This window comes from Oncorhynchus masou, unplaced genomic scaffold (genome assembly GCF_036934945.1).
Source record: "Oncorhynchus masou masou isolate Uvic2021 unplaced genomic scaffold, UVic_Omas_1.1 unplaced_scaffold_1698, whole genome shotgun sequence".
Classification (NCBI taxonomy): domain Eukaryota; kingdom Metazoa; phylum Chordata; class Actinopteri; order Salmoniformes; family Salmonidae; genus Oncorhynchus; species Oncorhynchus masou.
In genome coordinates, this window is record NW_027007134.1 from 1,691 (window position 1) to 73,779 (window position 72,089).

At 43.5% G+C, this 72,089-nt stretch overlaps 1 protein-coding gene across 2 annotated transcripts; it reads right to left on the reverse strand.

The window, feature by feature from the left end:
• Positions 1-5,458: 5,458 nt before the first annotated feature.
• Positions 5,459-40,982, reverse strand: LOC135531990 (beta-glucuronidase-like). 2 transcript variants are annotated; one of them, XM_064959674.1, is made up of 13 exons: positions 40,901-40,982; positions 40,643-40,806; positions 40,038-40,223; positions 38,739-38,920; positions 38,077-38,219; positions 37,634-37,821; positions 36,778-36,930; positions 36,308-36,486; positions 33,895-34,041; positions 23,088-23,172; positions 22,214-22,390; positions 21,804-21,939; positions 5,459-7,578 (listed from the first exon to the last, which is right to left on the reverse strand). In XM_064959674.1, exons 2-13 carry the CDS (start codon positions 40,772-40,774, stop codon positions 7,415-7,417), a joined length of 1,872 nt encoding a protein of 623 aa, XP_064815746.1. In that variant the 5' UTR covers positions 40,775-40,806; positions 40,901-40,982; the 3' UTR covers positions 5,459-7,414. The 2 variants fall into 2 exon arrangements, with proteins under 2 accessions (XP_064815746.1, XP_064815745.1); XM_064959673.1 differs by having other exon boundaries at positions 40,643-40,933.
• Between the last annotated feature and the right edge of the window lie 31,107 nt (positions 40,983-72,089).

Consider the following 72,089-nt stretch of genomic DNA (forward strand, 5'->3'; position numbering starts at 1 on the left):
TTGAAGTTAGCGTGTTAGCTGTGTTGTTGGCTAGCTTCTCTGAACAATGGTGTCCTGATGAGAGAGAGCACATGTTCTATGCCGGGTGAAATTGCGCCTCATTAAGCTCATTGTTATGGACGTATCCAAATCAATGTCACTAGAAAACCGCTTTACGTAAATGCAGCTAGTTTGCTGTTATTCTGGCTGCCCTTTATGACATCACTGTAAGTTAGCCATAGTGGATGTGTCACTGAGTTCCAAACGGCACCATGTTCCCTATATACTGCCCTTTATGACATCACTGTAAGTTAGCCATAGTGGATGTGTCACTGAGTTCCAAACGGCACCATGTTTCCTATATACTGCCCTTTATGACATCACTGTAAGTTAGCCATAGTTGATGGGTCACTGAGTTCCAAACGGCACCATGTTCCCTATATAGTTCCCTATATACTGCCCTTTATGACATCACTGTAAGTTAGCCATAGTTGATGTGTCACTGAGTTCCAAACGGCACCATGTTCCCTATATAGTTCCCTATATACTGCCCTTTATGACATCACTGTAAGTTAGCCATAGTTGATGTGTCACTGAGTTCCAAACGGCACCATGTTCCGTATATACTGCCCTTTATGACATCACTGTAAGTTAGCCATAGTGGATGTGTCACTGAGTTCCAAACGGCACCATGTTCCCTATATACTGCCCTTTATGACATCACTGTAAGTTAGCCATAGTGGATGTGTCACAGAGTTCCAAACGGCACCATGTTCCCTATATACTGCCCTTTATGACATCACTGTAAGTTAGCCATAGTTGATGGGTCACTGAGTTCCAACCCCCCCCCCCCGTTACATTCAACAGCTGAGTAGTCAGATTTAAAGGTCAGAAAGACGGCCAGGTGTCCAATCTCTTTATTTTTATATTTATAATCGTCAAGCATGAGTAAGCGAATGGATAAATATGTCAGTTAAGTGCTAAGTCTTAACGCTGACTGGTTATCATACAAGGTCACCAGAGGAAGGCACGGACTTATTCCTCCCTGATTCAAGTACAAGGTCCAGGCATTTTGTGACCCATTTATCCAATACGCGTGTATATATCTTTTCCACATAGTAGTGTTTGTCATCATGTTTCTTCACTGCTAGCCTCACACAGCACGTCTTACTTGTTTGTACACATTAGTAGCCTAAACCCTGCTCTCTCTTTCTCTCTCTGTGTGTGTGTGTGTGTCTCTCTCTCTCTCGCGCTCTGTCTCTCTGGTGGGTTACAGGAATCACCGTGAGTGCGATGGCTGCCCTGATCCTCATGGCGACGTCCATCCTGTCGGTGATGGGCTCTCTCTACCTCGGCTACATCCTCTACTTTGTCCTCGAGGACTTCTGCATTATCTGCATCACCACATATGCACTTAGCTTCATTCTCTTTATGCTCAACTACAAGCGCCTGGTTTACTTGAACGAGGCCTGGAAGCAGCAGCTGCCGGTCAAACAGGACTAAGATGGGGGTGGGTGTGGGAGAAAAAAGTTAAACAAATTACGTGAACTCTTGAACAGAACATTTTGACTTGCCACCCGGAGACCTTGCTTCCAAAACATTGTTTATTATGCTGTGTGTTATATATAAGAAACAGGATGACTAGTCTGGGCCAGACATCTCTCAAGTTCATTGTTGCATAAATGGAAGGATTTTCAAACGGGGTTGGGGGGGGAATTCTCTTCGTTTTTCTTTTTATTTTATTTTTTTATACTCCCCTCACACATAATAAACAAGCAGGAAAGCAAAGGTAGAATCCCAGTTCACTTCACTGTGAAAGATGAGAGGACAGGACATCCCTTCTTGAACAAAAAGGACCAGAACGTAGAAGGAAAATTGGGACTTCTTATCGTGTTCAAGTATACACCTTTTTAGCAGGTCCTGTTCCTGACTGGCTCCGGAGCCAAGCTGCAACGTCACTACAACCTCAGCGGAACTGAGTAATGGGTCAGAATACCAAATGCATGATCGTGGAGATTATAATCGTACAGTTGGCAGCAAAGCCAGGATAACATGAGAGCCAAACAGGTTAACATCCTACAGCATACAGAATAGTTGTTGTTTTTTTCCTCAATGTTTACACTTTACAGCAGGTTTTTTTTGTGTCTTTGATAGTACCACTAATATTAAACATGTGAGACTGTGAGCAACTGTGTGGAAATCAGTCAGAATTGTTTTGTTTTTTTTGTTTGTTTTTTTTGATTCTGTAAATAGCTGCTGAGAAATTGTCCAGGTTAGATTGTGATTTAGTGTTGACATAGACTAAGTTAAAAATAATAATAATTAAAAAAAATGTTTCGAAAGAAATCACAAAATAAGGAAAAAAAAAAAAAAAGTAAAGTCAAGTTGTCCTCTGGGTGAATTAACTCCGTCTGAAGACGTTCTTGCAGTCGGTGTGTGACGTCTTAACTTCCTGCAACCCCACGCGAGGCATGCTGCATAGACTTGCGTGGATTCATGTGTTCACTAATCAGTTTCTTTCTCAGAAGTCTTTAACTCACCGAGGTCACAAAGCATATGATATGTGCACTCTCAAGAGTCTTCAGAGCAGGGTTGTGTTCATTAGGCAACGCAACGTTTTGCACTGGAAAATGAAAATGTGCGTTTCTTGTAGACCGGTTAGCTGACATCACGAAAAAATGCACGTGCTTCAATGGGGCAGAAGGCAGTGTGGTGGTGTGATTCTGGATGGCCAGATGACTAGCAACATGGACATGAAGCTACCATGAAGGGGATCGTAGGTGGCTTGTTTCAGTTGGTTTAACCAACGATTGTAACAATGTACTTATGTTTTCAATAAACAATGACGACAATATAGTTTGCGTTAACAAATAACCCCGTCAGTTTTGTTGCTAAACAACCGACCTGTCTGTTGTCCAGGTAGTACCCCGTTTCAGGTTTTTTATTTTTTTCTTCTTTGGTGCCTAATGTACATGACCCTAGTTAATTTATTCTCTGCCAAGATGAAGTCTTGCTCTCCGTGAACTTCCCTGTCTTGTCGTTATGTGCGAAAAGCATTCCTGGACACACACTACTGTACCACTGGGGGATCCATGTTGACTTATGTGCCTGAAAGAGACGAAGTGAATTCCTTTTATTGGGTTGGGTGGAAGGGTATATGTAAATGAGACGTGAATTCCCTTTATTTGGTTGGTTGGAGGGGTATATGTAAATGAGACGTGAATTCCCTTTATTTGGTTGGGTGGAGGGGTATATGTAAATGAGACGTGAATTTCCTTTATTTGGTTGGGTGGAGGGGTATATGTAAATGAGACGTGAATTTCCTTTATTGGGTGGAGGGGTATATGTAAATTCCCTTTATTGGTTGGAGGGGTATATGTAAATGAGACGTGCATTCCCTTTATTGGGTGGAGGGGTGTGTAAATGTTTCACTTTTATTTTTTTCTCATTGTCTCACCATTGTTACAAACCCATTGCTTTTTTTGTTTTGTATTTACTAAATTGTGTACTTAAGGCCATTGGTGTCTCCCTCACCCCTTGTGTATAGCGCAATGATACGGTAGCACAGGCTGCCAAACAGTGATCGTCTGTCAGCTCAAGGGTGGTAGTAGTAGGCCAGCCATTCAGTTAGGCATTTTTTGTAGGTTAAGGTTGTCTTTTTTTTCTTCTTTTAAGTAGTAAGGTTCAGTGTCTCTCTGTGGAACAACAGCACTGTAGCTACAGTTTTTGGGAAGGAAACCTCTCAGTATTGGCCAAAGTGTGTGATTACAACCCAAGGCAGTTGGATCATCGCGAAGCACAATAGCCGACAGATCAAGCCCTTCAAACCTGATGTGTAAGTTACTATTCACATTCATGGACAGTGGAGCATCCTCTGGCTCACGTTGAACAATCTCATTGAAACTGTTTTAGATGGGCACTCAACATTGTCACTTTTTTTTTTTACACCAGTTGGCTCCTTTATTAGGAAATTGCCATTGTTTCCTTATGGCCGAGGTCTAAACAAAGATGGCTGACTGTTTCCTGCTAAACCATGCTAGGTCATCAGTTGTACACGCATGATGGAATATGAGGTACTTACAATGCAAACCATGTGGAACCAGTAACTCACTCACTAGCGCTGCACAAGGTCTTTGACACAAGAATACTGGTATTGCCTGTTGCATCCGAATTTTAGCAGTGGAACACCTGAGGTCTTTGGGACGAGATGCCATTTTGTGCATGATGACAAGGTCTAAACCTCCCAACTCCCAGAGTTTGACTTACAGTCTGGTTGTACACTATAGACTTTCCTAAAGGGTTACTCACAGAGCCCATGTTGGCAGCATTCATATAGGTCCTGACGTTGGAGCAACAAACTTAAACAGGTGTAATAATAGTCTCAAAGTTACTTGTTCCAGAGATGTGCGGGTGGAGTGTTTGGCTTTAAGTCACACAAGTCAAAGTCCTTAAGAGAAGCTTCCTGAATGTGTTCCTATCGCTAACTTGCTGGATAAGGAGTCAACACATTTTAAAAATGTTTGATTTTATTCAAGTCACATTAGAAGATAAAACATGTATTAATCAAAATCAACAAATACAAATAAATGTATAATGCAGCCCTCAACTCATTTTAATCCACGTCCATTTGGTTCTTAAAACGGATTCTGTAATGAATAAACCACGCGAGAGGTAAAAATGACAGGGCTTTTCGGTGAGTCTTGTATTTAAACGGTCATTGTCTACTTTATTTTCAATAAATGTTCATCTTTAATTTCTGTCATTAGAGTTAGAGGTTACTTGTTTCTGCTATAAAAAAATATACTTTTGTCTGAATTACAAGATTGTAAAGTTCTTTCTCGGTGACAAGTGAAATCATTTGTATTTCTCTACTTATTTTGTATGAATGGGCTCTCCATTGGTCACGACATCTTAGCTGTATAGACTTAACATTTCTGGGTTATTTCAGAACGAGGGATGTCCATGTGTCAGCGTCAGTTTGTTTGTGGGAGGAATACTGTAGGTTTGCTTTCTGTATTTGCCAAATAAGTTGACAAATGCTGTATTTTCATACATGGGAAAAAAGTATTACGTGAATGGTAGATTGAATGGGTACAGAGAAATGAAATCCACTATTTGCTTCCCCTTGTGTGAGAACTGTTGCGAAAGTTGACATGTGGATATGGTCTACCATTAAAAACATTCCATCTGAAGTAACCTTTATGCCTCTTCTTGTAGCATCTCACTCTTTAATATTTACACTAAATATGTAACTGAAAAATTTAACTGAAACTGTCATTTCTCTTGCGTTCAATGCACCAGTTTGGGCCGCCTAATTTGCCAGAATGTTACTGTAATTATGACATAACATTGAAGGTTGTGCAACGTAACAGGAATATTTAGACTTATGGATGCCAACCGGCAGTGTAGCCTAGTGGTTAGAGAGTTGGACTAGCAACCGGAAGGTTGAGAGTTCAAACCCCGAGCTGACAAGGTACAAATCTGTCGTTCTGCCCCTGAACAGGCAGTTAACCCACTGTTCCCAGGCCGTCATTGAAAATAAGAATTTGTTCTTAACTGACTTGCCTGGTTAAATAAAGGTAAAAAAAAAACGCTAGATAAAATACCGAACGGTTCCGTATTTCAATGAAAGAATAAACGTTGTTTCCGGATTTGACCATATTAATGACCAAAGGCTTGTATTTCTGTGTTTATTATAATTAAGTCTATGTTTTGAGAGTAGTCTGACTGAACGATGGTAGGCACCAGCAGGCTCGTCACTCGCTCAAAATGTCACTCGCTCAGACTAGGAGTAGTTGTTCCCCTTGCTCTGCATGGGTAACGCTGCTTCGAGGGTGGCTGTTGTCGATGTGTTCCTGGTTCGAGCGAGGAGTTGTCTATAAGAACATCCAATAGTCAGAGGCAAATGAAATACAAATGGTATAGAGAGAAATATTCCTATATTACTTACAACCTAAAACTTCTTACCTGGGAATATTGAAGACTCATGTTAAAAGGAACCACCAGCTTTCATATATTCTCATGTTCTGAGCAAGGAACTGAAACGTTAGCTTTCTTACATGGCGCATATTGCACTTTTACTTTCTCCAACACTTTGTTTTTGCATTGTTATCGGATTTCATTGGTCCTCAACTCGCGGCTCAGACACGTCAAAATAAATGGAGTTAACCCCGAGCTAGCCTGCCGAAACTCCCCAAATACGTCTGCCAAAGCTTGTGGGCGAGCGGATTACAGCCTCGAGTCTTACCAAAGACGACTCGAGGCTGTAATCGCTGCCTAAGGTGCTTCGACAAAAGGTTTCTAAAAATCGTTTTTGTTTTGTCATTACGGGATAGTGTGTGTAGATTGAGGGGGGGGGGGAAGACGACATTTTAGAATCAGGCTGTAACGTAACAAAATGTGGAAAAAGTCACAGGGGGTCTGAATAGTTTCTGTATGTCTACGGTAAACGCTGCATATGTCCTTGACATTTCTATCACACAATGCGATTCAGACTGAATAAAGTCCTAAAATGAATACAAATAAAACGACAAGAGTAAAATATAAAAATGCATATTCTTTCTTTCATACATCACATTCCCATTTATTTACACTGAACAGCATCATGATTCACATTCATGTATATAACTGGTTGGTCCCTGAATTACAAAAAAAGAGGCAGAAGTGGTAACCAATGGTTGTGTACAAAGTCATCAACTGTCTCAAATAAGGGCATTTGATTCATCTGGCCCGGGTAGGCGTGTTTTGCACCGGGTGATAGTTGATTGCATTTGTTTTGGAACAGGTTAAAGACATGGGAGTAATGAGTAGGAATTCTGTGTTTTCACATGCAAAAGTGAGACTTAAAAAAAAAAATCAAAAGCAATCTGCCTTCCGAATGAAAACTTAACATGACCGAACAGCGCAGATGACTGTTCGATTTGAGAAGGACACTCCTTCTTACTGCTTTTGATCGTTCACGTCACGCGCCATAGACCGTTGTCCTGCAGCTCAGCATAATCAAATCCACCCATTGACTGACATTGCTATAACATACGCGGATAGTAAGATCTGCCAGGCATCAGCAAAGTCTGAGCAGAGGGTCGCACAGGAATAGGTGCGTTTACACAGGCACACCAATTCTGATCATTCTTCCACTAAATCAGATCTGGTCATTTGACCAATTTCAGTGAAACAAATATCAGAATTGAGCTGCTTGTGTAAACGCAGCCATTTATCCCGTTGTTTCTGGTAATTGTGTGTCTTCATAGCGTTCTAGTCGTCACGCAATCTGCGACATACAGGTTGGTGTTAAGACACAAAACGGAACAAAACAGAGGACTACCTGGACTCATCAAATAAGAAATGATTGTTTTTGTTTTCGGGTTGCAAAGCGTTTAGAAATGTTTTGTTATGATGTGCAGGGTTCTGCACTGATGAATACGACCCAGGTGTGTCAGGGATATGTAGCCAGGTAGCAGGGGTACCTGGACCAGGTGGGCAGCAGGCCCGTCTCATTGGCCAGCCTCCAGTACCTCTCCCTCAGGAGGAAAGCCCCAGCTTTGGGCTGCCTCTGCCGACTGAAAATTCCCTTCTTGTTGCCCACCACACGGGCCACCGCTGCAGAGAGTGAGAGAGACAAATGTTAATTTCCCAGAGTGCTTTGTTTCAGCCGTCAAAGTATAGATAAAACTATAGATCTGTACAGAATACAAGCTATTTTTTTCATTTAACAAGATAAGTCAGTTAAGAACAAATTCTTATTTATAATGACGGTCTAGGAACAGTGGGTTATCTGCCTTGTTCAGGGGCAGAACAACAGACTTTTACCTTGTCAGCTCTGGGATTCGATCTAGCAACCTTTCGGTTAATGGTCCAACACTCTAACCACTAGGCTACCACCTGCCGCCCCAGGACGCAAACAAGGGAACCATCATCAAATTCGTCACCACCAAATTCCAGAGGCGTAGACTCACTCGAGTCACGTGACTGGGGTCGAGTCACGTGACTGGGGTCGAGTCACGTGACTGGGGTCGAGTCACGTGACTGGGGTCGAGTCACGTGACTGGGGTCGAGTCACGTGACTGGGGCACACAGTGCCTTCAGGAAGTATTCACACCCCTTTCTCCACACTGTTGTGTTACAACCTTGCACTTCAAATGGATTACATTGAGATTTGACGTCACTGGCCCACACATAATACCCCATAATGTCAAAGCGGAATTATGTTTTTCATTTTTTTCCCTCTCTCTCTCTCTCAAAACTAATAAAAAAATGAAAAGCTGACATGTTTCGAGTCAAAGTATTTAACCCCTTCGTTATTGCAAGCTGAAATAAGTTCAGGAGTAAAACTGTGCTTAGTAAGTTGCATTGACTCATCTCTGTACCCCACAGATACAATTATCTGTCACGTCACTCAGTCGAGCATTGAATTTCAGAAAACAGATTCCACCACAGAGACTGGGAAGGTTTTCCAACGCCTCGCAAAGGGGGGCACCGATTGGTAGATAAAATTAAACATTGATTATCCCTTTGCGCATGGTGAAGTTATTAATTGCACTTTGGATGGTGCATCAATACACCCAGTCACTACAAAGATACAGGCGTCCTTCCTAACTCAGTTGCCGGAGAGGAAGGAAACCGCTCAGGAATGTCACCATGAGGCCCGATGGTGACTTTAAAATAGAGTTCAAATGGCTGTGATAGGAGGAAACTGTGGATGGATCAACCACATTGTAGTTACTTCACAATACGAACCGAAATGACAGAGTGAAAAGGAGGAAGCCTGTACAGAATAAAAATATCCAGAACATGCACTCTGCAACAAGGCACTAAAGTAAAACTGCAAAACAACGTGACAAAGCAATTCACTTGTTGTCCTGAATACAGTGTTATGGTTAAGAGCTTGTAAGTAAGCATTTCACTGTGAGGTCTACTACACCTGTTGTATTCAGCATTTCACTGTGAGGTCCACTACACCTGTTGTATTCAGCATTTCACTGTGAGGTTCTACTACAACTGTTGTATTCAGCATTTCACTGTAAGGTCTACTACACCTGTTGTATTCAGCATTTCACTGTGAGGTCTACTACACCTGTTGTATTCAGTATTTCACTGTGAGGTCTACTACACCTGTTGTATTCAGCATTTCACTGTGAGGTCTACTACACCTGTTGTATTCAGCATTTCACTGTGAGGTCTACTACACCTGTTGTATTCAGCATTTCACTGTGAGGTTCTACTACACCTGTTGTATTCAGCATTTCACTGTGAGGTCTACTACACCTGTTGTATTCAGCATTTCACTGTGAGGTTCTACTACACCTGTTGTATTCAGCATTTCACTGTGAGGTCTACTACACCTGTTGTATTCAGCATTTCCCTGTGAGGTCTACTACACCTGTTGTATTCAGCATTTCACTGTAAGGTCTACTACACCTGTTGTATTCAGCATTTCACTGTGAGGTCTACTACACCTGTTGTATTCAGCATTTCACTGAGGTTCTACTACACCTGTTGTATTCAGCATTTCACTGTGAGGTCTACTACACCTGTTGTATTCAGCATTTCACTGTGAGGTCTACTACACCTGTTGTATTCAGCATTTCACGGTGAGGTTCTACTACACCTGTTGTATTCAGCATTTCACTGTGAGGTCTACTACACCTGTTGTATTCAGCATTTCACTGTAAGGTCTACTACACCTGTTGTATTCAGCATTTCACTGTAAGGTCTACTACACCTGTTGTATTCAGCATTTCACTGTAAGGTCTACTACACCTGTTGTATTCCGCATTTCACTGTGAGGTCTACTACACCTGTTGTATTCAGCATTTCACTGTGAGGTCTACTACACCTGTTGTATTCAGCATATCACTGTGAGGTCTACTACACCTGTTGTATTTGACACATGTGACTAATACAATTTGACGTGACTCATTGTCAAGATGTCGAAAATAGAATGTTTATAATAGTACTCAACATTTAAAAAGAAAATCCAGTTTGGTTTAATAAAATATCAGGATGTTCCTCATTTCAGCTCTTCATCTAGTAGAATTCAATGCACACTTTCCCACAATGCATTGGAAGAGGTAGCCAAACAACGAAACTAGGCTACTTAATTGGGAAGATGCCTTGAATCTTCTGCGGTGACATTCAAAATGTAGGCTAAGTAGTTTCATGAAGGTGGAAAAAGTACCCAATTGTCATACTTGAGTAAAAGTAAAGATACCTTAATAGAATATGACTCAAGTAAAAGTGAAAGTCACCCAGTAAAATACCACTTGAGTAAAAGTCCAAATATTTTGTTCTAAATATACTTATGTCTCAAAAGTACAGATAATTTAAAAATGCCAAACCAGATGGCAGTTTGTTTTTCTTAAATTTATGGATAGCCAGGGGCACAACACACAGACATAATCCACAAACAAAATGTGTGTTTAGTGAGTCTGCCAGACCAGAGGCAGTAGAGCAGGGATGTTCTGTTGATAAGTGTGTAAATGGGACCATTATCCCATCCTGCTAAGCATTCGAAATGTAACGAGTACTTTTGGGTGTCGGGGGAAATATGTATAGAGTAAAAAGTAGTAAAGCAAAAGTAATCAAAAATAGTAATATTGAAGTACAGATACCACCAAAACAACTACTTAAGTAGTACTTTAAAGTATTGTTTCTTAAGTACTTTAAGTAGTACTTTAAAGTATTTTTACTTAAGTACTTTACACCACTGACCATACCAAACATATCATACTAATTTGAGTGTCCCGTACTGGTTACATCGAGTCTACGAGACCAGGCTGTCCAAAGTGATAATGTGCAGACAGACCATGCTGTCCATCTAATCCTGCAACCTCCACTGCATAGATGCAGGCCGTGCGATTCTGCAGGCCGTGCGATTCTGCAGGCCGTGCGATTCTGCAGGCCGTGCGATTCTGCAGGCCGTGCGATTCTGCAGGCCGTGCGATTCTGCAGGCCGTGCGATTCTGCAGGCCGTGCGATTCTGCTTGCTCTGGACTCCAGAGAAGTGATATTGGCTGCTAACATGAATGACTTTCAACAACAACAAAAAAAAAACAGAAATAAATTGTTTTACACCTGCATCTTAAGTTTTGAAAATGCATTGCCGTTTATGGCTGTAATGACAGGTTCCATTCGGGCAGCTTTGTGTTGCAAGTTTTTGACCCAGTTTTTTTTTCTTCTTCTTCTTCTCTTTTTCCCGCAGGTCAAACAGTTTGAAAACCACTGAGCTAGTTTACAGATTGTTGATTTGCTGTACAGCTATTGGCTCGGGTCCTGAACAAACATAAAATTGTAAGGAGAGAGGATTTCCATAAATAAATATGCAGCTCCAAAGAGTTTGGGGTTTATCAAGAAGATCAACTGTTAACTTTGCAAGCTCATAAAGCAAACGGGACATCAATCAACAATTACTAACATAGGCCTACAGGTCTTTCAGTACGTCAAAATGGCTTGGTATTGATCACTTACTTATGAAGCATTAGGAATTTGTTATTACATTTTTTTGGGACATAAAATACAAAAAACTAGGGCCAGGACGATACCAGTATTGCAATGTTTTTTTTTTTTCCCCCCCGTGGCAAATATTAAAAACACAAAGCAAACCAAAGGCTGACCTTTAAAAAAATGCTGTATATAAAATGTGGTGTGCTATAGCTTGGAAAATAATTAAATGTGACTCTGAATGACATCATAATGATGGCTTGTTTTCCTTAAAGAAGAAGAAGTCAAAAAAATAAAAATAAAATTGGCTTCGTGGTTCGATTCATATTTTATTTTGTGTTTTGTTTCCTTGCCAAGATACTGGTATCATCCCGGCCCTAGTGAAAACGTCAGCAAATCAGCTCCAAGTGATTTTCATTTTAGAAATTTGTTCTGATGTATTCCACGCATGGTAGAGAGATGTAATCATATACAAAATGTAAGCAAGGCATGAAATTATTATATTTTAGTCAAAATGTTTGGGCTTCTTAACGGTCATTTTAGAGTGTACAAATGATTATATTTTAGTCAAAATGTTTGGGCTTCTTGCGGTCATTTTAGAGTGTACAAATGATTATATTTTAGTCAAAATGTTTGGGCTTCTTGCGGTCATTTTAGAGTGTACAAATGATTATATTTTAGTCAAAATGTTTGGGCTTCTTGCGGTCATTTTAGAGTGTACAAATGATTATATTTTAGTCAAAATGTTTGGGCTTCTTGCTGTCATTTTAGAGTGTACAAATGATTATATTTTAGTCAAAATGTTTGGGCTTCTTGCGGTCATTTTAGAGTGTACAAATGATTATATTTTAGTCAAAATGTTTGGGCTTCTTGCTGTCATTTTAGAGTGTACAAATGATTTGGTAATTATGTTCCGGTCCCCTGACCATCCGCTCAAGAAAGAAAATCGGCCCGCGGCAGAATCTAGTTGATGATTCCTGGTGTAAACCCTCCTTGTGTGCCACACCCATTCCTGCTGACTCCGAGCTTACCAACCACCGGGAGCTTTAAATATAATTCACATCAATATCAGCACCTTTTCAAGAACTGGCCGAGTTTCAACTCCTACCACTACCCCACCGCCACACTACTAACTCCTACACTACTAACTCCCACCCCTACACTACAAACTCCCACCCCTACACTACAAACTCCCACCCCTACACTACAAACTCCCACCCCTACACTACAAACTCCCACCCCTACACTACAAACTCCTACCCCTACACTACAAACTCCTACCCCTACACTACAAACTCCTACACTACAAACTCCTACCCCTACACTACAAACTCCTACCCCTACACTACAAACTCCCACCCCTACACTACTAACTCCCACCCCTACACTACAAACTCCTACACTACTAACTCCCACCCCTACACTACAAACTCCTACACTACTAACTCCTACCCCTACATTACTAACTCCTACCCCTACACTACTAACTCCTACATTACTAACTCCCACCCCTACACTACAAACTCCTACACTACTAACTCCCACCCCTACACTAATAACTCCTACCCCTACATTACTAACTCCCACCCCTACACTACAAACTCCTACACTACTAACTCCCACCCCTACACTACTAACTCCTACATTACTAACTCCTACCCCTACACTACTAACTCCTACACTACTAACTCCTACACTACAAACTCCTACACTACAAACTCCTACCCCTACACTACAAACCCCTACACTACAAACCCCTACACTACAAACCCCTACACTACAAACCCCTACACTACAAACCCCTACACTACTAACTCCTACACTACTAACTCCTACACTACTAACTCCTACACTACTAACTCCTACACTACTAACTCCTACACTACTAACTCCTACACTACTAACTCCTACACTACTAACTCCTACACTACTAACTCCTACACTACTAACTCCTACACTACTAACTCCTACACTACTAACTCCTACCCCTACACTACTAACTCCTACATCACTAACTCCCACCCCTACACTACAAACCCCTACACTACTAACTCCTACACTACTAACTCCTACACTACTAACTCCTACACTACTAACTCCTACACTACTAACTCCTACACTACTAACTCCTACACTACTAACTCCTACACTACTAACTCCTACCCCTACACTACTAACTCCTACATTACTAACTCCCACCCCTACACTACAAACCCCTACACTACTAACCTCCTACACTACAAACTCCTACACTACAAACTCCTACACTACAAACTCCTACACTACAAACTCCTACACTACAAACTCCTACACTACAAACTCATACCCCTACACTACTAACTCCTACATTACTAACTCCCACCCCTACACTACAAACCCCTACACTACAAACCCCTACACTACAAACCCCTACACTACAAACCCCTACACTACTAACTCCTACACTACTAACTCCTACCCCTACACTACTAACTCCTACATCACTAACTCCCACCCCTACACTACAAACCCCTACACTACTAACTCCCACCCCTACACTACTAACTCCTACACTACTAACTCCTACACTACTAACTCCTACACTACTAACTCCTACACTACTAACTCCTACACTACTAACTCCTACCCCTACACTACTAACTCCTACATTACTAACTCCTACCCCTACACTACTAACTCCTACATTACTAACTCCCACCCCTACACTACAAACCCCTACACTACTAACTCCTACACTACTAACTCCTACACTACTAACTCCTACCCCTACACTACTAACTCCTACATTACTAACTCCCACCCCTACACTACAAACCCCTACACTACTAACTCCTACACTACAAACTCCTACACTACAAACTCCTACACTACAAACTCCTACACTACAAACTCCTACACTACAAACTCATACCCCTACACTACTAACTCCTACATTACTAACTCCCACCCCTACACTACAAACCCCTACACTACAAACCCCTACACTACAAACCCCTACACTACTAACCCCTACACTACTAACTCCTACATTACTAACTCCCACCCCTACACTACAAACCCCTACACTACAAACCCCTACACTACAAACCCCTACACTACTAACCCCTACACTACTAACTCCTACACTACTAACTCCTACACTACTAACTCCTACACTACTAACTCCTACCCCTACACTACTAACTCCTACATCACTAACTCCCACCCCTACACTACAAACCCCTACACTACAAACCCCTACACTACAAACCCCTACACTACTAACTCCTACACTACTAACTCCTACACTACTAACTCCTACACTACTAACTCCTACACTACTAACTCCTACACTACTAACTCCTACCCCTACACTACTAACTCCTACACTACTAACTCCTACACTACTAACTCCTACACTACTAACTCCTACCCCTACACTACTAACTCCTACATCACTAACTCCCACCCCTACACTACAAACCCCTACACTACTAACTCCTACACTACTAACTCCTACACTACTAACTCCTACACTACTAACTCCTACACTACTAACTCCTACACTACTAACTCCTACACTACTAACTCCTACACTACTAACTCCTACCCCTACACTACTAACTCCTACATTACTAACTCCCACCCCTACACTACAAACCCCTACACTACAAACCCCTACACTACTAACTCCTACACTACTAACTCCTACACTACTAACTCCTACACTACTAACTCCTACACTACTAACTCCTACACTACAAACTCATACCCCTACACTACTAACTCCTACATTACTAACTCCCACCCCTACACTACAAACCCCTACACTACAAACTCCTACACTACTAACTCCTACACTACTAACTCCTACACTACTAACTCCTACACTACTAACTCCTACACTACTAACTCCTACACTACTAACTCCTACACTACTAACTCCTACACTACTAACTCCTAACTCCTACACTACTAACTCCTACACTACTAACTCCTACATCACTAACTCCCACCCCTACACTACAAACCCCTACACTACTAACTCCTACACTACTAACTCCTACACTACTAACTCCTACACTACTAACTCCTACACTACTAACTCCTACACTACTAACTCCTACACTACTAACTCCTACACTACTAACTCCTACCCCTACACTACTAACTCCTACATTACTAACTCCCACCCCTACACTACAAACCCCTACACTACAAACCCCTACACTACAAACTCCTACACTACAAACTCCTACACTACAAACTCATACCCCTACACTACTAACTCCTACATTACTAACTCCCACCCCTACACTACAAACCCCTACACTACAAACCCCTACACTACAAACCCCTACACTACTAACCCCTACACTACTAACTCCTACACTACTAACTCCTACACTACTAACTCCTACACTACTAACTCCTACACTACTAACTCCTACCCCTACACTACTAACTCCTACATCACTAACTCCCACCCCTACACTACAAACCCCTACACTACTAACTCCTACACTACTAACTCCTACACTACTAACTCCTACACTACTAACTCCTACACTACTAACTCCTACACTACTAACTCCTACACTACTAACTCCTACACTACTAACTCCCACCCCTACACTACAAACCCCTACACTACTAACCCCTACACTACTAACTCCTACACTACTAACTCCTACACTACTAACTCCTACACTACTAACTCCTACACTACTAACTCCTACACTACTAACTCCTACACTACTAACTCCTACACTACTAACTCCTACCCCTACACTACTAACTCCTACATCACTAACTCCCACCCCTACACTACTAACTCCTACACTACTAACTCCTACACTACTAACTCCTACACTACTAACTCCTACACTACTAACTCCTACACTACTAACTCCTACACTACTAACTCCTACACTACTAACTCCTACACTACTAACTCCTACATTACTAACTCCCACCCCTACACTACAAACCCCTACACTACAAACCCCTACACTACAAACTCATACCCCTACACTACTAACTCCTACATTACTAACTCCCACCCCTACACTACAAACCCCTACACTACAAACCCCTACACTACAAACCCCTACACTACTAACTCCTACACTACTAACTCCTACACTACTAACTCCTACACTACTAACTCCTACACTACTAACTCCTACACTACTAACTCCTACCCCTACACTACTAACTCCTACATCACTAACTCCCACCCCTACACTACAAACCCCTACACTACTAACTCCTACACTACTAACTCCTACACTACTAACTCCTACTAACTCCTACACTACTAACTCCTACACTACTAACTCCTACACTACTAACTCCTACACTACTAACTCCTACACTACTAACTCCTACACTACTAACTCCTACACTACTAACTCCTACCCCTACACTACTAACTCCTACATTACTAACTCCCACCCCTACACTACAAACCCCTACACTACTAACTCCTACACTACTAACTCCTACACTACTAACTCCTACACTACTAACTCCTACACTACTAACTCCTACACTACTAACTCCTACACTACTAACTCCTACACTACTAACTCCTACACTACTAACTCCTACCCCTACACTACTAACTCCTACATTACTAACTCCCACCCCTACACTACAAACCCCTACACTACTAACTCCTACACTACTAACTCCTACACTACTAACTCCTACACTACTAACTCCTACACTACTAACTCCTACACTACTAACTCCTACACTACTAACTCCTACACTACTAACTCCTACACTACTAACTCCTACATTACTAACTCCCACCCCTACACTACAAACCCCTACACTACTAACCCCTACACTACTAACCCCTACACTACTAACCCCTACACTACTAACCCCTACACTACTAACCCCTACACTACTAACCCCTACACTACTAACCCCTACACTACTAACTCCTACACTACTAACTCCTACACTACTAACTCCTACACTACTAACTCCTACACTACTAACTCCTACACTACTAACTCCTACACTACTAACTCCTACCCCTACACTACTAACTCCTACATTACTAACTCCCACCCCTACACTACAAACCCCTACACTACTAACCCCTACACTACTAACTCCTACACTACTAACTCCTACACTACTAACTCCTACCCCTACACTACTAACTCCTACCCCTACACTACTAACTCCTACACTACTAACTCCCACCCCTACACTACCCGGCGCCGACAGAGATGGCCGCCTCGCTTCGTGTTCCTAGGAAACTATGCAGTTTTTTGTTTTTTTTACGTGTTATTTCTTACATTAGTACCCCAGGTCATCTTAGGTTTCATTACATACAGTCGAGAAGAACTACTGAATATAAGACCAGCGTCAACTCACCATCAGTACGACCAAGAACATGACTTTTGCGAAGCGGATCCTATGTTCTGCCTTTCACCCAGGACAACGGAATGGATCCCAGCCGGCAAACCAAAAAAACAACTTCGTAAAAGAGGGAAACGAGGCGGTCTTCTGGTCAGACTCCGGAGACGGGCACACCGTGCACCACTACCTAGTATACTTCTCGCCAATGTCCAGTCTCTTGACAACAAGGTTGATGAAATCCGAGCAAGGGTAGCATTCCAGAGGTACATCAGAAACTGTAACGTTCTTTGCTTCACGGAAACATGGCTCACTGGAGAGACTCTATCGGAGTCGGTGCAGCCAGCTGGTTTCTCCACGCATCGCGCCGACAGAAACAAACATCTTTCTGGTAAGAAGAGAGGCGGGGGCGTATGCCTTATGGCTAACGAGACGTGGTGTGATCACAAAAACATACAGGAACTCAAATCCTTCTGTTCACCTGATTTAGAATTCCTCACAATCAAGTGTCGACCGCATTATCTACCAAGAGAATTCTCTTCGATTATAATCACAGCCGTATATATTCCCCCCCCAAGCAGACACATCGATGGCTCTGAACGAACTTTATTTGACTCTTTGCAAACTGGAATCCATACATCCTAAGGCTGCATTCATTGTAGCTGGGGATTTTAACAAGGCTAATCTGAAAACAAGACTCCCAAAATTGTATCAGCATATCGATTGCGCAACCAGGGCTGGCAAAACCTTGGATCATTGCTATTCTAACTTCCGCGACGCATATAAGGCCCTGCCCCGCCCTCCTTTCGGAAAAGCTGACCACGACTCCATTTTGTTGATCCCTGCCTACAGACAGAAACTAAAACAAGAAGCTACGACGCTGAGGTCTGTCCAACGCTGGTCCGACCAATCTGATTCTACACTCCAAGACTGCTTCCATCACGTGGACTGGGATATGTTTCGTATTGCGTCAGACAACAACATTGACGAATACGCTGATTCGGTGTGCGAGTTCATTAGAACGTGCGTTGAAGATGTCGTTCCCATTGCAACGATTAAAACATTTCCAAACCAGAAACCGTGGATTGATGGCAGCATTCGCGTGAAACTGAAAGCGCGAACCACTGCTTTTAATCAGGGCAAGGTGACCGAATACATACAGTGCAGCTATTCCCTCCGCAAGGCAATCAAACAAGCTAAGCATCAGTATAGAGACAAAGTAGAATCTCAATTCAACGGCTCAGACACAAGAGGTATGTGGCAGGGTCTACAGTCAATCACAGATTACAAAAAGAAAACCAGCCCCGTCACGGACCAGGATGTCTTGCTCCCAGGCAGACTAAATAACTTTTTTGCCCGCTTTGAGGACAATACAGTGCCACTGACACGGCCTGCAACGAAAACATGCGGACTCTCCTTCACTGCAGCCGAGGTGAGTAAAACATTTAAACGTGTTAACCCTCGCAAGGCTGCAGGCCCAGACGGCATCCCCAGCCGCGCCCTCAGAGCATGCGCAGACCAGCTGGCTGGTGTGTTTACGGACATATTCAATCTCTCCCTATACCAGTCTGCTGTTCCCACATGCTTCAAGAGGGCCACCATTGTTCCTGTTCCCAAGAAAGCTTAGGTAACGGAGCTAAACGACTACCGCCCCGTAGCACTCACTTCCGTCATCATGAAGTGCTTTGAGAGACTAGTCAAGGACCATATCACCTCCACCCTACCTGATACCCTAGACCCACTCCAATTTGCTTACTGCCCAAATAGGTCCACAGACGATGCAATCTCAACCACACTGCCCTAACCCATCTGGACAAGAGGAATACCTATGTGAGAATGCCGTTCATCAACTACAGCTCGGCATTTAACACCATAGTACCCTCCAAGCTCGTCATCAAGCTCGAGACCCTGGGTCTCGACCCCGCCCTGTGCAACTGGGAACAGGACTTCCTGACGGGCCGCCCCCAGGTGGTGAGGGTAGGCAACAACATCTCCACCCCGCTGATCCTCAACACTGGGGCCCCACAAGGGTGCGTTCTGAGCCCTCTACTGTACTCCCTGTTCACCCACGACTGCGTGGCCACGCACGCCTCCAACTCAATCATCAAGTTTGCGGACGACACAACAGTGGTAGGCTTGATTACCAACAACGACGAGACGGCCTACAGGGAGGAGGTGAGGGCCCTCGGAGTGTGGTGTCAGGAAAATAACTCAATGTCAACAAAACTAAGGAGATGATTGTGGACTTCAGGAAACAGCAGAAGGAACACCCCCCTATCCACATCGATGGAACAGTAGTGGAGAGGGTAGTAAGTTTTAAGTTCCTCGGCGTACACATCACAGACAAACTGAATTGGTCCACCCACACAGACAGCATCGCGAAGAAGGCGCAGCAGCGCCTCTTCAACCTCAGGAGGCTGAAGAAATTTGGCTTGTCACCAAAAGCACTCACAAACTTCTACAGATGCACAATCGAGAGCATCCTGGCGGGTTGTATCACCGCCTGGTACGGCAACTGCTCCGCCCACAACCGTAATGCTCTCCAGAGGGGAGTGAGGTCTGCACAACGCATCACCGGGGTCAAACTACCTGCCCTCCAGGACACCTACACCACCCGATAAAGATCATCAAGGACAACAACCACGCGAGCCACTGCCTGTTCACCCCGCTATCATCCAGAAGGCGAGGTCAGTACAGCTGCATCAAAGCTGGGACCGAGAGACTGAAAAACAGCTTCTATCTCAAGGCCATCAAACTGTTAAACAGCCACCACTAACATTGAGTGGCTGCTGCCAACACACTGACTCAACTCCAGCCACTTTAATAATGGGAATTGATGGGAAATTATGTAAAATATATCACTAGCCAGTTTAAACAATGCTACCTAATATAACGTTTACATACCCTACATTATTCATCTCATATGTATACGTATATACTGTACTCTATATCATCTACTGCATCTTTATGTAATACATGTATCACTAGCCACTTTGTTTACACACTCATCTCATATGTATATACTGTACTCGATACCATCTACTGTATCTTGCCTATGCCGCTCTGTACCATCACTCATTCATATATCTTTATGTACATATTCTTTATCCCCTTACACTTGTGTGTATAAGACAGTAGTTTTGGAATTGTTAGTTAGATTACTTGTTGGTTATTACTGCATTGTCGGAACTAGAAGCACAAGCATTTCGCAACACTCGCATTAACATCTGTTAACCATGTGTATGTGACAAATAAAATTAGATTTTATTTACTAACTCCCACCCCATACACTACTAACTCCCACCCCATACACTACTAACTCCCACCCCATACACTACTAACTCCCACCCCATACACTACTAACTCCCACCCCATACACTACTAACTCCCACCCCATACACTACTAACTCCCACCCCATACACTACTAACTCCCACCCCATACACTACCAACTCCCACCCCATACACTACCAACTCCCACCCCATACACTACTAACTCCCACCCCATACACTACTAACTCCCACCCCATACACATCTAACTCCCACCCCTACACCACTAACTCCCACCGCTACACCACTGACTCCTACAGCTACACCACTAACTCCTACAGCTACACCACTAACTCCTACCCCACTAACTCCTACCGCTACACCACTAACTCCTACCACTACACCACTAACTCCTACCGCTACACCACTAACTCCTACCCCACTAACTCCTCGTACTACTGCCGTCTTTCCCCTTACTCTAGGCTCCATTCAATCCGTACGGCGGAAGTTCATCGCAGTAATACGGTTGAGCCGACATACTGCATGCAGTTCACCATGAACTCAGTCTCTGCCAACGCTGGAACAATGCCTATCAATTTAAAAATCGCGCTATAGCGCTGAACTTCTGCGATACGGATTGAATCGAGCCCCTTGAGTAAAGGAGAAGAAGAAAGAAAACAAGTTGTAAGAACGGTTGTCATAACGACCCTTTCAATCTATTCCAGTCCTTCAGGTTTTCAGGAATTACTCCTTACTTTGTGCCGTCATGAAGTCAGCAAAGTTCCAGATGAGCTCTCCAATGACATACTCCTTCCTCTTCTGGTCGAACACATCATGGTAGTTTTTTAACACTATTTTCTGGTATTCCTCAGTGAACATCATGGGAGGATCCTGTAAAAACAAAAAACATTTTATTTCCATTTTGCTCATTCAAGCTCAACCACTTTACCAGTGTTCAAGCCAGTGTTCAAGCCAGTGTTCAAGCACATTTGACAAAATGGTATCCAGACTATTGTTCGCCTCAAAGAGAGACCCTTGAAATCTTAACAAGCACAGGTCTGTTTACTTTTGACAATACCTTATGTTTTTTTGTTTTGTTTTGTTTCTGACCTGTGGAGAACATGACACGGAACGTAGAACAACAAAGTAGTTCTGGAACACTCACCATGTGCATTCCCGGAACCACATCAGCACCGTATTCACTCTGGATGATGGGTTTCTGGTACTTCCCGTACCAGTTCTCAAACTGGGTGTTGAGCTGGAAGGGGATGACCTCCGGGTGACCTGGGTCACTGTACCAGGAGAAGTAACTGTTCACACATATCACATCCACATAGGGAGCCTTGTGGGGGGGGGGGGGGGGGAGCAGTGTTACGGTGTTCAACTACAATTTCATTGGTATTGAATTGCCATTGTAAATGCATGGAACGTTACGTTCATAATTTAAATGGATGGAGCCTATGTATAGACGGTTTTCAATATGAGAAGAAATATAACGACTGGTTCAGTGTTGCTGTCCTTGTTTATAGAGATAGAGATAGAGATATAGATAGATAGATATAGATAGATAGATAGATAGGTAGGTTCGTTCCTTCATTCATTCATTCATTCATTGGCATTGAATTGCCGTAGAAATGTATGGAATGTTCCAGTCATAACTGAGCTTAGTTTAGTCACTGATAAACTATGAGTGGAACAGACATTCAGTAAAACCATTCCTCTTATAGAGTTATCTGCAGCAGGGAGTCACACCTCGGCGAGCCAGGATGATTGAATCAGGGCATAGGTATGCCTTCAAAAAGAAACTGCTATATATATAGGCATCAAGTACAGTCAAAGGCTCTTTTTCAGTTAGTCATTCCTCGATTCCTCATATCCTCTACCCTGAAAACGTCTTGGAAGAGGTCCACAATTCCCCCTCTGACCTTTTTTAAAAAGTTTGGAGAAGGAGAGGAATCGAGGACAAGCAAATTGAGAAAGCCACAGTTCTGTGAATAATCCTTCATAAACATAAGAAGAGAAACACAGTGAAGTCTCACCCCCTTGTCCCTGGCAAAGTTACTGGCGGTGATAAACGTGACCGGTCGAGTGACATCCAGAGATTTAGTACGAGCTATCAGTGTCCTGAAAAAGACAAACAACACATTCAGAGAGCAACGGTTTCCTTGTTCCAAGATGGGGTCAGGGGGTCAGAATGTCAGGGTATGAGCTATCAGTGTCATGAAAAAGACAAACAAAACACATTTAGAGAGCAACGGTTTCCTTGTTCCAAGATGGGGTCAGAATGTCAGGGTATGAGCTATCAGTGTCCTGAAAAAGACAAACAAAACACATTCAGAGAGCAATGGTTTCCTTGTTCCAAGATGGGGTCAGGGGGTCAGGGTACAGAGACTTAGTGAGGAGGAAGAAAGGACCTGGAAGAAGAAAATGACTGATACTGTGAGGCCGTCTTTGTTGACTAAGATACTGAGTGTATCAGAGGTCGACCGATTAATCGGAATGGCCGATTAATGGCCGAAGTTTTCATAATCGGTAATTGGCATTTTTGGACACCGATCATGGCCGATTACATTGCACTCCAAGAGGAGACTGCGTGGCAGGCTGACTACCTGTTATGCGAGTGCAGCAAGGAGTCAAGGTAAGGTGCTAGCTAGCATTAAATGTATCTTATAAATAAATAAACAATCTTAACATAATCTCTAGTTAACTACACATGGTTGATGATATTACTAGTTTATCTAGCTTGTCCTGCGTTGCATATAATTGATGCGGTGCCTGTTAATTTATCATTGAATCACAGTCTACGTCGCCAAACGGGTGATTTAACAAGCGTATTCGCGAAAAAAAGCGCTGTTGTTGCACCAATGTGTACCTAACCATAAACATCAACGCCTTTCTTAAAATCAATACACAAGTATATATTTTTAAACCTGCATATTTAGTTAATATTGCCTGCTAACATGAATTTCTTTTAACTAGGGAAATTGTGTCACATCTCTTGCGTTCTGTGCAACAGAGTCAGGGTATATGCAGCAGTTTGGGCCGCCTGGCTCGTTGCGAACTGTGTGAAGACTATTTCTTCCGAACAAAGACAACCAACTTCGCCAAACGGGGGATGATTTAACGTTTGTGAAACAAAGCACAATCGTTGCACATATGAACCTAACAATAAACATCAATACCTTTCTTAAAATCCACAGAAGTTTTTTTTTTTTAAACTGCATATTTAGTTAAAAGAAATTCAAGTTAGCAGGCAATATTAAACTAAGGAAATTGTGTCACTTCTCTTGCGTTCATCAACAGTTTAGGCCGCCTGACTTGTTGCAAACTAATTTGCCAGAATTGTACGTAATTATGACATAACATTGAAGGTTGTACAACGTAACAGCAATATTTAGACTTAAGGATGCCGTCCTAAACGATATCTTAACCGCCATCAATAACAAACATTACTGTGCAGCCGCATTCATTGATCTGGCCAAGGCTTTCGACTCTGTCAATCACCACATCCTCACCGGCAGCCTTGGTTTCTCAAATGATTGCCTCGCCTGGTTCACCAACTACTTCTCTGATAGTGTTCAGTGTGTCAAATCGGAGGGTCTGTTGTCCGGACCTCTGGCAGTCTATGGGGGTACCATAGGGTTCAATTCTTGGACCGACTCTTCTCTGTATACATCAATGATGTCGCGTTTGCTGCTGGTGAGTCTCTGATCCACCTCTACGCAGACGACACCATTCTGTATACTTCTGGCCCTTCTTTGGACACTGTGATAACAACCCACCATTGCGACCTGTATGCTCTCGTTGGCTGGCCCTCCCTTCATACTCGTCTCCAAACCCACTGGCTCCATGTCATCTACAAGACCCTGCTAGGTAAAGTCCCCCCTTATCTCAACTCGCTGGTCACCATAGCGTCACCCACCTGTAGCACGCGCTCCAGCAGGTATATCTCTCTGGTCACCCCCTAAACCAATTATTTCTTTGGTAGCCTCTCCTTCCAGTTCTCTGCTGCCAATGACTGGAACGACCTACAAAAATCTCTGAAACTGGAAACACTTATCTCCCTCACTAGCTTTAAGCACTAGGCTGTCAGACCAGCTCACAGATTACTGCACCTGTACATAGCCCATATATAATTTAACCCAAACAACTACCTCTTTCCCTACTATATTTATTTTATTTATTTAGCTCTTTTGCACATTCTTCCACTGCAAAACTACCATTCCAGTGTTTTACTTGCTGTATTGGATTTACTTTGCCACCATGGCCTTTTTTTTGCCTTTACCTCCCTTATCTCACCTCATTTGCTCACATCGTATATAGACTTGTTTATACTGTATTATTGACTGTATGTTTGTTTTACTCCATGTGTAACTCTGTGTCGTTGTATGTGTCGAACTGATTTGCTTTATTTTGGCCAGGTCGCAATTGTAAATGAGAACTTGTTCTTAACTTGTCTACCTAGTTAAATAAAGGTGAAATAAATAAAATAAATAAAAAATAATAATTAAGTCTATGATTTGATAGAGCAGTCTGACTGAGCGGTGGTAGGCAGCAGCAGGCTCGTAAGCATTCATTCGAACAGCACTTTACTGCATTTGACAGCAGCTCTTCGCTGTTTAGGACTTCAAGCCTATCAACTCCCGAGATTAGGCTGGCAATACTAAAGTACCTATTAGAATATCCAATAGTCAAAGGAACATGAAATACAAATGCTATAGAGAGAAATAGTCCTATAATAACTACAACCTAAAACTTCTTACCTGGGAGTATTGAAGACTCATGTTAAAAGGAACCACCAGCTTTCATATATTCTCATGTTCTGAGCAAGAAACATAAACTGGAGCTTTTTTTTTTTTACATGGCACATATTGCACTTTTACTTTCTTCTCCAACACTTTGTTTTTGCAGTATTTAAACCAAATTGAAAATGTTTCATTATTTATTTGAGTTTTGATTATTGATGTATTAAATTTAAAGTTAAAATAAAAATAAAAGTGCTCATGTTTCATTCAGTATTGATGTAATTGTCATTGCAAAAAAAATTTATATGTATAAATAAATAAATAAAAATTGTCCGATTAATCGGTATCGGCATTGAAAAATCATAATCGGTCGACCTCTCCTTGAGGTATCAGACTGTCGTTGTTGACTACACCACATAGTGAAGTACTGTAACGTCAAACAACTTTATGAAGGAAATTCCTGCTGTTTGCCTGTCGGTCTGTCACTCCCTGCCCCGAGTGGATGTAAGGACACCTGTAGCTGCTCTGTGAACGGCCGGGTTCAGTAGTACTCGGACTGCATTCCACATGCCAGTAATCCATTCTACCAGGACATGCTCAGACTCGCGCTCCCATCTGATGAATAAGCAAAGTACACACCCACTCACATGCGTGAGTTTTAAAGACGAATACCAACGCTGCTTGAAATACCTTGGAAATTGTAGCCTTCAAGGCCTTGCCCGCCCGCCCTCAAGCAGCACTGAGCAATGCTAGGTAGTCCTCCCAATAAGAACGCAGCCTACAATCTTTGGGGCGGCAGGGTAGCCTAGTGGTTAGAGTGTTGGACTAGTAACCGAAAGGATGAAAGATCGAATCCCTGAGGTGACAAGGTAAAAATCTGGCGTTCTGCCCCCTGAACAAGGCAGTTAACCCACTGTTCCTAGGCTGTCATCAAAAATAAGAATTTGTTCTTAATGGACTTGCCTAGTTAAATAAAGGTCAAATAAAAAATGTAAAAATCTGTTATGCTCCGTTTCCCTTCCTCTATGACGTCAGTAATGCTAGGTAGTCCGCCAATAATAACACAGCCTACAATCTCTGTTATGCCGTTTCCCTTCCTCTATGACGTCTGTAATGCTAGGTAGTCCGCCAATAATAACACAGCCTACAATCTCTGTGATGCCGTTTCCCTTCCTCTATGACGTCAGTAATGCTAGGTAGTCCACCAATAATAACACAGCCTACAATCTCTGTGATGCCGTTTCCCTTCCTCTATGACGTCAGTAATGCTAGGTAGTCCGCCAATAATAACACAGCCTACAATCTCTGTTATGCCGTTTCCCTTCCTCTATGATGTCTGTAATGCTAGGTAGTCCGCCAATAATAACACAGCCTACAATCTCTGTGATGCCGTTTCCCTTCCTCTATGACGTCAGTAATGCTAGGTAGTCCGCCAATAATAACACAGCCTACAATCTCTGTGATGCCGTTTCCCTTCCTCTATGACGTCAGTAATGCTAGGTAGTCCGCCAATAATAACACAGCCTACAATCTCTGTTGTGCCGTTTCCCTTCCTCTATGACGTCTGTAATGCTAGGTAGTCCGCCAATAATAACACAGCCTACAATCTCTGTTGTGCCGTTTCCCTTCCTCTATGACGTCTGTAATGCTAGGTAGTCCGCCAATAATAACACAGCCTACAATCTCTGTTGTGCCGTTTCCCTTCCTCTATGGCGTCAGTAATGCTAGGTAGTCCGCCAATAATAACACAGCCTACAATCTCTATTATGCCGTTTCCTTCCTCTATGGCGTCAGTAATGCTAGGTAGTCCGCCAATAATAACACAGCCTACAATCTCTATTATGCCGTTTCCCTTCCTCTATGAAGTCTGTAATGCTAGGTAGTCCGCCAATAATAACACAGCCTACAATCTCTGTTATGCCGTTTCCCTTCCTCTATGACGTCAGTAATGCTAGGTAGTCCGCCAATAATAACACAGCCTACAATCTCTGTGGTGCCGTTTCCCTTCCTCTATGACGTCAGTAATGCTAGGTAGTCCGCCAATAATAACACAGCCTACAATCTCTGTTATGCCGTTTCCCTTCCTCTATGACGTCAGTAATGCTAGGTAGTCCGCCAATAATAACACAGCCTACAATCTCTGTTGTGCCGTTTCCCTTCCTCTATGACGTCAGTAATGCTAGGTAGTCCGCCAATAATAACACAGCCTACAATCTCTGTTATGCCGTTTCCCTTCCTCTATGACGTCAGTAATGCTAGGTAGTCCGCCAATAATAACACAGCCTACAATCTCTGTTATGCCGTTTCCCTTCCTCTATGATGTCTGTAATGCTAGGTAGTCCGCCAATAATAACACAGCCTACAATCTCTGTTATGCTCCGTTTCCCTTCCTCTATGACGTCAGTAATGCTAGGTAGTCCGCCAATAATAACACAGCCTACAATCTCTGTGATGCCGTTTCCCTTCCTCTATGACGTCAGTAATGCTAGGTAGTCCGCCAATAATAACACAGCCTACAATCTCTGTTGTGCCGTTTCCCTTCCTCTATGACGTCTGTAATGCTAGGTAGTCCGCCAATAATAACACAGCCTACAATCTCTGTTGTGCCGTTTCCCTTCCTCTATGACGTCTGTAATGCTAGGTAGTCCGCCAATAATAACACAGCCTACAATCTCTGTTGTGCCGTTTCCCTTCCTCTATGGCGTCAGTAATGCTAGGTAGTCCGCCAATAATAACACAGCCTACAATCTCTATTATGCCGTTTCCCTTCCTCTATGGCGTCAGTAATGCTAGGTAGTCCGCCAATAATAACACAGCCTACAATCTCTATTATGCCGTTTCCCTTCCTCTATGAAGTCTGTAATGCTAGGTAGTCCGCCAATAATAACACAGCCTACAATCTCTGTTATGCCGTTTCCCTTCCTCTATGACGTCAGTAATGCTAGGTAGTCCGCCAATAATAACACAGCCTACAATCTCTGTGGTGCCGTTTCCCTTCCTCTATGACGTCAGTAATGCTAGGTAGTCCGCCAATAATAACACAGCCTACAATCTCTGTTATGCCGTTTCCCTTCCTCTATGACGTCAGTAATGCTAGGTAGTCCGCCAATAATAACACAGCCTACAATCTCTGTGATGCCGTTTCCTTCCTCTATGATGTCACCCTTACAGTTTTTGCCGATTGTTTACACACTGAAAGTGAATGCTTAGATAAAAGCATGAAAACTTTTGTAATCATGCCTTAAAACAAAAAAGGCACCAAAAGTACAAACATTTTTCTGCTTTGCACTTTGGTTTGCAATTCTGCACATCGTTTCTTACATCGTTTCAATATGGTTGAGCCGACATACTGAATGCAGTTCACCATGAACTCAGTCTCTCTAAAGTGTACATTAGACACTTTGTTCAAGAATGAAATCTCTTGCAATCATTGGGAAAAACGCTTCAATTCAAAATGCAAAAACATACCTGAAAATTGGCAACACCCACACACACACACACACACACACACATGAAAACACTTCTACAGTAACTGAACACCAATTAGTCAGAGCCTTACCACTACAAATAGACCTCAGGTAAGCTCACCTCTTTTTAGAGAACTTTCCAAGCAGTGAGAGCGAGAGAGAGGGGAAGAGGAGTAGAAGGAGGACGAAGACAAGAACAAAGGGGCAATAGACGGAGACATATTTCTGACGACATTAAGGGCCACTTTGGTGGATCGTGTCATAAGTCATGGCCTGACGATGAGGGAGTTCCGAGAGTCCAGCCCAACCTGAGTCGCTACACGGTAGCATCCATTATACGGACCTTTTAGACTGGAGAACAGGTATGTCTTCAACGTTCTACACTAGACTGTACCTATGTAATTGTTGCACATCATTCTGCATCACAGTACAATACGATGTCGTCCTACGCTCCTCAGTGAACAAAACAAATGGGTATAGTGCTGTGAAGTGCATGTAATGCAGTTGTGATGTTACTGTGTCCAGTATGACAGTACATTATGTAAAAAAAAAGAACCAAGCCAATGGCATCATATTCTTGCATTTTCTACAGAACTGCCAGGCGACCTCCTGTGGGTGGAAAGCAACGTCTGTTCACCATGAACAGGAACTGGCCATTGCCAATCTAGTGTTGGCAAACACCACCATCCGCCTACATCAACTACGAGAGCAAATCATCGCAACATTCCATAATAAATCAACCCGTGTCAGTAGGTCGACACGGCTGTACAACAGGGTTCCATTTGAGTTGAACAGAGTTAAGAGTCAAAGATCCTTCGCTATGACGACGGGCAAGTAAGTGTCACTGAGCGACACTGCAATGGCAGTAGATTGTGTCCTACTGGCACTGCATAGATACATTCAGACAAAGCAGTATGTGACCTAGGCAGAGGGGAGCGGTTTATTTTTTTTTGCTGTTGCAAAATTGTTCCAATGTAACAGTATAACTTTAGGTTCGTCCCCTCGCCCCTACCCGGGCTCGAACCAGGGACCCTCTGCACACATCAACAACAGTCACCCACGAAGCATCGTTACCGATCGCTCCACAAAAGCCGCGGGGAACCACTACTTCAAGGTCTCAAAGCGAGTGACGTCACCGATTGAAATGCTATTAGCGCGCACCACCGCTAACTAGCTAGTCATTTCACATCGATTACACTCACCTCCCCCCTTTTGACCTCCTCCTTCTCCGCAGCAACCAGTGATCCGGGTCAACAGTAAAAAAAAAAAAATAATAAAAAAAAAAACCCACCCCCACCCTTGTGTGAAAATGTAGACATCTTCTGTTAAAAAGAGTCCCGGACCTTGATACAGCTGCACAGCCTCACGATGAAGCTGGACTCAATCTAGCTAAAACCAGGCGTCGGGGCCCGACATGTTATAGGACAAAGGGCCGTTGTGAATGTCCCTGGGCAGGGCGAGGAGGAATGTTATAGGACAAAGAGCCGTTGTGAATGTCCCTGGGTAGCGAGGAGGAATGTTATAGGACAAAGAGCCGTTGTGAATGTCCCTGGGCAGGGCGAGGGGGAATGTTATAGGACAAAGAGCCGTTGTGAATGTCCCTGGGCAGGGCGAGGGGGAATGTTATAGGACAAAGAGCCGTTGTGAATGTCCCTGGGCAGGGCGAGGGGGAATGTTATAGGACAAAGAGCCGTTGTGAATGTCCCTGGGCAGGGCGAGGAGGAATGTTATAGGACAAAGAGCCGTTGTGAATGTCCCTGGGTAGCGAGGGGGAATGTTATAGGACAAAGAGCCGTTGTGAATGTCCCTGGGCAGGGCGAGGGGGAATGTTATAGGACAAAGAGCCGTTGTGAATGTCCCTGGGCAGGGCGAGGGGGAATGTTATAGGACAAAGAGCCGTTGTGAATGTCCCTGGGTAGCGAGGGGGAATGTTATAGGACAAAGAGCCGTTGTGAATGTCCCTGGGCAGGGCGAGGAGGAATGTTATAGGACAAAGAGCCGTTGTGAATGTCCCTGGGCAGGGCGAGGGGGAATGTTATAGGACAAAGAGCCGTTGTGAATGTCCCTGGGCAGGGCGAGGGGGAATGTTATAGGACAAAGAGCCGTTGTGAATGTCCCTGGGCAGGGCGAGGGGATATGTTACAGGATAAAGAGCCATTGTGAATGTCCCTGGGTAGCGAGGAGGAATGTTATAGGACAAAGAGCCGTTGTGAATGTCCCTGGGTAGCGAGGAGGAATGTTATAGGACAAAGAGCCGTTGTGAATGTCCCTGGGCAGGGCGAGGGGGAATGTTATAGGACAAAGAGCCGTTGTGAATGTCCCTGGGCAGGGCAAGGAGGAATGTTATAGGACAAAGAGCCGTTGTGAATGTCCCTGGGCAGGGCAAGGAGGAATGTTATAGGACAAAGAGCCGTTGTGAATGTCCCTGGGTAGCGAGGAGGAATGTTATAGGACAAAGAGCCGTTGTGAATGTCCCTGGGTAGGGCAAGGAGGAATGTTATAGGACAAAGAGCCGTTGTGAATGTCCCTGGGCAGGGCGAGGAGGAATGTTATAGGACAAAGGGCCGTTGTGAATGTCCCTGGGTAGCGAGGAGGAATGTTATAGGACAAAGAGCCATTGTGAATGTCCCTGGGCAGGGCGAGGAGGAATGTTATAGGACAAAGAGCCGTTGTGAATGTCCCTGGGCAGGGCGAGGGGGAATGTTATAGGACAAAGAGCCGTTGTGAATGTCCCTGGGTAGCGAGGAGGAATGTTATAGGACAAAGAGCCGTTGTGAATGTCCCTGGGCAGGGCGAGGATGAATGTTATAGGACAAAGAGCCGTTGTGAATGTCCCTGGGTAGCGAGGAGGAATGTTATAGGACAAAGAGCCGTTGTGAATGTCCCTGGGCAGGGCGAGGGGGGATGTTATAGGACAAAGAGCCGTTGTGAATGTCCCTGGGCAGCGAGGAGGAATGTTATAGGACAAAGAGCCGTTGTGAATGTCCCTGGGCAGGGCGAGGAGGAATGTTATAGGACAAAGAGCCGTTGTGAATGTCCCTGGGCAGCGAGGGGGAATGTTATAGGACAAAGAGCCGTTGTGAATGTCCCTGGGCAGGGCGAGGGGGAATGTTATAGGACAAAGAGCCGTTGTGAATGTCCCTGGGCAGCGAGGGGGAATGTTATAGGACAAAAAGCCATTGTGAATGTCCCTGGGCAGCGAGGGGGAATGTTATAGGACAAAAAGCCATTGTGAATGTCCCTGGGCAGGGCGGGTGAAATAGCACCTTGTGTGACACCATTAATCTGCAAGGAGTTCCGGTCCCTACAATACTGCACACATAATCATGTTTCTGGAGGCACAACATAATACAGTTGTACAGGACGGACCAGAGCAGCCCAGGTTTGTTGCCATCTGGGATAATGTTAGTTTCCTCCGGGCTGCTCTGGTCAGGGACTGGTTCACCAACCACATTAACTTCTCAGTTGTATACTTGCCTCCTTGACTCCCCATTTCTCAATCCGATTGAGGCATTATTTTTGTCTTGGTGTTGGAAAGTGTATGGACCGCCAACCACATGCCTGCCTGCCTCTTCTGCAAGTAATGGAAAAGGCATGCGGAGACACTGAGCTGGGGTCAGTCCAGGGTTGGATACGGCACACACAAGGCCATTATTTTCCCTGTTGCCTAACCATGGATGACATGAGGTGTTGTTGCCAGACCTTAACAGAAGACGGGATCCATAAACCGTCCACCCCATCCCTTAAAATACTTTTTTATAAAAAATAAAAAAAAATCATTGCACTGTAATTCTTTTTGTTTCCATGAGTTCCCAGTAACATATGAATTACTGTAATTCTACGTGTGTTTTGTTGTAAAAACCTGCAATGGCAAAAAAAAAAAATAAGCTGTATATATTTGTTTTCTGAAGCCATTTTATTTTTGTGTTCATTGAAAATGTACTGTACGGAACAATCTTTAATAGAAGCCTGTATGCTAAGGTATACAAAGTACTGAAGACAGTGTTTTGTATAAAGTACATCAGTGTGTTGTTACTGCTATGAAAGAGTCATTCAAAACGGTGCATGTGTGTATTATTTTGTTGCAAAAAAATGACATTTTGAAAAAGGTTTTAATTGCAGAGTTTCATGTTGACATAGAAGTGTTGTCTTATTTGGCGCGTGTGTGCGTGTGTGTGTGTGTGTGTGTGTGTGTAGAGTTGACACAATGAGACAAATTCTGCAACAAGTGTGTCAGCAACCGCAAAACGCTGTAATGCTCCGTTTCCTTTCCTCTATGAGGTCACCATTACCACACCATTTCCCTTCCTTTATGACATCACCAGTAACGTGTTCATGTGAGAAGCGAAAAGAGGAAGTTAAAAACTAACTGACAATCTGTTCACTACAACATCACTCCATCATAATGTGAATGTGCATTTACATTTTTATTTTTTTAAACAACCCACATTCACGGAATGAATGCTAAACGTTCTCGGAATGAATGCTAAGCGTTCTCGGAATGAATGCTAAGCGTTCTCGGAATGAATGCTAAGCGTTCTCGGAATGAATGCTAAGCGTTCTCGGAATGAATGCTAAACGTTCTCGGAATGAATGCTAAACGTTCTCGGGATGAATGCTAAACATTCTCTTACTTGAAATAGAATCCAGCAGGGGGCATCTCAGCGGCCGGCTCATTGGCTACAGACCACATGACCACGGAGGCGTGATTCTTGTCCCTTCTCACCAGTTCGTCCATGACCACCAGGTGATGAGACAGGGAGGCGTTCCCAAAACTTCGGCTGGGGGACAAGAGAGAGGACAGGGTTAATGGCTATCCCAGAGACACAGAAGACATGATGCTAGATTCTATCCACCATGTAATGGCAGAGCATTGATAATAATGCTCTGTTTTATGTGGTATATAAACGTAACTGTCCATTAACAACTGAGAGGTTAATGGTAAAGACATGCAAGCAGGCAAAAAAAAAAAAAAAAGTATTTAAAAACGTCTTAGACACTGTTCCGTGTGAAAAACACCTGACGTTCTCGTCAAAAATGTTGCACCAGGGGTGTATTCATTACAGAAAACGTTTACGAACCAAATGGAAGCACACGGAGGCAAAACATGCGTTTTTAAAAATTGGACAAATACAGGCATGCCTCTCCCTGTTTCTTTCCATTTGCTTCCGGTTAAGAAATGTTTTTCTAAAATAAATCAGCTGAATGAATGTGCCCCTGTGGAATGTGTTCCTTTTAACTCACCTTTTAGAGGTCACAGAAATTGCCAACATGGCAATGCACAAAAAAAAACAAAAAAACAAAAGGTAACCTGCCTAACTGATTACCGCCCCCGTAGCACTCATGTCGGTAGCCATGAAGTGCTTTGAAAGGCTGGTCATGGCTCACATCATCACCATTATCCCAGAAACCCTAGACCCACTGCAATTCGCATTCCGCCCCAATAGATCCACAGATGTTGCAATATCTATTGCACACCACACTGCCCTTTCACACCTGGACAAAAGGAACACCTATGTGACAATGCTGTTCATTGACTACAGCTCAGCGTTCAACACCGTAGTACCCACAAAGCTCATCACTACGCTAAGGACCCTGGGACTAAAAACCTCCCTCTGCAACTGGATCCTGGACTTCACCCACAACTGCATGGCCAAGCACTACTCCAACACCATCCTTAAGTTTGCTGACAACACAAGTGGTAGGCCTGATCACAGACAATGAGAGCTGGTCGTGTGGTGCCAGGACAACAATCGCTCCCACAATGTGAGCAAGACAAAGGAGCTGATCGTGGACTACAGGAAAACATTAACGTCCAAGGGGCTGAAGCGGAGCGGGTCATGAGTTTCAAGGTGTCCACATCACCAATAAACTATCACGGTCCAAACACAAGAAAACAGTTGTGAAGAGGCCACGACAACACCTTTTCCCCCCTCAGGAGACTGAAAAGATTTGGCATGGGTCACAAGACCCTCAAATTTCTACAGCTGCACCATCGAGAGCATCACTGGTTGCATCACCGCCTGGTATGGCAACTGCTCGGCATCTGACCGTAAGGCGCTACAGAGGGTAGTGCTTAGGGCCCAGTACATCACTGGGGCCAAGCTTCCTGCCATACAGGACCTCTATACCAGGCGGTGTCAGAGGGAAGGCCCCAAAAAATTGTCAAAGACTCCAGTTACCCAAGTCATAGACTGTTCTCTCTACTACTACACGGTAAGCAGTACCGAAACGCCAAATCTAGTCATACACTGTTCTCTCTGCTACCGCACGGCAAGTGGTACCGGAGCACCAAGTCTAGGACCAAAAGACTCCTGAACAACCAAGCCACAAGACTGCTGAACAATTAATCAAATGGGGCGACAGGGTAGCCTAGTGGTTAGAGTGTTGGACTAGTAACCGAAAGGTTGCAAGTTCGAATCCCCGAGCTGATAAGGTACAAATCTGTCGTTCTGCCCCTGAACAGGCAGTTAACCCACTGTTCCTAGGCCATCATTGAAAATAAGAATTTGTTCTTAACTGACTAGTAAAACTGACTAGTAAAATAAAGGTAAAATAAAAAATAAAATGGCCACCAGACTATTTAGAAAACTCGCTGTTTATTATCTATGCATCGTCACTTTACACATTACCAGGACTAATCCCACACGTTGACTCGGTACCCCCTCGTTATTGTTACGTCATTTTCTTGATACTTCGATTTGTTTTTGTTTTTTTACTTTAGTTTATTTAGTCAATATTTTCTTAACTCAGGTTTCTTGAACTGCATTGTAAGTCAGCATTTCACAGTAAGTTCTACACCTGTTGGTTAAGGGCTTGTAAAGTCAGCATTTCACTGTAAGGTCTACACCTGTTGGTTAAGGGCTTGTAAGTCAGCATTTCACTGTAAGGTCTACACCTGTTGGTTAAGGGCTTGTAAAGTCAGCATTTCACTGTAAGGTCTACACCTGTTGGTTAAGGGCTTGTAAAGTCAGCATTTCACTGTACGGTTGTTGTTGTTTGTATTTATTTGGCGCATGTGACAAATACAATTTGAATTTGCCTTACATGTCTGAGATGCCCACCCCGGGACACTCGTCAATGACCACGATGCCATGGCGGTCTGCCATCTGCAGGATCTCCTCAGCGTACGGGTAGTGACTGGTCCTGAACGAGTTGGCCCCCAGCCACTTCAACAGGTTAAAATCTTTCACCATCAGGGGCCAGTCCAGGCCCTTCCCTCTGATCTGACGCAGAAAGCAGGGGGCAACAGTTAAGAGACCTATTTAATAGACTTAAGAGAGACCTATTTCCATTGAGCTTTAAAATCATTCCAAAACGCGTGACAGAACTACTGAAATGAGTTTGTTAAAAACCAGAGAAACCGATAACTTGAAAATCAACGTCAACATTCATTACTTCTATATCTTTGGCAAATATGGAATACAACTGAACAACACCTGCAGGACACCAGTTGTACACGCAAGATGAAACTGACAGTGTTTTGCTGTCCTCTAGAGGTACTACTCAGTACTCACATCAGCATCCTCATGTTTGTTGACTCCATGGAAATAGAAGGGTTTGCTGTTGATGAGAAACTGTGTGTTGGTGACCTGGACAGTGCGGATTCCCACAGGCAGAGCATAAACATCCTCACAGACAGAACCGTCGCTAGCTGTCGCCATGTGAACCTGGAAACAATTGAGATGAGGTGGAATGTTCAGAATGTAGCAGATAGAAATGGAAAGAGTGGAGCTGACAAAAACAAATCTGCACTACAGATAATCATATATATCTATCTGAACATTCTATAATGTTGCATTACATTCTGTAATGAACAGGACCTAGGCCAGGAGGACTGTTCCAGTCAGAGCCCTTCCATTAACACAGGAAGTAGGGACGGTGTGATGCTGAGTTGTCAAACTAAGGCGAAGTTCACGGTAGCGTTGACTCATCACAAGGAAAAGGTTAATACATGAGAACAAACCAGTAAATATTAAGCAAGTGCTTTTATTTCTCTAAAACATACACTAAACAAAAATGCAACAATTACAATGACTTCATAAGGAAATCTCAATTTAAATAAATTCATTAGGCCCTAATCTATGGATTTCACATGGGCAGGAGGGGGCAGCCATGTGTGTGCCTGAGAGGACATAGGCCCACCTACTAAATATTTTTGTCGGTATGGAACATTTCTGGGATCTTTTATTTCAGCTCATGAAACATGGGACCAACATTTCACATGTTGCGTTTATATTTTTTGTTCAGTATAATTAATGTCATGGTCGTTCATATACATTTGATGAAACGTGACATTAAAAACAAAAACACTAAAAAGGAACAGACAGTGGATCACCGAAGCCTTGCAACTAGGAACATAGCCCAACTTACCTCCATAGAATACAGATATCCTGGGCTCTCATGCATTAGGTACGGCCACCACAGGCTGACGTCCTTCACTTTGAGGACGCCAGACGCTCCAGTGGAGGAGGCCACAGAGTGGCCATCTTTGTCCGACAGGGTCACCTTCAGCGTGGAGTTGAGACTGCCAAGCACTGACACCTGGTAACTGATGAGCCCTACACCAAAGGGCCGAACAGGAGAAACCAACACCTTAGTACACTAGTGCCATTTTTCACACTATTCACACTATTCCATAGTTCCTGGAATCATGAAAAGGACAATGTGAAAAGGAAACAGCCAAGACAAGCACGGTAAGGTTTTGTTCAGCATGATAGTGTAAACAGGGTATGGATAAACTTGGGAATGAAAAGATCTAAACAGTCACTCGAGCAAGTGGATGAGAAAATATGTGTTGTTGTTGTTGCACTCACCAATGTTGTCAGCAAAGGATGTCAGCACTGTGATGTCATCAACATACGCCTTCGGAGTGGTATACAGTAGAACAGGACGATGCAAACCAGCATAGTTGAAGAAGTCAAAGTTTGTGTTTTGTACAACATAGTTAGCAGGATACCTGTAGACAATACATAGACACCATAGTCAGCAGGATACCTGTAGACAATACATAGACACCATAGTCTGCAGGATACCTGTAGACAATACATAGACACCATAGTCAGCAGGATACCTGTAGACAATACATATAGACACCATAGTCAGCAGGATACCTGTAGACAATACATATAGACACCATAGTCAGCAGGATACCTGTAGACAATACATAGACACCATAGTCAGCAGGATACCTGTAGACAATACATAGACACCATAGTCAGCAGGATACCTGTAGACAACACATAGACAATACATTTGGATTTCTGGTACAATATTTTGTATTTTACCACCCTCAAAACATCAGAAATTGCATTGTTGCTTACTTAGCCTCAACCTCAGACGTTCTAGGCTTGGTCTCCAGAACATCTAAAATTAGTGTCTGACAATGTGAGATTACTCCCAACTTAAAAATTATAAACCCCCCCCCCTCACCCACATTTGAATATATTTTTACATTGAAATTAAGTCATCACTTTACCTGGTGGGGTCGTCAATATGTTGAATGGTCCCCGGGGGCAGAGTCTGGAGAGTCAGGGTGTTGTTGACAGCTATGGTGATCCTGCAGGCCACACCTGGGTCCTTACGGAGGGCATCGCCGATCTCAGCCTCAAAGGGAAGATGGCCACCCTCGTGCTCTGTCATTTTGATTCCATTCACCCACTGGCAGGGAATGGAAAAAGAGTGTGAGAAATATAGGACTGTTATTCCCATGTAGCCAGAGTGACACGCACACACACACACAGTTGAAGTCGGAAGTTTACATACGCCTTAGCCAAATACATTTGAACTCAGTTTTTCACAATTCCTGACACTTAATCCAAGTAGAAGACCCATTTGCAACCAAGTTTTAACTTCCTGACTAATGTCTTGAGAAGTTGCTTCAAAATATCCACATAATTTTCCTCCCTTCATGTGCCATCTATTCCTGTCTCTCCTGCAGAAAAGCACATGCTTCCACCCCTGTGCATCACGATTGGGATGGTGTTCTTCGGCTTGCAGGCCTCCCCTTTTTCCTCCAAACATAACGATTGTCATTATGGCCAAAGAGTTCTATTTTTGTTTCATCAGACCAGAGGACATTTCTCCAAAAAGTACGATCTTTGTACCCATGTGCAGTTACAAACCGAAGTCGCTTGTTATGGTGGTTTTGGAGCAGTGGCTTCTTCCTTGCTGAGGAGCCATTCAGGTTATGTCGATATGGGACTCAGACCTGTGGATATAGATACTTTTGTACCTGTTTCCTCCAGCATCTTCACAAGGTCCTTTGCTGTTGTTCTGGGATTGATTTGCACTTTTCACACAAATGTTAATCTCTAGGAGACAGAACACTTCTCCTTCCTTCCCTCCAATTGGCTTAGGTTAATTTACATAATTTATCAGAAGCTTCTAAAGCAATGACATCATTTTCTGGAATTTTCCAAGCTGTTTAAAGGCAGTCAACTTAGTGTATTTGACCCACTGGAATTGTGATACAATGAATTATAAGTGAAATAATCTGTCTGTAAACAATTGTTGGAGAAATTTACTTGTTTCATGCACAAAGTAGATGTCCTAACCGACTAGCCAAAACTATAGTTTGAGTGGTTGAAAAACGGGTTTTAATGACTCCAACCTAAGTGTATGTAAACTTCCGACTTTTATCTATCCACACACACTGAGGGGTGTACATTGTAGATGAAGTCACGTAAGAGTAGGTTGTGGAGTTAGAGCTATCACACAATTACAGAATGTCAACTGGAGCTGAAAACAAGTGGTAGAAGACATATGAAATACTCACGACCACTGAGTAGTAGTGTGCACTCCCAACCCTTAGCACAACTCTGGTCCCCTCATCAGACACCCATCGTGAGGGTACCAACACCTCTCTCTCATACCACACCCAGCCAATGAAATCCCTCAGCTGTGGATCCTGGGTGATGTCGTTGTAGCTGGCAGGCACTGGCATGTCAATCACTGGACCGGTCTAGACAAACGGATAAAAATAGAGAGAGAGAGAGAAAAAGAGAAGAGGTGAAAAATGAATAAGAACAAATGTTTACACTCGTTTTGACTTGAATCATCATCGAGACAGTTTACACAAAGTATTAGCTCAAATACATGCAAAGACTTGGCGAAACAAACAAGTTTTAGTTGGTTTGAAGTTTCAACATAGACTACAGATGTTCTGCAGACTAGAGATTGGATAATAATTTTGTTGACAGACTAGCCTATCAATGTTCCCCAAACAGACCACGCATTAAAAAAGTAAGTTATAAAGTGGCAGATAACTATTCTGAACAAACAGGAACTCGTTGTCCGCATGCTTTTGGCGACGCTTTTATGACACCATATCCACGTTACATAGTTAATGTGGTTTATTAAACCATGGATGTTGATGTTTACCTCTGCAAGGCGACGTTTATACCATGCCTGTTCAAAGCCCAAGTTCCTGTCGTGGGAGACGTCGGCTCGGAAGTCCCACAGCCCATTCAGCTCTTTGATCTCCCGCGACGACGACTCTCGGGGGAAGAGCATTCCACCGTCCAGCAAATGAGCGACATCCCATACTGCAGATAGAAACACAAAACAGTTCACTAGCCTTCTAAACGGCTCCATTTTCACAGTTCACACATTGGCTAACAACAAACGTCTTTGGCTTACAGAAGTTAGTCACATGACCACCTTTAAAGTAAATCTTCTTCTTCTTCTGTGGGTTTTATGGCGGACTACAACCCCATTAAAGGTGTATTGCCGCCACCAACTGGATGGTTTGAAAAAAAATCTAAAATAAATCCATATGGAATAGTGAAACTAAGTTAATCCATCCCAATAAAAATAGTACATTGCCAAAACAAACAAAACTCCCACTTCCTTCCTTCTTTTAATTCTCCATATCTCCCTTCTCAGGCTTGAGGAGCTGAGAGGGTGGTACGGCTCTATGACCTGAGAGGTGGTACAGCTCTATGACCTGAGAGGGTGGTACGGCTCTAGGACCTGAGAGGGTGGTACGGCTCTATGACCTGAGAGGTGGTACAGCTCTAGGACCTGAGAGGGGTGGTACGGCTCTAGGACCTGAGAGGGTGGTACGGCTCTAGGACCTGAGAGGGTGGTACGGCTCTATGACCTGAGAGGGGTGGTACGGCTCTAGGACCTGAGAGGGTGGTACGGCTCTATGACCTGAGAGGGGTGGTACGGCTCTAGGACCTGAGAGGGTGGTACGGCTCTATGACCTGAGAGGGGTGGTACGGGTCTATGACCTGAGAGGGTGGTACGGCTCTATGACCTGAGAGGGTGGTACGGCTCTATGACCTGAGAGGGGTGGTACGGCTCTATGACCTGAGAGGTGGTACGGCTCTATGACCTGAGAGGGGTGGTACGGCTCTAGGACCTGAGAGGGTGGTACGGCTCTAGGACCTGAGAGGGTGGTACGGCTCTAGGACCTGAGAGGGGTGGTACGGATCTAGGACCAGAGAGGGTGGTACGGCTCTAGGACCTGAGAGGGGTGGTACGGCTCTAGGACCTGAGAGGGGTGGTACAGCTCTATGACCTGAGAGGGGTGGTACACACTAACCACTAGGCTACCTACCTCCCCTACACTCTAACCACTAGGCTACTTTCCGCCCCTACACTCTAACCACTAGACTACCTGCCGCCCCTACACTCTAACCACTAGGCTACCTGCCTCCCCTACACTCTAACCACTAGACTACCCTACCGCCCCTACACTCTAACCACTAGACTACCTGCCGCCCCTACACTCTAACCACTAGGCTACCTGCCTCCCCTACACTCTAAACACTAGACTACCTGCCACCTCTACACTCTAACCACTAGGCTACCTGCCTCCCCTACACTCTAACCACTAGGCTACCTGCCACCTCTACACTCTAACCACTAGGCTACCTAACCCCTCTACACTCTAACCACTAGGCTACCTACCGCCTACACTCTAACCACTAGGCTCCCCTACCGCCCCTACACTCTAACCACTAGACTACCTAACCCCTCTACACTCTAACCACTAAGCTACCTAACCCCTCTACACTCTAACCACTAGGCTACTTGCCGCCTACATGAGTAGGGAGAGACTACATTTCAAAAAACAAAGAACAGAAACTCTTCACTTTTTCTTAATTCACCAGTGTTCCGAGGAGACACACACGACACTTCAAATTTATCCAATCTGGTGAGACATAACACACTTCTTGGGGCGGCAGGATAGCCTAGTGGTTAGAACGTGAGACTAGTAACCGGAAGTTTGCAAATTCAAACCCCCGAACTGACAAGGTACAAATCTGTTGTTCTTCCCCTGAACAAGCAGTTAACCCACTGTTCCTAGGCCATCATTGAAAATAAGAATCTGTTCTTAACTTACTTGCCTAGTTAAATAAAGGTTAAATTTTATTTTTTTAAATATTCCTCGAAGCACAAAACAATCTAAACAAGCCCGCCTCTACTGATCCTCACAGCCTCCACTCTTCCCAGCACTCTCTCCACCAGTTTGGATATCTCAAATGGATTGGCAATTTATTTCCCATTGTATTTTTCTATGCATTAATGCACAAATATTTGTCAGGGAGAAGAATGTTTTTGTAAAATTCCTATGCACCCAACAAAAAATGCAATGCTTGGCTCTGGCCACTAGGCGGAGCCTAACACAGGAGATGTCATGCTTTTTCATAAAGATCAAGAAAAATATGTGTGCAAAAACCATGCAAACCTCTCCAAGCAGAAAGGTGTATATTAATCAATTGATTTCACTAAACTTGATGAGTGTAGGCTACTTTAATATAACAAACTGAACCATGGCCCAACAACTTAATTTGGATGAACCCCAGCTAATTCAGGTAACTGTCTAGACCAGGGTTAATCAAGTACTATTTGAGAAGGTCCAGACACACATTTCCTAGTTGGCAAAGGTCCGGATGGATGATTGTCATTTATCGGCGTAGTCGCGACTAATGCGACCCCTAAACTGTTCACACCAATCTTGTTGACGTAGAGAACATTTAGCCATTTGAAATCAAATTTTCTTCAATTATACACATGTTGCATGGGACAGAGATATTGTTTGCTGTTTTAAAGCAAATTTTCCATGTCTTGTGTGATACCAGGGGCGAATGTGATACCAGGGGTGAAGCCCAACCGAATTAAAAAAAAATATATATATATTTTGTAGTCTCGAATTTGTTTGTAGTATTGACCCCGTTCTGGTTGAGTATGAGGGATCCAGACCTTTCAAAGTTGGGTGAAAAAAAATACTAAATTCCCTTACATTGATGACTTATTACACATCCAATCCGTTTTCCCACGTTGATTCAACATCATCAAACACTTTTTGTTTGTTTGTTGTTGAAATGACGTGGAAACAAACATTGATTCAACCTGTTTTTTGCCCAGTTGGCTGAGGTTTTGGCCCTTGCTAAGTACATACTCGCAGCAATAGGCTACATCAACTGTCTTTTAATTGAAAGCTCCTTGACGGTACTAATCAAAAAGTCCATCAATGGTTATCATCCTGAACTTCTCATCTCATTGACACGTTTAATCAATAGTCAACCACCCAGATGGCGCTATTGATCAATAATAAGTGGTGTACAATCTAGCCCTTCAAAGCATATAATGAGAGCAAAGCATAGCATGTATAGTATAGTGAAGGACAGAGGGCAGCATTCTCCTTGTTGTACCATGTTGTCAGATCTCATGTCACGTCCAATGAGAGAGAGAACCCGTCTGTCTCGTATCCAATGAGAGAGAGGATCCGTCTGTCTCGTATCCAATGAGAGAGAGGATCCGTCTGTCTCGTATCCAATGAGAGAGAGGACCCGTCTGTCTCGTATCCAATGAGAGAGAGGACCTGTCCGTCTCGTATCCAATGAGAGAGAGGATCCGTCTGTCTCGTATCCAATGAGAGAGAGAACCCGTCTGTCTCGTATCCAATGAGAGAGAGGATCCGTCTGTCTCGTATCCAATGAGAGAGAGAACCCGTCTGTCTCGTATCCAATGAGAGAGAGGACCCGTCTGTCTCGTATCCAATGAGAGAGAGGATCCGTCTGTCTCGTATCCAATGAGAGAGAGAATCCGTCTGTCTCGTATCCAATGAGAGAGAGGATCCGTCTGTCTCGTGTCCAATGAGAGAGAGGATCAGTCTGTCTCGTATCCAATGAGAGAGAGGATCCGTCTGTCTCGTATCCAATGAGAGAGAGGATCAGTCTGTCTCGTATCCAATGAGAGAGAGGAACCGTCTGTCTCGTATCCAATGAGAGAGAGGATCCGTCTGTCTCGTATCCAATGAGAGAGAGGACCCGTCTGTCTCGTATCCAATGAGAGAGAGGACCCGTCTGTCTCGTATCCAATGAGAGAGAGGATCCGTCTGTCTCGTATCCAATGAGAGAGGATCCGTCTGTCTCGTATCCAATGAGAGAGGATCCGTCTGTCTCGTATCCAATGAGAGAGGATCCGTCTGTCTCGTATCCAATGAGAGAGAGGACCCGTCTGTCTCGTATCCAATGAGAGAGAGGATCCGTCTGTCTCGTATCCAATGAGAGAGAGGACCCGTCTGTCTCGTATCCAATGAGAGAGAGGATCAGTCTGTCTCGTATCCAATGAGAGAGAGGATCCGTCTGTCTCGTATCCAATGAGAGAGAGGATCCGTCTGTCTCGTATCCAATGAGAGAGAGGATCAGTCTGTCTCGTATCCAATGAGAGAGAGGATCCGTCTGTCTCGTATCCAATGAGAGAGGATCCGTCTGTCTCGTATCCAATGAGAGAGAGGATCAGTCTGTCTCGTATCCAATGAGAGAGAGGACCCGTCTGTCTCGTATCCAATGAGAGAGAGGATCCGTCTGTCTCGTATCCAATGAGAGAGAGGACCCGTCTGTCTCGTATCCAATGAGAGAGAGGATCCGTCTGTCTCGTATCCAATGAGAGAGAGGATCAGTCTGTCTCGTATCCAATGAGAGAGAGGATCCTCGGGCTATGAGGTCACAGCCTATGGAGTGAGATTCTCCGTGAGGTCATAGAGGTATAGACATACCATAGCCTTGTCTCTGAGACATGGTGTAAATAAAGAATCCAACTTAAATGACTGTTTATGTTATTGCTGAGTTTGAAGTTAATTTCCTGTCTGAGTCTAGTTCTGAGTCTAGTTCCTCACTCGTTTTCTGAATGAAATGAGTTTATTAGAAGAATGGGTAAGTGAAGGTCACTGGCCTGTGTCATTTGGGATGTCATTCAATGCTGAGCCAGTATCCATCCATGTTTCATTCATATACCCAGCCGTGGTCCATGCCACACAAGTATAAACATAGTATAGAAGGTTTTAGTCCTTTATATAATCCATGCGCGTCATTCATATGTTTCCTCCACTATAAACAATGAGAATCACTAAGTTTAGGCGATATATTAATTATGCTATGCATGGTTCCAGTGTGTGTGTTAGTGCGTGTGCACGTTCAGCGGTTTGATGACTCAATGGATTGTTCTAAGGTTCAGCTGGGGTGTATTCATTAGTCGGATTCTGTTGAAAAACATTTCATCTGTTGCAAAAAAAAAAAAAGAGTTTCTATTGGACAAATTCGGGTAGGTCCCTCCCGTTTCGTTCCGTTTGCTCTGTTTGCTTCCGTTTGGTTCCTCAAGTAAAAGATAAACGGTTTCTGTTGCAAACCGTTTTGCAACAGACCAAACGTTTTGCATACAGCCCTGGTCTCATTAAGATGAAAGAGAAACTGAGTTGATCCTCTGATCTCTTTTCTCATTAAGATGAAAGAGAAACTAAATTGACCCTCTGACCTCTGAACTGTTGCAATTAACAGAAACCTCAGCTGGAGCTCTTACCTATAGAGCTACTGGCTCTCGAGTGGTACGGCTGTCCAGGGCACTACAGACACCCTGGTTCGATTCCAGGCTGTATCACAGCTGTCCAAGGCACTGCAGACACCCTGGTTGGATTCCAGGCTGGATTCCAGGCTGTATCACAGCTGTCCAAGGCACTGCAGACACCCTGGTTGGATTCCAGGCTGGATTCCAGGCTGTATCACAGCGGTCTAAGGCACTGCATCTCAGTGCTAGAGGCGTCACTACAGACACCCTGGTTCGATTCCAGGTTGTATCACAACCGGCCGCGATTGGAAGTGCACAAATGGCCCAGTGTTGTCCGGGTTTGGCTGGTGTAGGCCGTCATTGTAAATAAGAATTTGTTCTTAACTGACCTGCCCAGTTAAATAAAAAATAAATAATAAAAAAACAGGCTGAGCAAATACAGACCTTTATTGTAACTTAATACATGCTATGCAGGGCATCTTTCCGCTGTGCTGGGAGGAATTTGAGTTAAGACAGGTGGCAGGACAGAAAAGTAAAATAGTTTAATTCCCAATTTACTGTTATGTATATATAAAGTCCATATGGCACAACGGCCCTGAGCATAACAATCACGTTGTTTCTTTTGTAGAAGAACAACACTCAGTAACCCATTTCTGCTGCATCGGGTTTTTACTTTGAATAAAAAAAATTTTTTTTTAGGGAATCCTCCAATTGTGCTGATGCTTTTGTTGGTAAAAAAAAAAAATGAAGCTTTTATGGTGAACGATTGTCCAACTATCCTTTTAGCCATACAGGAACCCTGAACGTCATCAAATTCCACACCAACAGAAAAGGTCTGTCTAAAGAGCGGGAAGAGAGAGAGAGAGATTCTAAAATGATTTTATAAAGTTTATTGCCGTTGATCCTTGTAATAAGAGAATCACCTTAGTAGCCTGGTCACAGATCTGTGTTTGCTGTTTTGCCAACTCCCATGGTCATTGTCACACAAAACAACCATAGGAGTTGGCAAGACAACACAAATAGATCTGGGACCAGGCTACATTAGATGTCATGGGTTAGGACATAATTTGTTAGGGGAATGTCATGAAAAGAGGAGGCGCTTTAGCTCATCATGCTATTTGGGAATAGATAGATAACTGCATGCAGGTCATCGGCGACTGACATCATGCATGTTTTATATTAGTCTTTGTTCAGTATTTAATAGTACATGAGGTGATGTTTACATGAAGGAGAACGTAGTGTTGGAGGAGTGTGTTTTAAAGGGTGCTATCCATGCATGTTATATATTAGTTTTAGTTCAGCATTTAATAGTACATGAGGTGATGATACATGAAGGAGAACGTAGTGTTTGGGGAGTGTGTTTTAAAGGGTGCTATCCATGCATGTTATATATTAGTCTTTGTTCAGCATTTAATAGTACATGAGGTGATGTTTACATGAAGGAGAACGTAGTGTTTGGGGAGTGTGTTTTAAAGGGTGCTATCCATTCATGTTATATATTAGTCTTTGTTCAGCATTTAATAGTACATGAGGTGATGATACATGAAGGAGAACGTAGTGTTGGAGGAGTGTGTTTTAAAGGGTGCTATCCATGCATAACTGATTAGTAAACAAGTGATATGATAAGAAAGCTAACTGAAAGAATGAAAGAAAGAAACAAAGGGAAAGAAGGAGAGATAGAGGACAGCCCTGTGTGTGAATTCTCTGCACCCTGCTTTTCACAGTCATACTGTTTTGAAATGAACACCCTATAACTCAGGGATCATCAACTAGATTCAGCCGTGGGCCCATTTGTTTTCTTGAGCAGATTGTCGGGGGGCCGGACCATAATTGCTAATCATTTGTAGACTGCAAATTAACCGCAAGATGCCCAAATAGATATATTGTTTGACTAAAATATAATCATTTCAAACCTTGCTTTATTATGCGTGACGATAGCTGGGTACAAATTTCTTAGATTTAAAAACACTTCCTGGTGTTTTTTAAATATTTTTTTTACAAAAAAACATTTGCTAAATTAAACCACCCGTGGGCCAAATTTGGCCGCCAGTTCCCTGCCTTATCTGGTGCATTTAAAGTATGTGTTTCTCTTTCAAACCATAACATAAACAACCACAATTCTTCAGTTCCGCTCATACCTTATCACCATAGATAAGAAAATTGACCTCTGATGTACAGAGCATTCAGAAAGTATTCAGACTCTTCCCCTTTTCCACATTTTGTTACTTTACAGCCTTATTCTAAAATGGATCAAAAATTAGAAATCCTCATCAATCTACACACAGTACCCCATAATGACATACCAATACCCCATAATGAGATACCAATACCCCATAATGACATCACAATACCCCATAATGACATACCAATACCCCATAATGACATACCAATACCCCATAATGACACCACAATACCCCATAATGACATACCAATACCCCATAATGACACCACAATACCCCATAATGACATCACAATACCCCATAATGACACCACAATACCCCATAATGACATCACAATACCCCATAATGACATACCAATACCCCATAATGACATACCAATACCCCATAATGACATCACAATACCCCATAATGACATCACAATACCCCATAATGACACCACAATACCCCATAATGACATCACAATACCCCATAATGACATACCAATACCCCATAATGACATACCAATACCCCATAATGACATCACAATACCCCATAATGACATCACAATACCCCATAATGACACCACAATACCCCATAATGACATCACAATACCCCATAATGACATACCAATACCCCATAATGACATACCAATACCCCATAATGACATCACAATACCCCATAATGACATACCAATACCCCATAATGACATCACAATACCCCATAATGATATCACAATACCCCATAATGACATCACAATACCCCATAATGACATCACAATACCCCATAATGACATACCAATACCCCATAATGAGATCACAATACCCCATAATGACATACCAATACCCCATAATGACATCACAATACCCCATAATGACATACCAATACCCCATAATGACATCACAATACCCCATAATGATATCACAATACCCCATAATGACATCACAATACCCCATAATGACATCACAATACCCCATAATGACATCACAATACCCCATAATGACATCACAATACCCCATAATGACATACCAATACCCCATAATGACATCACAATACCCCATAATGACATCACAATACCCCATAATGACATACCAATACCCCATAATGACATCACAATACCCCATAATGACATACCAATACCCCATAATGACATCACAATACCCCATAATGACATCACAATACCCCATAATGACATACCAATACCCCATAATGAGATCACAATACCCCATAATGACATACCAATACCCCATAATGACATCACAATACCCCATAATGACATACCAATACCCCATAATGACATCACAATACCCCATAATGATATCACAATACCCCATAATGACATCACAATACCCCATAATGACATCACAATACCCCATAATGACATCACAATACCCCATAATGACATCACAATACCCCATAATGACATACCAATACCCCATAATGACATCACAATACCCCATAATGACATCACAATACCCCATAATGAGATCACAATACCCCATAATGACATCACAATACCCCATAATGACATACCAATACCCCATAATGACATACCAATACCCCATAATGACATCACAATACCCCATAATGACATCACAATACCCCATAATGAGATCACAATACCCCATAATGACATCACAATACCCCATAATGACATCACAATACCCCATAATGACATACCAATACCCCATAATGACATCACAATACCCCATAATGAGATCACAATACCCCATAATGACATCACAATACCCCATAATGACATACCAATACCCCATAATGACATACCAATACCCCATAATGACATCACAATACCCCATAATGACATCACAATACCCCATAATGAGATCACAATACCCCATAATGACATCACAATACCCCATAATGACATACCAATACCCCATAATGACATCACAATACCCCATAATGACATCACAATACCCCATAATGACATCACAATACCCCATAATGAGATCACAATACCCCATAATGACATCACAATACCCCATAATGACATACCAATACCCCATAATGACATCACAATACCCCATAATGACATCACAATACCCCATAATGACATCACAATACCCCATAATGACATCACAATACCCCATAATGAGATCACAATACCCCATAATGACATACCAATACCCCATAATGACATACCAATACCCCATAATGACATACCAATACCCCATAATGACATCACAATACCCCATAATGACATCACAATACCCCATAATGAGATCACAATACCCCATAATGACATCACAATACCCCATAATGACATACCAATACCCCATAATGACATCACAATACCCCATAATGACATCACAATACCCCATAATGACATCACAATACCCCATAATGAGATCACAATACCCCATAATGACATCACAATACCCCATAATGACATACCAATACCCCATAATGACATCACAATACCCCATAATGACATCACAATACCCCATAATGACATCACAATACCCCATAATGACATCACAATACCCCATAATGACATCACAATACCCCATAATGACATACCAATACCCCATAATGACATCACAATACCCCATAATGACATCACAATACCCCATAATGACATCACAATACCCCATAATGAGATCACAATACCCCATAATGACATCACAATACCCCATAATGACATCACAATACCCCATAATGACATCACAATACCCCATAATGACATCACAATACCCCATAATGACATCACAATACCCCATAATGACATCACAATACCCCATAATGAGATCACAATACCCCATAATGACATACCAATACCCCATAATGACATACCAATACCCCATAATGACATACCAATACCCCATAATGACATCACAATACCCCATAATGACATCACAATACCCCATAATGAGATCACAATACCCCATAATGACATCACAATACCCCATAATGACATACCAATACCCCATAATGACATCACAATACCCCATAATGACATCACAATACCCCATAATGACATCACAATACCCCATAATGAGATCACAATACCCCATAATGACATCACAATACCCCATAATGACATACCAATACCCCATAATGACATCACAATACCCCATAATGACATCACAATACCCCATAATGACATCACAATACCCCATAATGACATCACAATACCCCATAATGACATACCAATACCCCATAATGACATACCAATACCCCATAATGACATCACAATACCCCATAATGACATCACAATACCCCATAATGACATCACAATACCCCATAATGATATCACAATACCCCATAATATATATCCCATTTAGCAGACGCTTTTGTCCAAAGCGACTTACAAGTCGGCTGGGGCCACTACTTTTACATATGGGTGGCCCCAGCGGGAATCGAACCCACGACGCTTGGCGTTGCAAGCGCCATGCTCTACCGACTGAGCCACACAGGACCCCATAATGACATACCAATACCCCATAATGATATCACAATACCCCATAATGACATCACAATACCCCATAATGATATCACAATACCCCATAATGACATCACAATACCCCATAATGACATCACAATACCCCATAATGAGATCACAATACCCCATAATGAGATCACAATACCCCATAATGACATCACAATACCCCATAATGACATCACAATACCCCATAATGAGATCACAATACCCCATAATGACATACCAATACCCCATAATGACATCACAATACCCCATAATGACATCACAATACCCCATAATGACATCACAATACCCCATAATGAGATCACAATACCCCATAATGACATCACAATACCCCATAATGAGATCACAATACACCATAATGATATCACAATACCCCATAATGACATCACAATACCCCATAATGAGATCACAATACCCCATAATGAGATCACAATACCCCATAATGAGATCACAATACCCCATAATGAGATCACAATACCCCATAATGAGATCACAATACCCCATAATGAGATCACAATACCCCATAATGACATCACAATACCCCATAATGAGATCACAATACCCCATAATGAGATCACAATACCCCATAATGACATCACAATACCCCATAATGACATCACAATACCCCATAATGAGATCACAATACCCCATAATGACATACCAATACCCCATAATGACATCACAATACCCCATAATGACATCACAATACCCCATAATGACATCACAATACCCCATAATGACATCACAATACCCCATAATGACATCACAATACCCCATAATGACATCACAATACCCCATAATGACATACCAATACCCCATAATGACATCACAATACCCCATAATGACATCACAATACCCCATAATGAGATCACAATACCCCATAATGACATCACAATACCCCATAATGACATACCAATACCCCATAATGACATACCAATACCCCATAATGACATCACAATACCCCATAATGACATCACAATACCCCATAATGAGATCACAATACCCCATAATGACATCACAATACCCCATAATGACATCACAATACCCCATAATGACATACCAATACCCCATAATGACATCACAATACCCCATAATGAGATCACAATACCCCATAATGACATCACAATACCCCATAATGACATACCAATACCCCATAATGACATACCAATACCCCATAATGACATCACAATACCCCATAATGACATCACAATACCCCATAATGAGATCACAATACCCCATAATGACATCACAATACCCCATAATGACATACCAATACCCCATAATGACATCACAATACCCCATAATGACATCACAATACCCCATAATGACATCACAATACCCCATAATGAGATCACAATACCCCATAATGACATCACAATACCCCATAATGACATACCAATACCCCATAATGACATCACAATACCCCATAATGACATCACAATACCCCATAATGACATCACAATACCCCATAATGACATCACAATACCCCATAATGAGATCACAATACCCCATAATGACATACCAATACCCCATAATGACATACCAATACCCCATAATGACATACCAATACCCCATAATGACATCACAATACCCCATAATGACATCACAATACCCCATAATGAGATCACAATACCCCATAATGACATCACAATACCCCATAATGACATACCAATACCCCATAATGACATCACAATACCCCATAATGACATCACAATACCCCATAATGACATCACAATACCCCATAATGAGATCACAATACCCCATAATGACATCACAATACCCCATAATGACATACCAATACCCCATAATGACATCACAATACCCCATAATGACATCACAATACCCCATAATGACATCACAATACCCCATAATGACATCACAATACCCCATAATGACATCACAATACCCCATAATGACATACCAATACCCCATAATGACATCACAATACCCCATAATGACATCACAATACCCCATAATGACATCACAATACCCCATAATGAGATCACAATACCCCATAATGACATCACAATACCCCATAATGACATCACAATACCCCATAATGACATCACAATACCCCATAATGACATCACAATACCCCATAATGACATCACAATACCCCATAATGACATCACAATACCCCATAATGAGATCACAATACCCCATAATGACATACCAATACCCCATAATGACATACCAATACCCCATAATGACATACCAATACCCCATAATGACATCACAATACCCCATAATGACATCACAATACCCCATAATGAGATCACAATACCCCATAATGACATCACAATACCCCATAATGACATACCAATACCCCATAATGACATCACAATACCCCATAATGACATCACAATACCCCATAATGACATCACAATACCCCATAATGAGATCACAATACCCCATAATGACATCACAATACCCCATAATGACATACCAATACCCCATAATGACATCACAATACCCCATAATGACATCACAATACCCCATAATGACATCACAATACCCCATAATGACATCACAATACCCCATAATGACATACCAATACCCCATAATGACATACCAATACCCCATAATGACATCACAATACCCCATAATGACATCACAATACCCCATAATGACATCACAATACCCCATAATGATATCACAATACCCCATAATATATATCCCATTTAGCAGACGCTTTTGTCCAAAGCGACTTACAAGTCGGCTGGGGCCACTACTTTTACATATGGGTGGCCCCAGCGGGAATCGAACCCACGACGCTTGGCGTTGCAAGCGCCATGCTCTACCGACTGAGCCACACAGGACCCCATAATGACATACCAATACCCCATAATGATATCACAATACCCCATAATGACATCACAATACCCCATAATGATATCACAATACCCCATAATGACATCACAATACCCCATAATGACATCACAATACCCCATAATGAGATCACAATACCCCATAATGAGATCACAATACCCCATAATGACATCACAATACCCCATAATGACATCACAATACCCCATAATGAGATCACAATACCCCATAATGACATACCAATACCCCATAATGACATCACAATACCCCATAATGACATCACAATACCCCATAATGACATCACAATACCCCATAATGAGATCACAATACCCCATAATGACATCACAATACCCCATAATGAGATCACAATACACCATAATGATATCACAATACCCCATAATGACATCACAATACCCCATAATGAGATCACAATACCCCATAATGAGATCACAATACCCCATAATGAGATCACAATACCCCATAATGAGATCACAATACCCCATAATGAGATCACAATACCCCATAATGAGATCACAATACCCCATAATGACATCACAATACCCCATAATGAGATCACAATACCCCATAATGAGATCACAATACCCCATAATGACATCACAATACCCCATAATGACATCACAATACCCCATAATGAGATCACAATACCCCATAATGACATACCAATACCCCATAATGACATCACAATACCCCATAATGACATCACAATACCCCATAATGACATCACAATACCCCATAATGAGATCACAATACCCCATAATGACATCACAATACCCCATAATGAGATCACAATACACCATAATGATATCACAATACCCCATAATGACATCACAATACCCCATAATGACATACCAATACCCCATAATGAGATCACAATACCCCATAATGACATACCAATACCCCATAATGACATCACAATACCCCATAATGACATACCAATACCCCATAATGACATCACAATACCCCATAATGATATCACAATACCCCATAATGACATCACAATACCCCATAATGACATCACAATACCCCATAATGACATCACAATACCCCATAATGACATCACAATACCCCATAATGACATACCAATACCCCATAATGACATCACAATACCCCATAATGACATCACAATACCCCATAATGACATACCAATACCCCATAATGACATCACAATACCCCATAATGACATACCAATACCCCATAATGACATCACAATACCCCATAATGACATCACAATACCCCATAATGACATACCAATACCCCATAATGAGATCACAATACCCCATAATGACATACCAATACCCCATAATGACATCACAATACCCCATAATGACATACCAATACCCCATAATGACATCACAATACCCCATAATGATATCACAATACCCCATAATGACATCACAATACCCCATAATGACATCACAATACCCCATAATGACATCACAATACCCCATAATGACATCACAATACCCCATAATGACATACCAATACCCCATAATGACATCACAATACCCCATAATGACATCACAATACCCCATAATGAGATCACAATACCCCATAATGACATCACAATACCCCATAATGACATACCAATACCCCATAATGACATACCAATACCCCATAATGACATCACAATACCCCATAATGACATCACAATACCCCATAATGAGATCACAATACCCCATAATGACATCACAATACCCCATAATGACATCACAATACCCCATAATGACATACCAATACCCCATAATGACATCACAATACCCCATAATGACATCACAATACCCCATAATGAGATCACAATACCCCATAATGACATCACAATACCCCATAATGACATACCAATACCCCATAATGACATACCAATACCCCATAATGACATCACAATACCCCATAATGACATCACAATACCCCATAATGAGATCACAATACCCCATAATGACATCACAATACCCCATAATGACATACCAATACCCCATAATGACATCACAATACCCCATAATGACATCACAATACCCCATAATGACATCACAATACCCCATAATGAGATCACAATACCCCATAATGACATCACAATACCCCATAATGACATACCAATACCCCATAATGACATCACAATACCCCATAATGACATCACAATACCCCATAATGACATCACAATACCCCATAATGACATCACAATACCCCATAATGAGATCACAATACCCCATAATGACATACCAATACCCCATAATGACATACCAATACCCCATAATGACATACCAATACCCCATAATGACATCACAATACCCCATAATGACATCACAATACCCCATAATGAGATCACAATACCCCATAATGACATCACAATACCCCATAATGACATACCAATACCCCATAATGACATCACAATACCCCATAATGACATCACAATACCCCATAATGACATCACAATACCCCATAATGAGATCACAATACCCCATAATGACATCACAATACCCCATAATGACATACCAATACCCCATAATGACATCACAATACCCCATAATGACATCACAATACCCCATAATGACATCACAATACCCCATAATGACATCACAATACCCCATAATGACATCACAATACCCCATAATGACATACCAATACCCCATAATGACATCACAATACCCCATAATGACATCACAATACCCCATAATGACATCACAATACCCCATAATGAGATCACAATACCCCATAATGACATCACAATACCCCATAATGACATACCAATACCCCATAATGACATCACAATACCCCATAATGACATCACAATACCCCATAATGACATCACAATACCCCATAATGACATCACAATACCCCATAATGAGATCACAATACCCCATAATGACATCACAATACCCCATAATGACATACCAATACCCCATAATGACATCACAATACCCCATAATGACATCACAATACCCCATAATGACATCACAATACCCCATAATGAGATCACAATACCCCATAATGACATCACAATACCCCATAATGACATACCAATACCCCATAATGACATCACAATACCCCATAATGACATCACAATACCCCATAATGACATCACAATACCCCATAATGACATCACAATACCCCATAATGACATACCAATACCCCATAATGACATACCAATACCCCATAATGACATCACAATACCCCATAATGACATCACAATACCCCATAATGACATCACAATACCCCATAATGATATCACAATACCCCATAATGACATACCAATACCCCATAATGACATCACAATACCCCATAATGACATCACAATACCCCATAATGACATCACAATACCCCATAATGAGATCACAATACCCCATAATGATATCACAATACCCCATAATGACATCACAATACCCCATAATGATATCACAATACCCCATAATGACATCACAATACCCCATAATGACATCACAATACCCCATAATGAGATCACAATACCCCATAATGAGATCACAATACCCCATAATGACATCACAATACCCCATAATGACATCACAATACCCCATAATGAGATCACAATACCCCATAATGACATACCAATACCCCATAATGACATCACAATACCCCATAATGACATCACAATACCCCATAATGACATCACAATACCCCATAATGAGATCACAATACCCCATAATGACATCACAATACCCCATAATGAGATCACAATACACCATAATGATATCACAATACCCCATAATGACATCACAATACCCCATAATGAGATCACAATACCCCATAATGAGATCACAATACCCCATAATGAGATCACAATACCCCATAATGAGATCACAATACCCCATAATGAGATCACAATACCCCATAATGAGATCACAATACCCCATAATGACATCACAATACCCCATAATGAGATCACAATACCCCATAATGAGATCACAATACCCCATAATGACATCACAATACCCCATAATGACATCACAATACCCCATAATGAGATCACAATACCCCATAATGACATACCAATACCCCATAATGACATCACAATACCCCATAATGACATCACAATACCCCATAATGACATCACAATACCCCATAATGAGATCACAATACCCCATAATGACATCACAATACCCCATAATGAGATCACAATACACCATAATGATATCACAATACCCCATAATGACATCACAATACCCCATAATGAGATCACAATACCCCATAATGAGATCACAATACCCCATAATGAGATCACAATACCCCATAATGAGATCACAATACCCCATAATGAGATCACAATACCCCATAATGACATCACAATACCCCATAATGACATCACAATATCCCATAATATTTTTGCAAATGTATTAAAAATGAAAAACAGAAACAACTTTTTTTGGAGTCCACTTGTGGTAAATTCAATTTATTGGACATGATTTGGAAAGGCACACACCTGTCTATATAAGGTCCCACAGATTACTTACCGCGGACTGGAATAAACTTTTTCCTTTAACGAGTCCGATGAGAAGGATGTCCTGCTTTCACTGGAACAGGCCCAAATCCCCGCTATTTGCGTGAAGAAAAGACGCATGAAAAGGAGCCACAGATCAGGCAGCCTTCTGAGAATTTGTAGGCCGAGCGAGTAAACTCCCACTGCCATTCGTTCTTCTTGCTAACGTGCAATCATTGGAAAATAAAATGGATGACGTGTGATTAAGATTGTCCTACCAAACGGGACATTAAAAACGTATATAGTCTCCACATTGACTCTGTACCGGTACCCCCCTGTATATAGTCTCCACATTGACTCTGTACCTCCCTGTATATAGTCTCCACATTGACTCTGTACCGGTACCCCCTGTATATAGCCTCCACATTGACTCTGTACCGGTACCCCCTGTATATAGTCTCCACATTGACTCTGTACCGGTACCCCCTCTATATAGTCTCCACACTGACTCGGTACCGGTACCCCCTGTATATAGTCTCCACATTGACTCTGTACCGGTACCCCCTGTATATAGCCTCCACACTGACTCGGTACCAGTACACCCTGTATATAGCCTCCACATTGACTCTGTACCGGTACCCCCTGTATATAGCCTCCACATTGACTCTGTACCGGTACCCCCTGTATATAGCCTCCACATTGACTCTGTACCGGTACCCCCTGTATATAGTCTCCACATTGACTCTGTACCGGTACCCCCCTGTATATAGTCTCCACATTGACTCTGTACCGGTACCCCCTGTATATAGTCTCCACATTGACTCTGTAACGGTACCCCCTGTATATAACCTCCACATTGACTCTGTACCGGTACCCCCTGTATATAGCCTCGTTATTGTTATTCTTATTGTTGGCTAAGTGCTTCTAAGTAAAGCATTTCACAGTAAAGTCTACACTTGCTGTGTTCGGCACATGTGACAAATAATGTTTGATTTGATTTAATTTGATGGTCACTCTAACAGAGCTCCAGAGTTCCTCTGTGGAGAGTAGCCGACATTAAACCCAATCAAACATTTCTGGAGCGACCTAAATTAGCTGTGCGGCGATGCCCACATCCAACCTGACAGAGCTTGAGAGGTTCTGTAGAGAAGAATGTGAGAAACTCTCCAAATACAAGTGTGCCAAGCTTGTAGCATCCTACCCAAGAAGGCTAGAGGATGTAATCGCTGCCTAAGGTGCTGCCAAAGGTGCTGCCAAAGATGTTTCAACATTAAAACAATTGAATCAATATTGAAAGAGAGAGAGGAGAGAGGGGAAAGAGAGAGCGAGAGAGAGAAGAGAGAGAGAGAGTGAGAAAGAAGAGAGAGAGAGGAGAGAGAGAGGAGTCAGAGAGGAGAGAGAGAAGAGAGAGAGAGGAGAGAGAGAGGAGAGAGGGAGAGAGAGAGGGGAGAGAGAGAGGAGGGAGAGAGAGAGAGAGAAAGAGAGAGGAGAGAGGGAGAGAGAGAGAGGAGATAGAGAGTAGAGATAGAGAGGAGAGAGAGAGAGACATATTTTGTTTTGTATTGGATGTAACAGATCCATCGCTGTAATCAGCACATGTTTTTTGAGCTCTGTAAAATACAAAAACAGACGATGGGAGAAGTAGATCATGGTAGAAGCTCCCTGAAACACACTGTATTATCGGATGGTGGTGGGTGGCATGTTGATTTACATGTTAATTTGATGGATGGCTTTCAATCTCTGAGTGATACATGCAGCAGCGAAGACTCTCTGTATCGTAACACCTATGGACACACAGAGAAGGAGGAAGGAGTGTACATCGCACCATCCCTATAATTACCTGTTCATCCATGTGATTAGACCCCATAATAATCACTTGTGTACAGTAAGGGTGTTTGTATAAATAGCAAGTGCATAATCACGCATGACTACACACATCCGTGGAACTGGAAAACAAGCTGCCTGCTCACTAGCAGGGACCAGTGCATTGTGGATATTCTTCCTATTTTTCCTCATTCCCGTGTACCATTTCTGCTTCCTGTCTCAATACATTGTTGGTCGGCCACTGTTCAGGTCACAGTTGATAAATAAGCAATCCTTGACAGCCTGTCTGAGTAGGACACCGATCTATAGGCCTGGGAAACGTACACCTTCATGTGTTCTTATGCTAACAATCCTCCTGTTTACACTTTCTCAGACCCGTTCTAATCTGGGTTGTCAGTCCTCAGACCCATTCTAATCTGGGTTGGTAGTGTTTATATCTCAGACCTGTTCTAATCTGGGTTGTCAGTCCTCAGACCCATTCTAATCTGGGTTGGTAGTGTCTATATGTCAGACCTGTTCTAATCTGGGTTGTCAGTCCTCAGACCCGTTCTAATCTGGGTTGGTAGTGTTTATATGTCAGACCTGTTCTAATCTGGGTTGGTAGTGTTTATATGTCAGACCCGTTCTAATCTGGGTTGGTAGTGTTTATATGTCAGACCCGTTCTAATCTGGGTTGGTAGTGTTTATATGTCAGACCTGTTCTAATCTGGGTTGGTAGTGTTTATATGTCAGACCCGTTCTAATCTGGGTTGGTAGTGTTTATATGTCAGACCTGTTCTAATCTGGGTTGTCAGATCTCAGACCCGTTCTAATCTGGGTTGGTAGTGTTTGTATGTCAGAACTGTTCTAATCTGGGTTGTCAGACCTCAGACCCGTTCTAATCTGGGTTGGTAGTGTTTATATGTCAGACCTGTTCTAATCTGGGTTGGTAGTGTTTATATGTCAGACCTGTTCTAATCTGGGTTGGTAGTGTTTATATATCAGATCTGTTCTATTCTGGGTTGGTAGTGTTTATATGTCAGACCTGTTCTAATCTGGGTTGGTAGTGTTTGTATGTCAGACCTGCTCTAATCTGGGTTGTCATTCCTCAGACCTGTTCTAATCTGGGTTGGTAGTGTTTGTATGTCAGACCCGTTCTAATCTGGGTTGGTAGTGTTTATATGTCAGACCTGTTCTAATCTGGGTTGTCAGTCCTCAGACCCGTTCTAATCTGGGTTGGTAGTGTTTATATCTCAGACCCGTTCTAATCTGGGTTGTCAGTCCTCAGACCCATTCTAATCTGGGTTGGTAGTGGTAGTGTTTGTATGTCAGACCCGTTCTAATCTGGGTTGGTAGTGGTAGTGTTTGTATGTCAGACCTGTTCTAATCTGGGTTGTCAGACCTCAGACCCGTTCTAATCTGGGTTGGTAGTGTTTGTATGTCAGACCCGTTCTAATCTGGGTTGCCAGTCCTCAGACCCGTTCTAATCTGGGTTGTCAGTCCTCAGACCCGTTCTAATCTGGGTTGGCAGTGTTTTTTTGTTCTTATGTCAGTGACATGTTGGACACTCATTGACTGAATCAGTAAATTAAGAATGTGGAAGGAATGATATTGAGGGGGATGGCACAGGGGGCTGGTGGGTGGCGTCACTTTGGAGTTTCAGATGACGAATTGGATGTGCCAATTACCAACGGGTCATACCAAGGAGTGGTCAGAATGTGGGGGAGGGAGAACGGAAGGATGACACAAGCTGTCCAGCACCAGAAGTTGTGCCCGTCGTCCTGTGAACATGTGTTGCAAGGTGAAACAGGTAATTCTGGGAGCTCAATATCCTGTGCCCTCCCTCCCTCCCTCCCTCCCTCCCTCCCTCCCTCCCTCCCTCCCTCCCTCCCTCCCTCCCTCCCTCCCTCCCTCCCTCCCTCCCTCCCTCCCTCATGACTCATCTCCCCTCCCCAGGCTGTCTGTCCGTCCGCCATCCACAGTCAACACACACAGCAACTCCAAACGTAACGTTACATGACAGATACAGGGATCCATTTTACAGATAACTTTTAACATATCGGGAGGGGGGGGGGGGTGTTTGTACAATTTATCTGACTTTTTACAAAATGGTTGCCCTTATCTATCTGAACCCTATCTTTCTTGTTATGCCTGTACAGTACGTACAGAGGTACATTCACAGGGGATGGGTTATGGTTATGCTAACAACCCCCCGATGGTCTGTATTTTTCCAATGTTAAAGTGAGATCTTTGGTCTCTTTGTATCCGTCAAACTGAACATATCTACTGCCCCTTCCTGACGCTGGATGGAGAGATAAAAAAATATCGAACGTTAAATGAGTTCTTTTAAATTCTCAATGTTTCATGGATAGAATGTCATTGAAGATGATCGTCGAACATTGTTCAGTTGTAGGAGTCCCAGTGTTGTGTTGGGTGTCGTTGGAGAAGGAGGAAGACGGTATCTTGACAGCAAGAAGGCAGATCAAAAAAGGCTGGAGTACACACACGCACACGAACGCGCAAACACACACGCGCGCACACACACACACACGCACGAACGCGCACACACGCACGCACACACACACACACACACACACACACACACACACACACACACACACACACACACACACACACACACACACACACACAGACACACACAGACACACACAGACACACACAGACACACAGAGAGCAGCAGTGGCAGCAGATTGGCTGTGTGGGCGCGGACGTGACAGTGTAAGAAGCCATCTCTTAAGTCCCACTGAGTCTCCCTCTGTGCCAAGGCATCGCTCTGCCAAAGACCTGCACAGTGCACTGAATCACTGCAATGGCAACCTCGCTCCATCACGAGACTACCATCTCCTCCACTAGACTATCATCTCCTCTACTAGACTACCATCTCCTCCACTAGACTACCATCTCCTCCACTAGACTACCATCTCCTCCACTAGACTACCATCTCCTCCACTAGACTACCATCTCCTCTACTAGACTATCATCTCCTCCACTAGACTATCATCTCCTCTACTAGACTACCATCTCCTCCACTAGACTACCATCTCCTCCAATAGACTACCATCTCCTCCACTAGACTACCATCTCCTCCACTAGACTATCATCTCCTCCATTAGACTACCATCTCCTCCACTAGACTACCATCTCCTCCACTAGACTATCATCTCCTCCACTAGACTACCATCTCCTCCACTAGACTACCATCTCCTCCACTAGACTACCATCTCCTCCACTAGAATACCATCTCCTCCACTAGACTACCATCTCCTCCACTAGACTATCATCTCCTCTACTAGACTACCATCTCCTCCACTAGACTATCATCTCCTCCACTAGACTACCATCTCGTCTACTAGACTATCATCTCCTCTACTAGACTACCATCTCCTCCACTAGACTACCATCTCCTCTACTAGACTATCATCTCCTCTACTAGACTATCATCTCCTCCACTAGACTACCATCTCCTCCACTAGACTACCATCTCCTCCACTAGACTACCATCTCCTCCACTAGACTATCATCTCCTCTACTAGACTACCATCTCCTCCACTAGACTATCATCTCCTCCACTAGACTACCATCTCTTCTACTAGACTATCATCTCCTCTACTAGACTACCATCTCCTCCACTAGACTACCATCTCCTCCACTAGACTATCATCTCCTCTACTAGACTATCATCTCCTCCACTAGACTACCATCTCCTCCACTAGACTACCATCTCCTCCACTAGACTACCATCTCCTCCACTAGACTACCGTCTCCTCCACTAGACTACCGTCTCCTCTACTAGACTACCGTCTCCTCCACTAGACTACCATCTCCTCCACTAGACTACCATCTCTCTCCACTAGACTACCATCTCCTCCACTAGACTACCGTCTCCTCTACTAGACTACCGTCTCCTCCACTAGACTACCGTCTCCTCCCCTAGACTACCGTCTCCTCCACTAGACTACCGTCTCCTCCACTAGACTACCGTCTCTCTCCACTAGACTATCGTCTCCTCCACTAGACTACCATCTCTCTCCACTAGACTATCATCTCCTTCACTAGACTATCATCTCCTTCACTAGACTACCATCTCCTCCACTAGACTATCATCTCCTCCACTAGACTATCATCTCCTCCACTAGACTACCATCTCCTCCACTAGACTACCATCTCCTCTACTAGACTATCATCTCCTCTACTAGACTACCATCTCCTCCACTAGACTATCATCTCCTCCACTAGACTACCATCTCCTCCACTAGACTACCATCTCCTCTACTAGACTATCATCTCCTCTACTAGACTACCATCTCCTCCACTAGACTATCATCTCCTCCACTAGACTACCATCTCCTCTACTAGACTACCATCTCCTCCACTAGACTATCATCTCCTCCACTAGACTATCATCTCCTCCACTAGACTACCATCTCCTCCACTAGACTATCGTCTCCTCTACTAGACTACCGTCTCCTCCACTAGACTACCGTCTCCTCCACTAGACTACCGTCTCCTCCACTAGACTACCGTCTCCTCCACTAGACTACCGTCTCCTCCACTAGACTACCGTCTCCTCCACTAGACTTCCGTCTCCTCCACTAGACTACCATCTCCTCCACTAGACTACCGTCTCCTCCACTAGACTACCGTCTCCTCCACTAGACTACCGTCTCCTCCACTAGACTACCGTCTCCTCCACTAGACTACCGTCTCCTCCACTAGACTACCGTCTCCTCCACTAGACTACCGTCTCCTCCACTAGACTACCGTCTCCTCCACTAGACTACCGTCTCCTCCACTAGACTACCGTCTCCTCCACTAGACTACCGTCTCCTCCACTAGACTACCGTCTCCTCCACTAGACTACCGTCTCCTCCACTAGACTATCGTCTCCTCCACTAGACTACCGTCTCCTCCACTAGACTACCATCTCTCTCCACTAGACTACCATCTCTCTCCACTAGACTACCATCTCCTCCACTAGACTACCATCTCCTCCACTAGACTACCATCTCCTCTACTAGACTACCATCTCCTCCACTAGACTACCATCTCCTCCACTAGACTACCATCTCCTCCACTAGACTACCATCTCCTCCACTAGACTACCATCTCCTCCACTAGACTACCATCTCCTCCACTAGACTACCATCTCCTCCACTAGACTACCATCTCCTCCACTAGACTACCATCTCCTCCACTAGACTACCATCTCCTCCACTAGATTACCATCTCCTCCACTAGACTATCATCTCCTCTACTAGACTACCATCTCCTCTACTAGACTACCATCTCCTCTACTAGACTACCATCTCCTCCACTAGACTACCATCTCCTCCACTAGACTACCATCTCCTCCACTAGACTATCATCTCCTCCACTAGACTACCATCTCCTCCACTAGACTACCATCTCCTCCACTAGACTACCATCTCCTCTACTAGACTACCATCTCCTCTACTAGACTACCATCTCCTAAACTAGACTATCATCTCCTCCATTAGACTACCATCTCCTCCACTAGACTACCGTCTCCTCCACTAGACTACCGTCTCCTCCACTAGACTACCGTCTCCTCCACTAGACTACCGTCTCCTCCACTAGACTACCGTCTCCTCCACTAGACTATCGTCTCCTCCACTAGACTACCGTCTCCTCCACTAGACTACCATCTCTCTCCACTAGACTACCATCTCTCTCCACTAGACTACCATCTCCTCCACTAGACTACCATCTCCTCCACTAGACTACCATCTCCTCTACTAGACTACCATCTCCTCCACTAGACTACCATCTCCTCCACTAGACTACCATCTCCTCCACTAGACTACCATCTCCTCCACTAGACTACCATCTCCTCCACTAGACTACCATCTCCTCCACTAGACTACCATCTCCTCCACTAGACTACCATCTCCTCCACTAGACTACCATCTCCTCCACTAGACTACCATCTCCTCCACTAGATTACCATCTCCTCCACTAGACTATCATCTCCTCTACTAGACTACCATCTCCTCTACTAGACTACCATCTCCTCTACTAGACTACCATCTCCTCCACTAGACTACCATCTCCTCCACTAGACTACCATCTCCTCCACTAGACTATCATCTCCTCCACTAGACTACCATCTCCTCCACTAGACTACCATCTCCTCCACTAGACTACCATCTCCTCTACTAGACTACCATCTCCTCTACTAGACTACCATCTCCTAAACTAGACTATCATCTCCTCCATTAGACTACCATCTCCTCCACTAGACTACCATCTCCTCCACTAGACTACCATCTCCTCCACTAGACTACCATCTCCTCCACTAGACTACCATCTCCTCCACTAGACTACCATCTCCTCCACTAGACTACCATCTCCTCCACTAGACTACCATCTCCTCTACTAGACTACCATCTCCTCCATCTCCTCCTCTAGACTACCATCTCCTCCACTAGACTACCATCTCCTCCACTAGACTACCATCTCATCCACTAGACTACCATCTCCTCCACTAGACTACCATCTCCTCTACTAGACTACCATCTCCTCCACTAGACTACCATCTCCTCCACTAGACTACCATCTCCTCCATCTCTTCCACTAGACTACCATCTCCTCCATCTCTTCCACTAGACTACCATCTCCTCCACTAGACTGCCATCTCCACCATGTATGGAGATGTTAGGGTTGAACCAGGATGTGGACATGAAACTCGGGTTAGGGTGGTGGTTTCAGGGTTAAGGTTGAACCGGGATGTGGACATGAACACACACTGTTTTGGGCGAAGGACTCTGAACTTGCAATGGCTAGCCCCAAGTCGTTATATATTTTTCTTGTGCATTTTGGTATTTGCCTCATGACTCATGCATGCTTTGTTGAGTATGAACTTTCTTGTTTACCCAACCGTGGGACAAACTATGTTTGTTCCCACACTCGGGACTGTGACCCTCTATTGGTTACACAGACTTTTGGCCCCCCATCCTATCTAACCACCTCTCGCTGGCTTTGTATTCATGTTACCTGTTGAAGTTACAATATGATCTTGTTGCCATCTAATGCACAATCAGATGTCATAAATCAGCACTGCAGAGCTCTCCCTGTCCTCTGCCGTACCCTGATTGTATTACTACTGATGATATCTGGAAATGTGCATGTACACCCTGGCCCGTCTACTGTTGCTAGCCCCAATTCTGACTTGTGCTCTGATATCTGCTTCACTGATTTCTGCTCTCGTAAAAACCTGGGTTTTCTGCACATTAATACTAGAAGCTTAACACAACTCCAATCCAGATGTTTTGGTCATTACTGAGATGTGGTAAAGGAAGAGTGTTTTGAATACTGATGTTAACCTTTCTGGTTGTAACCTTTTTCGGCAAGACAGATCTTCCAAAGGTGGGGGAGTGGCAATCTTTACCAATGATAACCTTCAGTGGTCGGTTGTCTCCATCAAGTCTGTCCCCAAACAATTTGATTCACTGGTTTTAAGAAATAACCTTTCAAATAGCTCTTTGCTGACTGTTGCTGGGTGTTACCGTCCTCCATCAGGATGTGGACAGGAAGCTAGGGTTAGGGTGGAACCGGGATGTGGACAGAAAGCTAGGGTTAAGGTTGATCCGGGATGTGGACAGGAAGCTAGGGTTAAGGTTGAACCGGGATGTGGACAGGAAGCTAGGGTTAGGGTGGAACCAACTAGGGTGGTGGTTAAGGGCTAGGGTGGTGGTTAAGGGTTAGGGTGGTGGTTAAGGGTTAGCGTGGAACCAACTAGGGTGGTGGTTAAGGGCTAGGGTGGTGGTTAAGGGTTAGGGTAAGGGTGGTGGTTAAGGGCTAGGGTGGTGGTTAAGGGTTAGGGTGGTGGTTAAGGGCTAGGGTGGTGGTTAAGGGTTAGGGTTAGGGTTAAGGGTTAGGGTTAGGGTGGTGGTTAAGGGTTAGGGTTGAACCAGGATGTGAACAGCTGTGGTGCAATGGGTCCACACAGACCCTTCAGATTGATTTGAATTCCAAGTCACAATCCTCCCACAGTAGAAACATTGCAGGAATGTTTGGACAGTGGTTGGATTGTGACTAGGTATACATTGGAAATGGTTATGGCTAGGGTGAGAAAAGCAATTTACTTTTTACCATACTCATGGTGAGTATGTCGCGACCTAAGCAGCAGTTCCTCAATTTGGCCTGTCTGTTGACAAGGTATTGAATTCAGCTTGTAAAGAGAGTCGATCCCTGTACACATTTAGGGATGGTGAGGTCGCGTAAGTACTGTCTAACTGTAAAATACTTTTTTTCAGTTCAGAGAGTCTCTTTTATCAAACGCTTTCTTTCAAAACTAGTGTATCAAATGATTTGACCTCTTAACGTCTCCCACAGAACAGAGGCTGAAACGTCATTGGTAGCTATAGAAACATCAATCTGAGCAGTCGGAATGTTGTCAAAAGAGTCCCACCACCAACCTATAGCTCTGAAGTCAGAAGGGGCGTGATCAGATATGACAATGGAATGGTATGAGCACTAGACTACCGTCTCCTCCATCTCCATACAGAGGAAAGAAGTCTTTGTCAGGATTTGGCCAGGGTTGTTCCGGGTTTTGGTCAGTAGATGCCCCCATTGTGCTTTTTGTCCCTATGTTTTTCCCTTGATCCCCATTATTATTTGCACCTGTGTCTCGTTTCCCCTGATTGTATTTAAACCCTTTGTTTCCCTCAGTTCTGTGCTCTGTGTTTGTATGTTAGCACCCTGCCCTAGTGTTCTGTGTGCTCTTGTCGATTCCGGGTGACGTTCTTGTGGTATTCTGTTTTTTGTTTTTGTTTATTTTTGGTGAGTTTCTTTTGAGGTCTTTTGTGTTTTACCTACCACCTTTTGGATTTGCCATTTTTTGTATTTTAGGATTTTTTTTTCTTTATTAAATACACCGTCTTAAGTACTGCTGTGTCTGCCTCATCTTCTGGGTTCTGCTGTCTATTCGTGGCTCAGTTGGTTAAGTGACTGTTTCTCACTCCGGAGACCCAGGTTCGAAACCGGGTCCTGACAGAAACACAGAGCCAAAAATGAACCCAGAGGCAGCCAGTTCCCAGGACCTTTTGCCACGCTGTCCCACCACCAGGAGACTGTCCAACGCCACGAAGCCGCCCTGGTTCAGCAAGAGGCCTTAATGGCTAGACATTCTCATCTTCTGTCGGAGATGCTGACTTCCATTAAGCAAATATCTGATCGACTTACCCCGGCAACAGTTCCCGTCCCAGTACCTCAAGTTCACGTACCCGTGGCAGTTAACCCCCTGGCTGAACCTCGTCTTCCACCTCCCCAACGGTTCTCAGGTGATCCAAGTGCTTGTAAAGGGTTTCTCACTCAATGTTCTCTCTCCTTTGAGCTGCAACCCTCGTCGTTTCCCACCGACCGGTCTAAGATCGCATATATCATCACCCTTCTGTCGGAAAAAGCCCTGGCCTGGGCTACTGCTGTGTGGGATGCCCATAGTTCCTGCTGTGCCAGCTACTCTGCCTTTGCTGAGGAATTCAAACGAGTGTTTCAAGGCCCAAGCAGTGGTTCTGACTCAGCCAAACAGCTCCTGACTCTCCATCAAGGTTGGCGCAGCGTGACGGACTATGCCATCCAGTTCCGCACGGTGGCAGCAGCGAGTGGCTGGAACAACGAGGCGCTCACGGTGTGCTTTCTGAAAGGCCTTTCCGACACTATCCAAGATGAACTGGCCACTCGGGAACCACCGGACAATCTCGAGTCCCTGATCAAGTTGGCCTCACGCATTGACCAGCGTCTGAGAGAGAGAGAACTCAACCGTAGACCTCTAGCCCCTATCAGTCCCAGCTCCGAGTCCCCACCTTTATCATCGCTGGCTCCACCGGAACCCATGCAGATTGGACGCATCTCCCAGGCTGAGAGAGACCGCCGGATGAGGGAGCGACGCTGTCTATATTGCGGCAAACCGGGCCATTTCCGTTCCACGTGTCCCGGGCTCCAGGGAAACGCTCTGTCCCGTACAGACCGGGGGGAACTGTAACGGGAAAGATAACCTCCTCCCATCCGTCCAACTCCCGTCTGCTCATTCCAGTCACCCTCTCCTGGGACAACCACAAGCTTCACCTTCAAGCCTTGGTAGACTCTGGAGCTGCAGGTAACTTCATGGATGGTGTCTGGGCGAAGGAGAATGGCGTTCCCTCTGAACCCCTAAGTGACCCCATGAGGGTTACTACATTGGATGGAAGCCCTTTGGGATCTGGACTTGTCACTCATGTCACTACCTCCTTGAGACTTTCAGTTTCACAACACCAGGAATTGATGAACTTTCATTTGATCTCCTGTTCCGAGTTCCCTCTCGTCCTTGGATACCCCTGGCTTCACAGCCATAACCCTCACATCGACTGGTCTGTGGGCACTATCAAGCAGTGGGGTCCTACGTGCCAAGCTACTTGTATTTTCCAGAATTCCCCGAGTTCTACTACCGAGTCTTTAGAATCCATCGACCTGACCCGAGTTCCCGAGTGTTACCATGACCTCAAACTGGTGTTTAGCAAACAGAGGGCCACCATGCTACCACCCCATAGACCTTACGATTGCCCCATCGACCTGTTTCCGGGCACTTGCCCCCCAGGGGTCGGATCTTTTCCCTATCTCCACCCGAACGAGCTGCTATGGATACCTACATCAAGGACGCTCTGGAAGCAGGCCTCATGCGTCCATCCACCTCCCGGCGGGAGCAGGGTTTTTCTTTGTGGCCAAGAAAGACGGTGGATTACGTCCTTGCATCGACTACCGGGGACTCAATGACATAACCGTCCGTAACCGTTACCCGCTACCCCTTATGGCCACAGCCTTCGAGCTGCTCCAGGAAGCAGTTGTTTTCACTAAGCTTGACCTGCGGAATGCATACCATCTTGTGCGGATCAGACCTGGTGACGAGTGGAAGACCGCTTTCAACACGCCTACTGGTCACTATGAATACTTGGTGATGCCCTTCGGCCTGACCAACGCCCCAGCTGTGTTCCAAGCGCTCATAAACGATGTGCTTAGGGATATGCTTAACATATTTGTGTTCGTTTACTTGGATGACATCCTCATCTTTTCGAGCTCCCTTCAAGAACACACTAAGCATGTCAGACAAGTACTCAAACGCCTCCTGGACAGCCATCTGTACGTTAAGCCGGAAAAATGTGAATTCCATTCATCCCGAGTACAATTCCTGGGATTTGTAGTGGAACCCGGTCGAGTCCAAATGGACCCTAGGAAGGTAGGGGCGGTAGCGGATTGGCCCACCCCCAAATCCGTTAAGGAAGTTCAGCGTTTCCTGGGCTTCACAAACTTTTACCG

Bases quoted from the DNA above. Each gene is read 5' to 3' on its own strand.
- LOC135531990 (XM_064959673.1), bottom strand. From the start codon at position 40,855: ATGGAGCCGTTTAGAAGGCTAGTGAACTGTTTTGTGTTTCTATCTGCA. The intron at 36,931-37,633 runs GTAAGTTGGGCT...AATTGTTTCCAG, and splicing joins GATATCTGTATTCTATGGAG to GTTCACATGGCGACAGCTAG. The intron at 34,042-36,307 runs GTAAGGCAAATT...CTTGTCCCCCAG, and splicing joins GGGGTGGGCATCTCAGACAT to CCGAAGTTTTGGGAACGCCT.